This window comes from Pelophylax lessonae (genome assembly GCF_965119305.1).
Source record: "Pelophylax lessonae genome assembly, chromosome: 11".
NCBI classification, from domain to species: Eukaryota; Metazoa; Chordata; class Amphibia; order Anura; family Ranidae; genus Pelophylax; species Pelophylax lessonae.
Window position 1 is genome coordinate 177788793 of NC_138778.1, and position 72089 is coordinate 177860881.

General features: G+C 44.5%; 1 protein-coding gene and 1 pseudogene across 2 annotated transcripts; one reads left to right on the plus strand and one right to left on the minus strand.

Moving 5' to 3' along the window:
• The first annotated feature begins 396 nt into the window (after positions 1–396).
• Positions 397–35514, plus strand: DCAKD (dephospho-CoA kinase domain containing). The gene is made up of 5 exons (XM_082272973.1): positions 397–501; positions 8419–8532; positions 9110–9313; positions 15646–15733; positions 34993–35514. Exons 2-5 carry the CDS (start codon positions 8421–8423, stop codon positions 35276–35278), a joined length of 690 nt encoding a protein of 229 aa, XP_082129099.1. The 5' UTR covers positions 397–501; positions 8419–8420; the 3' UTR covers positions 35279–35514.
• On the minus strand, positions 18204–22045 carry LOC309566940 (annotated as a pseudogene). The gene is made up of 4 exons: positions 22015–22045; positions 19693–19833; positions 19395–19562; positions 18204–18626 (listed from the first exon to the last, which is right to left on the minus strand). The product of its transcript is annotated as an uncharacterized misc_RNA (transcript).
• Positions 35515–72089: the final 36575 nt, after the last annotated feature.

Consider the following 72089-nt stretch of genomic DNA (forward strand, 5'->3'; position numbering starts at 1 on the left):
GGGAAATCTCTCTAACTGAGCGCCAGATAGCAGTAAAATGTGACAAGGGGTCTAATCCTTCCCAACTCCATCCAAAACTAGAAGATCATATAGAAACACTTTAATTTAAACGATATAGTTATCTATTATTCACCACAGCGATATGTATGTTATCTCTCCTATTATATAACACTGTCCTAATCAGCCAGACTCTGCTCCCTGACCTTTATATGCCCCACCCATGATCTTTTCTCACACTAGCCTCTGAATGGTTACTTCCTGTATCCTCCCCGCCTATCAGCATTCAAAGCGCTTAACGTTTCTTAGCAACTGTTAATTCCTTGAGGTTAGACGGTCACGCAGTGTGGGCGGAAGTAAGGGATTAGACCGGGAAGACTAGTCTGTCTTGCCAGTAGTAATATCCAGTAAGGAGAGACGCTATTGGTTGATTTTCCGCTTTCAACGAATAGGAGCATTCATTAAGGAGAGGTGACTGAAGAGAGGGCTGGCATAGGGCAGGTGGTAAGTGGTCGGTGATATGGGGGTGGATTTAATTAGGAGACCACTGGGGGAGGGGGGATTGTTATACCTGTAATGCGTACTAGACAACAATGTACGCCCCTACGTCTGTGGTAGTCATGGTTACCTGTACAGCAGGAGATAGGATGATGTTTACATGTGTGTGAAGTTGACATCATGGTATATAGGAGTGATGGTCAGCAGATCAGAGCCACCTGCAGCTTGTTATGTCTGTCCTGCACCATCACCAATGGAAATGTTTTCTACCACTGCTCTCTTGCCATTCTCTTTTAAATGTATGTGCTTATATATTTTATTAAAGGTGATTGAAAGCCAAAACTGTGTTTTTTTTTTTTTTAACCACTTGCCAACCGTGTACTGTATATATACAGTGGCAAGGCGGTTCTCCTGCACTGGATCATGTACCCAGTACGGGATCCAGCCCACACATGCTACCGCCGCCGACCCATTCCCGCTATGATTGGACATAGCCGGAGCCAATCAGTGGGTCCGGCGGGCTCAATGTCTGCTGGGACCCGCCATTCGTTCAGGAAACAAACAGAACGGCGGTCTGCCTATGTAAACAAGGAAGATTGCTCTTCTGTCAGAAGGGAAGGCAGCGATCTTGTATTTCTGCAAAGCAATGACACGGATCCATGCCTTCCCTTAGTAAAGGCACCTCCCACACAGTGACCAAGCACATGTTAGGCACACAGTTAACCCTTTGATCGCCCCCTGATGTTAACCCCTTTCCAGTCAGTGTCATTAATACAGTGACGGTGCATATCTTTTAGCACTGATCACTGTAATAGTGTCACTGATTCCCTAAAAAGTGTAACTTAGTGTCCGATTTGTCTGCCACAATGTCGCAGTCCCGGTATAAGTCGCTGATCGCCGCCATTACTAGTAAAAAAAAATAAAAATAGTTTGTAGACGCTATAACTTTTGCACAAACCAATCAATATACACTTATTGGGATTTTTTTTTTTTAACCAAAAACATGTATCAGAATACATATTGGCCTAAATTGATGAGGACATTTTGTTTTGTTTTTTAATTTTTTTATTGGATATATTTTATAGCGGAAAGTAAAACATTTTTTTTTTTTCTGAATTGTTGCTCTTTTTTTGTGTATAGCACAAAAAAAAAACCGCAGGGGTGATCGAATTCCACTAACAGGAAGCTCTATTTGTGGGGAAAAGGGACATCAATTTTATTTGGGTACAGCATCGCATGACTGCACAAGTTTCAGTGCCGTATCGCAAAAAAAAAAAATTGCCTGGTCATGAAGGGGGGTAAATCTTCCGGACTGAAGTGATTAAAATGTTGGATAGACTATGGTTAGAGCCCCGGTCAGGTTTTTGTTGCTGTGTACACATCGAGGTATTTGGCTTCCTGGTCTGAACCCACCTGAGCAATCCAACAGGAAACTGTTATTGTGTGTCATTGTATTTGGCCAATCATAGGCAGCCAAGGCATTTCCCTGCCTTGCAGCCTTACCTATACAAGGGGCGTGTTTATGTCTGACTGTGGGGTGGGGCATGCCTTATGATTGGCCAAATACGATGACAGATTCATGACCGATCTCTCAGGTGGGCTCAGACTAGGATCAAAACACAACTGAGCTCCTGAGGATCATCGTCTTTAGTACTAAAAGTGATGGGAAATTTCACATATCAGAGTTTGTCAGACTATAAGTGAACTCTGCTCACGTTGAAGAGATTTCCTGTCACTTCCTGTTTAGTCTATGAGACAGGAAGTGAAGGAAAATCCCCCCAATAGGACACATAAAGGCCTCCTTTACTCTAGCAGTTCACTTCCTAAAGAGCAATCTGCATTTGGATCGCCTCTCTTAGTGCATTTGACAGGCAGTGTGGAGGCGTGGTATTATTTCCTTACCCTCTGCTTTAACCCCTTGAACCCTGCGCAAGCACGCTGTAACTGCGGGGATTGAATGCAGTTGTGGGGCGCTCCCTTTCAGTTCAGGGGGGTGGTACCACCCCCTGAATGCAACTACAAGAATCATTTTTGCCATGCTCTGATGCAAAGCACTGTGCCCCCTTTTAGTTGAATGGGTTACGTTCGGGGGGGGGGGGGGGGGCACGTTACCACCCCTTAAATGCAACCCACCACTTTGATGCAAAGCATTGCAGCTGCAACTTATTTACACACCCCTCCGCTGCCTTTGCAGCTAAAGTGGGAGGGGTTAGGGGAAGGTAAACATGGGGATCACATCATGGTTTTACCACCTCCCAGCCTAAAGTTAGTCTCTGGTCATATTTTTATCTAATGTTATCCTTTCCCCCATCTTCTTGGAAAGACATGACATTTTTCCTATTTATTTTTTTTCCTTACCTCCTCCTAAGTAGCAGGACATTCTTTTTTTTACCCCTATGATGTCATCATAGAGGCTCCTGGGGTCTTCAATCCACCAGCAGGAGGGATGAAGCATGGCTGTCTTGCCTCACTTTTGTCAGACGCAGGGTGCTGGTGGGACCACAATCACAGTTGTAGGTGGAGATGGTGGGAAGAGGGTAAATAGAGCCTGGGTGGATTTTATTTAAATAAAGTCGCTTTAAATCATTAGTAAAAAGGCTTAATTGAAATCAACTCATTTTAAATCATAATTTTTTAAATAGCAACTGTCATCTCTGTCCCTTAGCGGCACCTCCTCTGACCCGCTGTTGACTCACCAACAGTCCCATTCACTTTAATGGGACGGCTGGTGATGCGGCAGTGATGCAGCAAGGTGAGGGACATGGTGACAGCAGGTGAGTGGATGCCTGCTAACAGGCGCTGCCATGATGAATCTGAAATGACAGGGGCTCTTTAAATGTAAGGACTCATTCTTGCTGATAGTTAGAATCTTTAATATATGCAAACAAAATGAAGGTTTCCTATTTAGAATAATAAGCTGTCAGGTTAGTAAAACAGTGATATCAGAACCGATTCAATCATACAGTTTGTAGTGTACATAGATTTGCAAAACAATGAGATAAAAGAAATATTCCTGAACTTTGATTTATCTCGTGGTTACTGTCAAATTGTGTGAATGCATCAATGCAGTGCATATTATTCCAGCTTGCAGAGCTTGGATTCATTGAATGAGTTTGCCAAAAATGTAAATATTGGGGAATATAGAGCCTCATGCTACAAAACTAAGCTCCATTTCATGCTGAATAAATTAAATGATTAACGTATCTTAAATAGAAAACCATCTTTAGATTGATTTTTCTCCAAAAGCATTTTCTTAAAATAAATTTGATAAAAATAAAAAAAAATCAGATTTGTTAAGAAAAAAAAAACAAAATCATTGATTTTTATCCACCCTGAATTAGAGCAAGGCATAACTGGCCATCAGTGGCAGTACAGAGTTTGTCCCCATTGATAACCCATCTAGGCAATGTGCTTAGTGAAGCCGTAGCTAAAGTGTTGAGCAGGGTGACAACTTGATAGTGAATTAATTTTGGGTCAATGAGCATTGTCACCCAGATTGAAGAAGGGTTGAATGATAAGTGATGTATATATGTTATTTAAATAGTACAGAATGATTTAATTTGGTTAATATCCTTTTGAATTAAGCTATGGCAAGAATGCAATCTCTTCCACATTGATGCATTCACCCAATGTCAAAGTAACCATGAAGCTTCTGGTTGCATTCAGTGCGGCTGGAGGAGGTCTGACCTAGTGGGGCTTCGTCAGGGAGGCAGGCTGTCTGAACTTAGGAAGAGGAAGCTTCTGGTTGCATTCAGTGCGGCTGGAGGAGGTCTGACCTAGTTGGGCTTCATCAGGGGGGCAGGCTGTCTGAACTTAGGAAGAGGAAGCCGACTCCTAGTGGCATCAAGAATTAAGCAGGATAAGGGGAGATGGCAGTGGTGCAGCAGAGCAGATCACAGCAGGACATCACTGGATTTGCTGCCTGAGTGAGCATGTGAATTGTGTATAAAAACAGCAAAAAAAAGCTAAGACTGAAAAGAAAACATGGGGGTAGCTGAAGCTGCTCGTTAAATTGTGACTAGGGTTGCCTTGGGACTTAAATAAGGGCGTCTTTTCACTCCTACAGGCAAACAGAGTGCTAGGGGTGCACATGGAAGGAGAATATAGGCTGCTAAAGGAATCGGCAATAATGTGAACCAGTTACTTAACCATGCATTAACAAAGCACAAGTTTACCCGGGTTCAATATACTGTTATCCATATGAAACTGGACACAGGAAGTTGGCCTTGAAATATGCCAATTAGGCTCCTTTCACACTTATGTGACTTGTCTTCCGACTTGGGACTGCAAAGTCACATGACAAGTCATACTCAATGATTTCCAATGAGTACCATTCATATCTGTGAGACTTCAAGTTGCAACGACTTCAAAGTAGTCCCTGCACTACTTTGGTCCGACTTTGTTGCGTTTTGAGGTCCATGGACCTCAAGATTACACAGGCATTGCTTCAAGTCCAGGCAAAATCGTGGCAAAATTGCGTGACTTTTAGGTTGCACAAGTCTGAAAGGGGCCTTATTCTGTGGTCATTTACATGGCTGATCACATGTATGAACAGGTGCTTCTTATAAAATTAGAATCTCATCAAAAAGTAAATTTATTTCAGTAATTCAATTTAAAATGGGAAACTCATATATTTTATATAGATGCATTACACACCGACTTCACACACTTGACCTCATGCAACTTGGATTCTGTGCCTCTCCACTCTTCCTACAGACTTTGGGACCTTGATTTCAAAATAAAAAGCGAAATGTTCCACAGTCAGCGATGATTTGGGGAGCCATGTCATCTGCTGGTGTTGGTCCACTGTGTCTTATCATGTCCAAAGTCAACATAACCCTCTACCAGGAAATTCTAGAGCACTTCATGCTTCCCTCTGCTGACCAGCTTTATGGAGATGCTGATTTCATTTTCCAGCAGGACTTGGCATCTGCCCACGCTGCCAAAAGTACCAATACCTTGTTTACTGATCATGGTATCACTGTGTTAGATTGGCCAGCAAACTCGCCTGACCTAAACCCCATAGAGAATCTGTGGGGTGTTGTCAAGAGGAAGATGTGAGACACCAGACCCAACAATGCAGATGAGCTGAAGGCCGCTATCAAAGCAACCGGGGCTTCCAGAACACCTCAACAGTGCCACACGCTGATAGCCTCCATGCCACACCACATTGATGCAGTAATTCATGCAAAAGAAGCCCCCGACCAAGTATTCCGTGCCTACTATACTTTACATGGACATACTTTTCACTAAGCCAACATTTCTGTATTAAAAAATCCTTTTTTTATTGGTCCTATGTACCGTAATAGTCTAATTTTCTGAGATTCTCGAATTTTGGGTTTTCACTAGCTGTAAGTCCTAATCAAAATTAAAAGAAATGCTTGAAATATATTACTTTGTGTGTAACACATCTATATAAAATATGAGTTTCACTTTTTGAATTAAATTACTGAAATAAATAAACTTTTTGATGATATTCTAATTTTATGACATGCATCTGTATATAATAAATATGTCCCCACCAACCAAATAAATTTCAGGTTTCATGGACTTGGTGTAATTAGACCAGTCAAAGATTTGATTTTTTTGGGTTATTATTATACAGGATTTATATAGTGCCAACAGTTTGCGCAGCGCTTTACAATATAAATGGGGACAGTAAAATTACAATACAGTTCAATATAGAAGGAATAGACGGGCCCTGCTCATGGAACTTACAATCTAAAGGGAGAGGAGGTAGTACAAAAAGTAATAGCTGCAGGGGATGATCTGCAGGTGACTAAAGTACAGTTCTTCGGTGGAGGTGAGGGAGGATTCCCTGAATAAGTGAGGGCAGGGGCATATTGGGGCTGGAAGTTCCAGAGGATGGGAGAGGCTCTGAAGAAGTCCTGGAGGCAAACATGGGAAGAAGTAACAAGGTAGCTAGAGAGCAGGAGGAGTGGAGAGGAATATTTATGCGATATCTGCAGATGAGGTTGGTGATGTAGCTGAGGGTAATGTTGTGTATTGCCTTTTATGTTGTGGTTAGTATTTTGAATTTTGAACAATGGGGTATGGGAAGCCAATGAAGGACAGAGAGGGGCAGTAGTCACGGATTGGTTAGTAAGGTGTATTAGTCTAGCAGCAGCATTCATAATAGACTCAAGGGGGATAGCCCGTGTAAAGGTAGGTCAGTGAGAAGGCAGTTGCAGTAGTCAAGGAGTGGAAAAGCTTGTTTTGTGGTGTCATTAGTCAGGAAGGGGCGAATTCTGTGGTAGCCGGTGATTGGATATTGGGGCTGTAGGAGAGGTCAGAGTCTAGGATTACACCTAGCACCCTGGGGTGTGTGGAGGAGCCAATGGTTGTGCTGTTGATCTCAATGGTAAAGTCATGGAGGGGGATCGGGAAGAAGGAAATATTACAAGCTCTACAATTGAATTTGAGGAAGTGGTGTGACATCCATACTGATATGGATACGTATCCTCACGTAACTTGTGATACGTGAGGAGATTGAGGGTGTGAGTTGAGGAGTGGAGAGATAGATCTGGTTGTCGTCAGCATAGAGGGGTTATGAATAAGCACTGAGATGTGTGAAACGCGTTAAAGGCTTCAGATCCGGTGTCATTTGTGTTGTCCCCACTTTATATGGTATAACGTTTGAGCATCTGTATCGAGTGGTGTGCGGCTGACTCTCCTTATCCTAGCATAGAGGTTGTATTGAAAGCCATGGGAGTTTATTAACTGGCCCAGGCAAGAGGTATGGAGAGAGAATAAGAGGGGCCCAAGGATGCAGCCTTGGGGTACCCCAACAGTAAGAGGAGTGCAGGCGTCATGGAGGGCAAGGGAGTGGAGTTTGAGGAGGGAGTGGAGTTTATTGAGGAGGGAGTGGGTGGTCAACTGTGTCAAAGGTAACAAAAAGGTCCAAGATTATGAGTATGGAGTACTGACCTGTAGTTTTAGCAGTTAGTAGGTCATTAGTGAGTTTTAGTAGGGCAGATTCAGTGGAATGTTGTGAGCGAAAGCTGGACTGTAGGAGATCTAAAAGGTTGTTGTCAATGAGGTAGGGGCCCATACAGTTGTGGACAAGGCACTCAAGAAGCTTGGAGGCAAACAGGAGCAGGGAGATAGATCTTAAAGCGGTAGTATCCCGCTTTTTGACACTTTTTACCTACAGGTAAGCCTATAATAAGGCTTACCTGTAGGTACAATTAATATCTCCTAAACCGGCACGGTTTAGGAGATATTTGCAGTGCATTCAGCCGCTCACGCGAGCAGCGCATGCGCTCTGAAGGTCCGTGGGGACCTTCAGTTTTGCTTGCCGGAAAATCACTCCCGCGCGCATGCGCGGGAGTGACGTCATCGCGGCTCCGGCCAATCACAGCGCCGGAGCCGCCGAACCCGGAAGAGACGCCGAGGGATCATGGCAGTGCCTGCAGCGATGTCCGGGGGTCCGTGTCGGGGCTTCGTTCTAAGGTAAGTAATACATAATGAGCTAGTATGCAATGCATACTAGCTCATTATGCCTCTGTCTTGCAGGTTTTTTTTTTTTTTTTTGGGTGTACAACCGCTTTAAGTTATTCAAACAGGTGGGGCCAAGTGAGTGTTTTTTAAGTTTGGGAGTAACCAGTGCAAGTTTGTGCGGGGAGGGAAAGGTGGCGGAGGAGAGGGAAAGGCTGAAGATGTGGGTTAGAGAGTTTAGGATAGAGCAGGAAGGGGGTCGCAGTAATTGTGAGGGTCCAGGGGACAGGTGGTGAGGTGGAACGCAGAAAGGAGTTTGTCAACTTCCTCAATGGTAACAGGGTTAAAGGAGTAAAGTATTGAGTCTGGTGTTGGACCTGGTGAGTTGGTTGGGGGAGGAATTTTATGATTTCTGCATCCATGTACAGAACATTGCAATGTACCTCTGAATAAATGTCTGTTCTGTGTTCTGTTTTCTCTTGGCAGCAATGTTCCTAGTGGGCCTGTCAGGGGGGATCGCATCAGGGAAAAGCACTGTTGTATCAATACTTCGAGAGTTGGGCTGTGCTGTGATTGACGCAGATGTCATTGCCAGACAGGGTATGTATATAATAGTCACCTTGTGACATAGACTAAATGAAATGTGCACAGAAAGAATTTGAAAGCAATTTTGCCCAGCTTCCAGGCATTTGTGAAGGCAAAATATAGCCCTAAAGGCGGCCACAAACAGTTTAAATTTCGGCTGGTTCACCAGGGACCATCCAAGATTCGAGCTATGTATGGGCAGGGTGAATGTACCCAAGTTGATTGATCGATCAGCTTGTGTACACCCAGCCTGTCAAATTATACATGTGATTTAGTAATCGCGTTCTCCGAGTGGAGATGGTTTCCCCAAGCTTGAGAACCTAATGGCTCCATGGGATGGATTTCACCATTAACACTGATGGTGTTGATGGGGAAATCAAGGATTTTTCTCCTCGTTAGTAATGGTGTTTCTATACTGTATACATAGGCATCATTTAGTGGGGGAGTTTTATAGTTTAATGAGGGTTATTTTGTGTTCTTTTGGGGAGTTTTGTGCTCTTTTTATACTGCCTGTTTTAGAGGATCGTCAAGACATTTTGGTTGTAATAATTTGGAATAAATCGTTGCCTTATGCCTGGTGTTTCTCTTCCAGTGGTCCAGCTGGGGACCCCTGCCTACAACCAGATTGTGCACCATTTTGGAGAAGAAGTTTTGCTAAAAAGTGGAGAGTTGGACCGTGAGAAGCTGGGAACCCTTATCTTCTCCAGTCCTGAGAAGAGGGCTCTACTCAACTCTATCACCCACCCTCCCATACGCAGAGCAATGCTAAGGCAGACACTGTGGTTTTTTGTTCTAGGTGAGTCTAATGTCACTGATCTGTTTAATACTCATGGGTCAATTCTAGGGTTTTCTACTCATCCCTTTTAAGTTGTAAAAATCCTAGATACCCACAGGTAATGTGACTAATGAGATCCAGGTAAGAGACTGAGCCACAGAACCTGTATAAATTAGATGTGCACATTTTTAAAGAAGAAGTCTCACTTCCCTATTGTTTGTTGCTTGATTGCTCTAGGGTACCAATTATATATATATAGCACTTTGTCCCATCTGTCTGTGTGCTGTAATAGCCAAGATCTCATGGTTGACAGCACCCACCCCACCATTTTTGAACCACATGGTATCAAGGAGATAAATATGTAATGGAGCATGATTAAAGGTGATTATCTCTGAAAGCAGGCATGCACTGAAGATGAGCTCTATTATTCAGGATAGCAGGGGGAGGGGTCAGCTCCATTCACACCACTAGTAAAAATCATTCAAGGAGGCTGTGTAAACTAACTGCCGGTACAAGGATGCTTACTAGTAGCCGGTAAATATATTGCACAACCCTGCCGGAGCTGACTGGTCACTGAGCTCTCCCCCATAGGAATGCCCATAAATTGGGCTTTAGTCTAGGGTAGAGTCACAGCACAAACATAAATAAAATTATGCTTTTAATGCACGGCTAATTTACAGATTAGAAAAGGACAAAGTACTACAAAGAAAAATAAAAGAAAGAAAGAAAATGTACTACATTCACTTGGGCCCTGGGGATCCAAGAATATTTTTTAGGTTTTGCAGATGATTCTTCTTTAAGGTATGACCTGGTAAACGTGGTCATTCCTCTGTTTTGTAATGTTACAGATTAGAGAAAATCTTCTGTCTACAAATAAGACCATCCAGTGGCATGAAACTGGCCATACAATCTGTAAAATGCATGGCCAGCTTTAAAGGAACTTTTATTTTTGCCCATTTAGGGCAAAGTGACAGGTTCTCTTGATATGCTCATAGTCCCCCTTGCCACTCTGCAATAAATTAATACCTGGTGACCCCCGCCATGAAAGTCCTTGTCCTGGCACTTGCTCTGAAGGGGGAAAAACACTCTTTCACATCTCCTGATTGTACTCCTGCATTGTCACCATGTCACATGGCTTTCCAATGGAGACAATTGCCTGTTTCAACATACTGTACATAAAAACAAAAAGCAGAGCGCCTCTAAGTGTTATCAGTTTAATTAAAAGGGTAAGGCAGGTACAGGAAAACTGCTCACATTTAAAACAGTATAAAATAGCTCATCTGTTAGGTGGTCTGCAGGAACACAGGGGTCCACGGCTGGATGTTTGTGGCTCCAAGAGGTGGTGCAGGGGATGGTGAAGGAGGGAGATGTCTGGAAGGCCAAGAGACCAGATAGTAGGATGGCCAGCGGATTCAGGAAGGTGTCCTGTTCCTCAGGGAGACACCTGGTGAGCCGAGAGACCGTTAGGTAGGATGGCTGGCGGCTTCAGAAGGGCGCCCTGCTCCTCAGTACATCCAGCGCTGACAGATAGGGGAGCCCAGCGTGACAGATCCAGCAGCCAATCGTTTCAACATACATGGCCGTGGTCCACTGTTGTCCCCATCAGGTAAGCTGCCCTAAAAAAAAAACCCACACAATCATCGCTGAAGTGTATGTAGACAGGACATTGCTGCAAAGAGGCTGCAGGAGATCAGCAGCACTGAGATGGAACAAGGGATGAAGCAGAAGGTGAATACAAGTATTTTATTAAAAATTGCCAGTGTTGATAGTACACAATGTTTTAGCAAGCTAAAGTCACACTTTTAGAGTTTACATCTGCTTTAATTTTAGTTAATTCAGATAACACCCCTGCTGGTGTCTTTGTCAAACTTGCCTTTATTTGTTTCACAAGACATTTCACTACATGTATAAATAGCTTTTTTGGGGCAGAGGGTGACAAATATCACTCTACCTTTAGGGACTAGATGACAATTTGTTCCTCGTTCTCTTCTGGATTTGATAGCATCAGTTTCTGAACAAAGCAAAGTGGAATATTTCTCCTGTTCCCTGCAGATCCCGAGGCCTACTATAGGAACGGTATTTCAGTCTGAGCTGATAAGAGGGTCTCCATTATGAGACAGCGTGGTTTGCAAAGTGACTGTAAAGGAGGATAGAACTTATATGGGAGATTACAGAAGTGGAAAGCTTTTTGAATGTAGATATGTCTGAACGATGAGGATATCATTGTTCTGTTTTGGGCCCTGTATAAAAGGAGAAGGGGGTCACCAGGGGCCCCTTGGTTCTTCTAATGGCATTTTATACATCATATAAAGAAAGTCGCTCTGGCCAAATTGACAGCTTTATCAGATATTTTTCAGAACCAGTGTGGCTGAAAAAAATCTCCATGTCTATATTCACTGCTATTGCCAGTAAACTGCCATCCTCCCTAGCACACCAGCTGAAATTTCAACTCAGGCTGACTAACAAACACTCACTGCCTCTCAGACCCCCAGTGTCCTCAAAAAAGGTTTGCTGATAGCTCCTGCTCGCCATCCACAAAAGGTAAGTATACCTGCTCGCCATCCACTAAAGGTAAGTATATAGCAGCAGCACACCTCTTCAGAGTCAAGCCAGAGATTTATCTATCACTAGGGATGCATTGATAGCATCTTTTTACAACTAGTGCGAGTACCGATACTTTTTTTTTTTAGTACTCGCTAATACCAATTACCAACACCAATTACCGATACCTACCGCAACTGTTTTGTTTACTTTTCAGCTGTCAGCAATGGTACAAAGTATTAAAAATTTATTACCAAATTAAATAAATTGAAAAATGTTTTTAATTTTGCACTTTTTTGCTATAAAAATGTGAAACGTGTAAATATATTTTAAAGGAGTAAAAATAGCAACAAACAAAGCAAACAAAAAAAAAATTTTTTCATTATTAATAGGTTATCAAAAAGAAGTGGAAAATAATTATTAAATCGAGGAGACTAAGAAGGTAATTCAGACTGATTAGAGTAAAGTAAGGGTTATTAAGAGGTTAAACAGAGGAACATTTAATAAAACACAAATAAAAAAATATTTTTTTACTTGACAGGTTTCTTTAAACTGACTTCATCTGCAGATTAAAGTTAATCCTTTTGATCTGTAGATGAAGAAAAACAGTAAGATAAAAAAGAAACAATGTTTTTTTATCTTCCATTTGAACAATGTTGTTGATAAACATGGCTGCTTTTTTTTGACAGCTCCAATAGCCGGGACTTCAGTTTACACTTCAGCTGTCAACAGGGGAACCCCACTGACAGCTGAATGAGTCACCTGTTGTTAAGGAAATGGTGGCCCCGCTCCTTAACCACTTTACCACCGGAGGATTTTGCTGTCTTACGTCCAGGCCACTTTTTGCGATTCGGCACTGTGCGACTTTAACTGACAATTGCGCGGTCATGCAACGCCGTACCCAAACGAAATGTACGTCCTTTTTTTCCCACAAACAGAGCTTTCTTTTGATGGTATTTGATCACCTCTGCGCTTTTTATTTTTTGCGATATTAATAAAAAAATGCGAAAATTTTGAAAAAATAACAATATTTTTCTACTTTGACAGTTAAAAAATATCCAATATATTCAATTTTTGTCATATATTTAGGCCAAAATGTATTTAGCTACATGTCTTTGACAAAAAAATTGTCAATGAGCGTATTTTTAACCCCTTTAAGACAGGAAGATTTTACCCCCTTCCTGACCAGGCCATATTTTGCGATTCGGCACTGCGTTATTTTAACGGACAATTGCGCCGTCGTGCGATGCTGTACCCAAATTAAATTTATGTCCTTTTTTTCCCCCACAAATAGAGCTTTCTTTTGGTGGTATTTTTATCACCTGTGCGATTTTTACTTTTTGCGCTATATACAAAAAAAGAGCGATAATTTTGAAAAAAATATCAATATTTTTCACATTTTTTTATATGAAATTCCCCCCCAAAAAAATGTAGAAATCAAATTTTTTTTTACTTTATTTGACAATTTGTTTTCTGCTATATATTTTTGGTAAAAAAAAGCGCAATAAGTGTATTTTGATTGGTTTGCGCAAAAGTTATTGCAGCTACTAACAACTACAGGAAATTTATGTCATTTTTATTGTTTTTTTTTTTTGACTAGTAATGGCGGCGATCTGCAATTTATTTTGCGGGACTGCGACATTGCGGCGGACAGATCGGACCCCTGACTGACATTTTTGACACTTTTGGGGGTACCAGTGACATTACTACAGTAATCAGTGCTATAAATATGCACTGTTACTGTAAAAATGACACTGGCAGGGAAGGGGTTAATTTTTATTGGTGATCAAGGGGTTAATGTATGCCTGGTGCTTACTGACGTGTGTGGGGGGAGGGGACTGTGTCACATAGGGACAGATCGCAGGTTCAGCTATGCTGAACCCTGCAATCTGACCCTGCCTGTCACTTAGGAGATCTGCCCGCTTTGTTTACACAAGCGGGCGGATCTCCACACTCGATCTCCGCCGCTCCTCCCCTGGCCCGACTCCCGCTGTAACTGAATACAGCGGGAGCGAGCCTCCGGCGGCGCGCGTGCGCCGCCCACAAGGGCAGGAGTCCAGCGACGTAGGTCTATGTCGTTGGGCGGAATCGAACCACTTTGCCGCAGTAGCACCAATGTGAGCGGTCGGCAAGTGGTTAACAACCGATAATTCCCAGCTTTTTTTTTTTTTTTTTTACATTTCAGCTGGCGGTGGGCATATCCCATTGTCAGCCGAAAGAACCGAGCCTGAAAGTTTCGGTTTCAGGTATCGGAGCATTTGCACGAGTACCGATACTCGTGCAAATGCTTAGCTAACGCGTTTCTGCTCAGAATGGGCCTCAATCATAGCTAACAATGTTATGATTAATATAATATCAATATTAAATGGTTGCTTTTATATGTAATTTTTTTTAGTGATCAGAAAATACTTGGTATTCCTGTCAGTCAGCTGATATTTCCCCAGCATTATGAGCAATGCAAGCACAGAAGCAGATTTGGTAATTTTTCATGTCTTAGCTCCTAATCAGAGGTGGAGGATGCTTTGCTGGTGCATAGTGTGCCTGTTTTCTTGTAGCTGGTATGAACAACACGCTTTCTACCAAGCCCTATTCGTTTTGACTGACAGGGTCTTCTGTACAGAGTCACTGTGTCAAAAAAAAAAAAAAAACAGCATCTGCCGATGGCAACAAAGCTGCTAGTACCATTCCCCCTGCCCTTCATCAGAACAGTATGCAGACATATGTAGCACTACTCCCATGTGCTTGAAGCTGCTTGAAGCGGATTCCCCTGGGTTACCCATAGCAACGACTTGTAAATTCTTAGTACTTTAGATTCTCGGCTCAGTCAGTAAACAGTCCAGGGGATTTGGTTTTTTGTTGTTTTTATTTTATAATGGGATGGGAGAAGGGATGAGTGGGATACTCCAACTTAGTAAACTATGCACAATCTTGAGGACTTCTATCTATGTTGAATGCGGCAAGGCCACTGCTTCACCCTGACACTGAAGTGAAGTATTAAACAGCAAACTATTTGGCAGATTACTCTTCAGGGTTCTACTTGGCACCCCCTTTCTCACTGACTGTGTGTGCTGACCTTGTGTCCACTGACCTCACTGGAGTGGTCCCCTTCCTGGGCAGACCCCTGGCAAGCCCCTGGTACTCACAGACACTGTTTTTCCCAGGTAGCTCTGCCTTCAGCTCCACTGTCAGCTTCTCTGGGACCTCTATGGCTCAGCTCCACACCTGGCTCACTAGGCCGACTGCCTGTGACCACTTTCCCTTGCTGTCAGGAGTAGGGACAGCCATCACTCTCCTCCTGGGACTCTGCTTCCCACCAAAGACACCCTGCCTCATGTGCTCTCAGCTTTTAAGGTCAATCCCAGGACGCACTGCGGTGATGCCCTCCCACTTGGACTGCCACAAAAGCCTGTACATCATTGGCCAGGTTTCCTCCACTGTCCAACAGGCCTTCCTTTTGGACGCAGTGCGGACACTCCCTCAGACCAGAGGAATAATCACTGAGCACATGAGCAGGCCTAACTAAAGATCAGACTCCCCTGATAAGCAGATGGAGCAAAACAAATGCTTTACCTAGCACCTGTCTAGGAGGGTGCTACACATAATTGTGGTTAGGTGACTGCTGAATAAAAGACAATTTAAAGGTATTTTGTGAGTAATGTGGATTTTCAGAGCTTTGCAAATGATATGTTAGCTTGCTTCTGCCACCTGTGCTTCAGAAATACTTAGTTGTATGTCCGTTGCTATACTTAAAATCCCGGTGCTGATCTTTGGTATCAATTTATGATTAGTAATCATTTTCCCCTACATTGCAGGATATCGATATGTGATCCTTGACATCCCGTTGTTGTTTGAAACAAGGACCCTGATGCGTTATATGAAGCTTACTGTACTTGTTTACTGGTAAGAGATCACAGCAGGGAGTGTGGGGGGGTTATAAAGGAAAAATCCACTTTTGTTGAATTAATGTTATGAAATATAAAAATGCTATAAAAGCCATTTTGTCATTCAGTGTTGTTAAAGCGGAACTCTGAAATTACCGCTTTTAGCAGAGCAATGATCACTGAATTAATTTACAAATAGTTTGACAATTAAAGCAGTTCCTAGGCATATATGTTCTCTATGTGTTTAGTAGTTTGGCTGGAGTCATTCCTTACAATAAATATATCACAAATTGGGGCAAATTAAACTGAATATATGATAAAAAAGCACAAAAGCTGATTACTTTTAGTGAAAACTGTATGTCCAAACCATCAGTAGATCCACAAAGAGAGGAAAGTGAAGTTACATAGAAGTCCTGACTTTTCTAATATGTGAACGTGTTTACCCCTCCCAGCTCAAGAACCTCCCTATCAAGTCAGTGAAGTAATTCTTTAACCACTTTACCACTAGAGGATTTTGCTGTCTTACGTCTGGGCCACTTTTTGCGATTCGGCACTGTGCGACTTTAACGGACAATTGCGCGGTCGTGCGACGCTGTACCCAAACAAAATTTACGTCCTTTTTTTCCCACAAACTGTGGTATTTGATCACCTGTGCAATTTTTACTTTTTGCGCTATAAACAAAAAAAGAGCGTTTATTTAGAAAAAATAATATTTTTCACATTTTTTTTATGACTGACTGACATTTTTGACACTTTTGGGGGTACCAGTGACATTACTGCAGTAATCAGTGCTATATATATGCACTGTTACTGTAAAAATGACACTGGCAGGGAAGGGGTTAATTTTATTGGAGAGGGAGGGGTTATTGTATGCCTGGTGCTTACTGACGTGTGGGGGGGAGGTGACTGTGTGACACAAGGACAGATCGAGGGTTCAACTATGCTGAACCCTGCAATCTGACCCTGCCTGTCACTTCAGAGATCCGCCCGCTTGTGTTTACACAGGCGGGCGGATCTCCACACTCGATTCCCCAACGATAGGGGAAGAGCAGCGGCGATCGCCGCTGCTCCTCCCCTGGCCCGACTCCCGCTGTGACTTACAGCGGGAGCGAGCCTCTGGCGGCGTGCGCGCCGCCGAGAAAGGGGAGTGTCTGACGACGTAGGTCTACGTCGTCAGACGATAACGAACCACTTTGCCGCAGTAGGCTCAACGTGAGCAGACAGCAAGTGGTTAACATTAAAGGTCTCAATGGGAGGTGGTTTGGGGATGGGACCAAATGAGAATTTTACAGCAAAAGATCTGATTGTGAGAATGATTAAAGCTGAAGTTTAGGTACAGGCGGTCCCTGGGTTACGAACAGGATAGGGATTGTTGGTTTGTTCTTAAAGGGATTGTAAAGTCTTGTTTTTTTTTTTTTGTTAAAAATAACAAACATGTCATCAGGGCCAGATTAACGTAGGGGCTATTGGAGCTGCAGCTCCAGGCCCTTACCTTTATATAGGCCCCAGGTTGGCCATATTCACTGTTACCGCTCTTCTGTCACTTGTAAACACAGAAGTCTGGCTTCTATGCTCGCTTCCCCAGGCAGCTCCCTCAGAACCTCCCCACACAGCACGAAGGCCGGACAAGGAGGGACAGTTGCCGATGCATGGATGTGTTTATGGGCTTCAGAGACAGCATCCCATGTGGAATTAGGCATGCATGGCTGCACCCTTCCTCCTCTGGGTGCATGCCAAGGCACGGCCCTTAAGGCCCTTCAAAATCCTCAGCACCAAGCCCATGATGCTCTTAATCCGGCCCTGCATGTCATGCTTACCTGCTCTGTACAGTTGCTTTTGCACAGAGCAGCCCAGATCCTCCTCTTCTCGGGTCCCTCTTCGGCACTCCTGTTGAATGCCCCCACATCAATTAGCTTGCTATGGGGCACCCCAGCTAAGCCACAGCTCCCTGTGTCCATTAAGACACAGAGCCATGGCCCGGCCCCGCCCCCTTTATCTTCTCATTGGCTGACTGACTTTGATTGACAGCAGCGGGAGTCAATGGCACCACGCTGCTGTCTCAGCCAATGTTGAGGGGAGTCCCTAGTAGTCGAGACAATCCTGCAACATCGATGGTTCTAGAGGGACCTCAGGTAAGTATTAGGGAGGCTGCTGCACACAAGGCTTTTAATCTTAATGCAAAGAATGCATTAAGATAAAAAACCTTCTGCCTTCACAACCACTTTAAGTCGAATTTGTTTGTAAGTCAGGACAGTACATTTTTTAGGTGTAACTCCAGCCAAAACATTACAGGAGTGAATTTCCCTTCCTAGGGGGTAGATTCCCTCTCACTTCCTGTTGTCTCAGGGACGGGAAGTGAGATTAAATCCCTCTGAGGATACAGACAGCAGTAAAAATCCTCACAATGGCTCTAACCCCACATCATTTAGTACTGTACTAGCCAAAGCAAATAAATAAATGCATCTTAGACAGATGTTTGCTTTAACATATCATTTATGTTTACCTGTGCATATAGATGCAGATACATGTAAATGCTTAAACATTTCAAACACTGTACAGTACAGTATAACCTTAAATAGTCTTGGTAGATGGGTTTGGGCTTGTTGGAGAGGATGAGACACTGGTATTATAGAGTCAGAATCTAATTCTGCTGCTGGAGTCAGTTTCTTGAAGTAGGCATCAAGGGAGGTTTGCACAGCGCTTTTCTTTATCTCATCATAAATAGCCCTGTAGCATCTCAGCCCGCCCTTCAATACCAGTAAGGTAAACTTTGGTAAACCTCTCTGTATCAGGATCTTGCTCCTCTAGCTTTGCCATTCCTGCTTCAATGATATAAAAAGCATCAGCTAACTGTTTTGTAGAAAACTTTTTCAATTTTGGAGTTTTTAGGTCCTGGTTTTCTTCCCTAAATGCTATCATCTATCTGCTGCTCTAGTTTGATAAGGTCTTCATTGGTTATTTCTTTGCCATGGGAGTTGAGTAACTCTGATATTATTGCAGTTGATTACCAATAGCAACCACAGCTTGCCTGGTTTTGGCAATTTCTTCATCTGTAAACCCCAGAAATGTGTGTGAATTACGGCACAATTTGTTCCAAACTCCTTTCATATTTGTTTCTTTCACTTCATCCCAAGCATTAGCAATATTTTTGATGGCATCATAAATATTATAATTCTTCCAGAACTCTCTTAAGGTCATCTCATACTTTCGGGTAGCCCTGACAGCTTGTGAGAATGTCTTCCATAAATATTCTGCCTTAAAGGAAGCTATGACCCCTTGATCCATTGGCTGAAGTAGTGATGTAGTGTTGGGGGGGGGGGGGGGGTAGAAATATTACCTTTACATTGGGGTGTATGTCCCAATGAATGTCCAGGGGAATTGTCAAAGGGAACAAAAACTGTAAGTGTAACCCGAGCATTTAAATTTGCCCTCCAAATGACTGGCAGAGGTGCCTTAGTGACATTACATAGTGCCCTCAGATTTAGGAAGTGATGCACTAACAAAGGCCTGAGCTTTAAATCCCCAGATGCATTACCCCCAAGTAATATGGTCAGCCGGTCCTTTGATGCCTTATGTTCTAGTGCACTTCTTTCCTCTTTTGAAATGTAGGTCTTCTCAGGCATTTTTTTTCCAAAACAAGCCAATTTTGTCTACATTAAAAATTTGTCGTGGCAAATAACCTCTTTCATCAATAATATCTTCCAATATCTTAGGAAAATCACCTGCAGCCTTTGCATCGGTACTCAGTGCTTCACCTTGAACTTTAATGTTATGCAAATTAGCTCTTTCTTCAAAGCGATTGCACCAACCCCTACTTGCAACAAATTCTTCATTGCAATTGTCTTCGCCTGCTGGATGAGCAGATTTTAAAGCTTTGAAAAGGCTTCAAGCCTTTTCTTGGACTAAAAAAAATACTGATAGGCATTTTGGTCTTCTATCCAATTTGTCTGCAGCCTTTCCATCTCAATAATTCATCACACCGTTGATTGGTAATAATCGTAGCATATATTGGGGTTTGGCCTTTCACATGCTCCATTATTCTACTTTAATCTTTTAAAATTGTTGCGATTGTTGACCTATTGTAGCCAAATGATCTTCCAACGGATGATGGAGTTTTGCCTCGTACACACGTTCAGATAATCGTACGAAAAAACTCGATTTCGACCTGGTTGCACGATAATCTGATCATTAGTACACTGCTTTCGAGAGCTGATCACAACAGTTCGTCCAACAAAATCCGAAGGGACAAACAGGAAAACTTCTGTCGTACGATAGCCTAGCGAACGACAATCGAGTAATCAGTACACTATGCGTCCGCTAAAGATCGTTCGAAAAACACCGCGCATGATCGGAAACAGCGAAATAACCCACGCATGTCACGCGCATGTGACGTATGTGACATCACTTTCCAAGACGTAGCTACGCATTCAGGTTGCTTTCACACAATCGTACGACAGAAATCATATGGTTAGTACACATGGTTGAATTCAGCATTTTGTAGCATGCTACTTTACTCGAACGATATGTCGTACGATTATCTGAACGTGTGTACGAGGCATTTCACCCTTCTTTGATCTCTTATTTCTACTTTATTTTCCATGGTGATGATGTTTCTTTTCTTTGCTGTAGCACCAGTACTTGCATCCGATTTATTTTTCGGAGGCATCATTGCAGAGTGGAGTACACTCTAGAAATGAAAAACAAGAAGAAAAAAAGCCAGTTTATTAGTAATTTAATCGAATAAAAAAGGGTACTGTACTGTATAAAAACACTTACTGTGGTGGCAAGGTAGAAAGCTCATCAGTTGGGTATGCCCACTTGTTGTGTGTCCTCATCCCACAGGCAGCAGTGGTCCCTGACCCTCAGAGCCGTCCAGCAGCGTGAGATCCAGTACAAAAAAACAGAGCTAAAAGAGACCCAGGATAGATACATTCAGTACCAAGCAGTATAAATTCCAAAAAAGGCTTTAGTGACCAACTACTGTATAAACCGTAATAAAAAAAAGATGGTATAAAAACACACACGATTGAATAGGAGCCCCACATAGGCAGATGACATGAGCTCACGCTGGGACACAGGGATTTACTGTACAGTAGCACAGTCTTGCTTAATTGAAGTTACGGGGTACAGTGTATACTCCCAATAATAGTGGCACAAAGTACAGTACTGTAATCTCACCAGCTCCACAGGTTCCAGGCACTTTTGGCTGTGCCGTGATGTGGGATATTTCCGGTGCTTCTGGGCATGCAGTCTTATATTTGGGGTGCTTGTGGCCATACGGTACTGTTGTGTGGGATGTGTCTGGCGCTGCAAAATGGCTGCTCGGCGGTATCCGGGACCCAGCACTCAAGCGGCTGGCAATCACGTCATGGCACCTCCGTTCATAAGCTGGAGTCATTTGCAACTCGGATGTTCGTAACTTGGGGACCGCCTGTACTGGTTTTTATAGCATATATTGTTCCAGCTTCTAACAATTTAAGTATGCACATCTAATACCCGACCAACCCTGGAAAAGCTGCAAATCACTGTAGTAGTCATTGCTGCAACCATGATAGCAACAGTCTTCAGAGACCAGTGCCCAATTTCTTTACAGCAAGTATGTTTTGAACACTTTATTTTCCATACGTGACTCAGTGCAACTGTTCAAATGAATGAGACTTATGGGCCATACACACTATAAGATTTTCTGAAGACTTTTTCCTTTAGACTTACCAAAATCATATAATATGAGGTCAGACCTAAACACTTTCAATGTGTATGCAATCTGGCAGGCCCTTGCACTACATAGAAAAGGTAAATCTGAAGGAAATCTAACCACAAAAGTTGGATAGTGTGTATCCAGCTTTACTTCTGAGCAATAGGTCAGCAAAGTACCACTAACCTACATTTTAAACTGCGCAAATAATAAAAAACGTGTAAGTAGGGATTAACGTTAGTGAAAAATTACCTTGTGAAAACAATCAACAGATCTCGAATTGTAGGACGCCTAAGGCTATAGTGTAGGTGTGATTTATTTTTTATAGCAACGTTTGATTGGGCCTGCTTAAAACAATGTAGGTATTCGTATTTCATAATTGACTGGTCCCTAGAGAAGCTGCAGATTACTGTAGTAGTTGCTTCTACCACAGTTATAGCAGCAGTCTTCCAGGTCCAGTGCTGAGCGGCCCCCCTTCTGCACAGTGGTTGTCCACTAGGCACTGCTACCATTCACTGAAAGCCTTGTATTTTTTTTCCATTAGTACAAGGCATTCTCTGATTGGACAAGGTGGAGGGGCAAGCAGGTGACATCACGATCCCTACCTTGTCCAAACAGAGAACGCTTTGCTTCCATGTTGAGATCTGTGGACCATTTTCACATGGTAATTTTTACTAATGGTAACCCTTTTTACATATTTTGTATTATTTCTTCAGTTTGAAATGTAGGTTTGCTGGTAGGTTTTCTTAGCTGACCTATAGTTCAGTGTTCAAAACGTATTTGTTGTAAAGAAATTTGTAATTTTTGTGCCACTTCTCACGCTAATTCCGAGGCAAGTATCACCTGGCCTCATGTTCAAGTAGGAATACCTGACTGCAAAACAGAGAAAATCTCCTGCGCTCAGTTGTGGTGCTGAGGCTGCATTCACACCTCAGTGTTTTGAATTGCGGGCAGATTTTCAGCGATTCTGCCCGCAATTTCAAAGCGCCCAGGTGTGAATGACCAATCACATAACGCACATTTGAGATGCCATCGCAGCCAGTGATAAATCGCGCTGCAATTGCGGTGAACCGCATTATGTGAAGCATGTCACCCAAAAGAGGCTCCTGATTTTTTTTGGGGCGATTTTGCGTTCTGTGATTTGTCTCTCACACCTGGGCGCTTTGAAATTGTGGCGATTATGCCCATGATTCAAAAATCCGAGGTGTAAATGCAGCCTGAGGGTGTGTCGCTTTTCTGTTTACCCATCTAATGCATGTGGTACCGAAAAGGCTTGCTGTTCTCACTGTCGGTGTCCTTATAGACACTAAAAACAACAACAAAAGAGAGGGCGCACCGACCTAATGCATTATATGCACTAAGTCCATGCGCCCTCTTTTTTATTGATTTTAGTGGAATACTTGACCCACCTGCTCTGCCTCCCAAGCATCCCAGGATCACACAACCAGGGCCTAAGCATTGAGATCAGCATTGGCCATTGTAAGGAAGCCCAGAATCATAATTACAAGTAAGGTTTTCCAGATGTTCAGCTATCCTATTCTAAGGCTGGATACACACTATACAATTATCTTTAGATTTTTTTTTAGATTTACCAAAACCAAATAATATGAGGTCAAACCTAAACACTTTCAATTTGTATGCAATCAGGCAGGCCCTTGCACTACATAGTTGAAGGTAAATCTAAAGGAAATCAGACAACAAAAGTTGTATAGTGTGTATCCAGCTTTAGTCACTGCAGCTAGACTGTTGAAATTAATCAGAGCTAATTTTTAACTATAGTACTTGCTTTTATAACATTATTGGCAGTGTAGTCGCAGAAGAAGAAGTTTGTACTTGTCTCTTGCTGGATACATTAATCACAGATAGAAAACAAGGTCTGGTGCAGATCACTGGTTAGAATTAGACACATTAATTACCTTAATTGATTCTCTGCCCTGAGGAATGGCAAGCTTTCCATTACACAAGATTTTATCTGTTGAGTTTACCTCCACGTTTCAATATTCTGCTTCAACTGATGATTGCTAGGATCGTTCTATAGTTTCCTTTAAAAACAATTTAAAAGGTAAGAGTGTAGGATTTGCAAGAGATCAAAACAATCCTGTCATTGAATTTTTGGTCATGTAATTAGGAAATTGTCTACCTAGGGTAAAGGTGGCAGGTTAAGGGGCCTATCCACGCAAAGTGCAAATGTAACTTATATACAAGGCCTACTAATCAATAATATATATTTCCAAACATGTATATAAAAGTCTCTTTCCCAGTATATGCTGTGCAATAGTTAGTGTAGAATTTCTACTTAGAGACATAATAGGTCACTCATAACACTATACATAATTTTAGTAAGGGACGTGGTCTTTAGGTAGAGCTAAAGTAAGATTTAAAATAACTCAATGAATGCATTAATGCATTATTCAACACAGAGGAACCCTTGAAATAACCTTCTGGTCTTAAGGAACCCCTGCCTAAAATGACCATATCTACAACTCAGGATACATTAGTATGATGGGCAGTGGGAAGAATGCTCCTTACACTTGTGGTAATTGTGAAGAACTTCCCTCTTATAGATAGCTAAAAAGATCAATGGTGTCAGTAGGAACCTAAGAACAGAAATAAGGGGGGGGGGGAAGGAATAGCCCCCAAAGATAGTAGGACTTTATAGCCATCCACTGGTTAATCTCATAAAAAGCGTACAATCCCTTATCATGTAAATACATACAAAATGTATTGGTATAAAAATACATAAAAACCATCACAAAGATGAGTATGCACAACAGTGCAACAGCATGCTCCTGAACCAAAACAACCCGTATATGGTCCGACAAGTAGCAGGGTCTGAAGACCAAAAAGATGGCCGACCTCCTATGCCCGGTTCAGAAGGGTTCTAATGTGCAAATATGCCCAAGGAATCACTACGCGTTTCACTATACAGCTTCTTCAGGGAATCCCATTGGAGTTTTAATACAGGAACAAAGGGCCCCCAACAATCTCCTGGAAGGGGGCTGCAGAGTTGCAATAGCGGTAGAGTTGTTCCAGCTGGAACTAACCAAAATGTATATCTTCTTCCTGTCATGGAGTCACAGCTCCTGTGGATGCCGATCCAGTCACTGTGGTGTAGCCCCTCCGGCAGGGAGACATTGGAGATGTCCACCTCAATAGGAACTTATCTGAGAGGGAAAAATTGTTCATTGCTCAAGGAACCCTTATCAACCTCTGGAGAAACCCTAGGGTCCCATGGAACCCTGCTTGAGAAACCATGTATTTATTAAAAAACGTTATGTGGTTCTAAAGGCAGAAGGTTTTTTACCTTAATGTATTCTATGCATTAAGGTAAAAAAACATTTTGCAAGTGGCTCTCCCCTAGCCCCCCTAAATACTCACCTGAGCCCAATCTCGATCTAGAGATGTGCACGAAAGCAGAGGTTCTCTGGGTTCTCTCCCTTCCCATTGGCTCAGGTACACCAGTGGCTCCTGCTGCTGTTCATCTCAGCAAGTGAGGAGAGAACAGGGGGCAGGGCCAAGCCTTGCTCTGTGTGTCTTATTGATACACAGAGCCTGCTCAGGAGCGAGCAAGCACAAGTGCCCCCACAGCAAGTGGCTTGCTATTGGGGCACTTAACAGAGGGAAGGGGCCAAGAGCACTGGCAGGGGACCTGAAAAGAGGAAATCAGGGCGTCCCTGTGCAAAACTATATAAGTATAACATATTTGTTATTTTTTTTATAACTGATGAGCCTTTAGAATCACTTTAGGTATTTTACAATGAAACTAGTGTAATTACCAAATACCAAAGTCCTAATTCTTCAGCCACGTGTATAGTTACATAGTTACATAGTTGGTGATGTTGAATAATGACACCAGTCCATCCAGTTCAACCTTTGTGTATGTGTTTACATCACTATCATTTCCCATATCTATGTATATTGTGTTCATTGAGATGCCCATCTAAACGTTTTTAGAAATTATCGATACTTCCCGTTGATACCACCAGTTGTGGAAGGGAGTTCTACATCCTTACCGCTGTCACAGTAAAGAACTCCCAATGCAGTTTAAGGTGAACCCGCTTCTCGCTCAACTTCACTGAGTGGCCTGTGTCTTCTTAGGTGACCTGAGACTGAATAGTTTTCTCCCAATGACCATTTAGATAGTTGTAAATTGCAATCATATCTTCTCTTAAGCATCCCTTCTCCAAGGAGAATAGGTTTAATGCTTGTGGTCATTCTTCATAACTGAGGTTTCTTCAGCCCCCTTATTAGCTTTGTTACTCTTCTCTGCACTCTCTCGAGTTCCAGCACCTCCCTCCTGAGGACTGGTAACTAAAACTGGATAGCATACTCAAGGTGTGGTTGAACCAGAGTTTTGTACAGCTGTAGAATTATAGTTTTATCTCTTGAGTAGATACCCTTTTTCATACATGCTAATAGTCTGCTAGCTTTGCTTACTGCAGCTTGGCATTGCATGCTTTTGCTGAGCCTGTGATCTACTAGGACCCCCAGATCCTTTATTCATCCAAGGCTCTTCCAGAGGTTCACCCCCTAGCAAGTACCTTGCATTCATATTTTTAGCCCCCACATGTAGATACCCTTTTTGATACATGTTAATAGTCTGCTAGCTTTGCTTACTGCAGCTTGGCATTGCATGCTTTTGCTGAGCCTGTGATCTACTAGGACCCCCAGATCCTTTATTCATCCAAGGCTCTTCCAGAGGTTCACCCCCTAGCAAGTATCTTGCATTCATATTTTTAGCCCCCACATGCATTACTTTACATTTTTAAACTTTAAACCTCATTTGCTATGTAGTGGCTCACCAGGGCTTCCTGTAAAGTTGCTATATCCTGTTGTAAAGTTATGGCCCCCCTTAGCTTTGTATATGTCTCACTGCCCCCGTAGGGGTCACTGAGTATAGATTTCCCTGGGCCTCCCTCTGATTATCCTGCAGCCTGATGCTTGGGTATTTTCACATGACCGGGTGCACACTCATCCGCTCGTTATCCAATGACCAGTCTAGTGGATTTGTGTTTTTGTATTTATTGGTAGAACTTGGATAGGAGACAGGATTAGTGGGATACTCCAACTTTAACTATGCACAGATGAGGACAACTCTCACTTGGTTGAACTGAATAGCAGACCCTCTGCTGAACCATACAGCATTTGTATGGAAGAATAAGTCTTTTTCTTGCTCTGGCAGCAGAGTCAATAAACTCTGATTCTTCGGGACACTAACCAGTATCCCCTATAGCTGGCACCCTTCCACTGACTTTACTAGCTTGAAGGGATGGCCCTAACAGAACAGGTCCCTAGACTTAGATGTGTACTCACAGTAGCCAGGAACAGATCTTTCTTGGTATGTCTCCCTCCCAGTCAGCTCTGCAGAAAATCCGGGTTGCAGCTTCTGCGACTCTGGCCCTCAGATCGACTACCTGAGACCACATTGCAGCCTTTAAAAAGGGGGGGGGGCAGTAGCCCCCCCCCCTTCCTCCAGGACCCCGCTCTCCCACCCAAGGCCCCATGCACATGTGCTTTCTTGGTATAAATACTGTCATCCAGCATGCCTTGAGGCACCTTCCTCTGCCAATGGCCAGGGCTGTATCTACACCCATGCTCCTATTTGTCAGGTTTCCTTCCACTGTCCAATATGCCCCTTCCTATTAGACCAGTATGAAATAGGCAGACAACATGAGCAGCATCTGATTACACTGAGCAGACCCTATTAATGGATCATTGCTCCATGTTAGGCAGAGAGTACCTAAATTTGTAACAGTCCCCCTGTTTAGCAGGGAAACCCTAAAACTCTAAACTCTCTTGCACGAACCTAGGAGGGTGCTACATATACTTCTCTGTGCTATAGAACTCTGGAACTCATTGGAAACTGCTGGCTATATACCAGCAACACCATGCAGCTCAGCCCCCCTCATGCTATCTGTGCCTTGTGATTGTAAAGCACAATCGGGGAATGATTCCTTGTGCCCTGATGCTGTGAAAGACGTAGATAGCACAAGGGGGACTGAGCAGCACCATAAGTTATCTGGCGGAGAAAAAGGGTTTGTTGTATGGGCGCTTCCGTGGAATACAGCAGGCTTTAGGTGAGACACTGCACTTCGGCAGCACTGGAGAGGAGAAGCTGCTCTGAAAGTGATAAAGATAAAAAGACAAGGCGCCTCTAAGTGCAGTAGGCTCTGAGTATTTATTAGGTTAAAAGTATAAAAGCACTCACATTTGGTAAATATGACATGGGCATAGCAAAGTTCTGTCTGGAGTCTTCCTATCCGCTGTGCTGAGTGGTTGCAATGGGGACATCCGGTGATCCGCTTCCTGTAGATGCGTCCTTTCGTCTGTGTCTCAGCCTGGTCGGCATGAGATTTCCTGAAGGCAGGGTGTGGACGCAGCGGCTGGTGTCCAATAGAGCTGGTGGTGGGCGGTTACATGTTTCGGAGCTCAGCTCCTTCGTCAGACCAGGAGGTCTGACGAAGGAGCTGAGCTCCGAAACATGTAACCGCCCACCACCCGCTCTATTGGACACCAGCCGCTGCGTCCACACCCTGCCTTCAGGAAATCTCATGCCGACCAGGCTGAGACACAGACGAAAGGACGCATCTACAGGAAGCGGATCACCGGATGTCCCCATTGCAACCACTCAGCACAGCGGATAGGAAGACTCCAGACAGATCTTTGCTATGCCCATGTCATATTTACCAAATGTGAGTGCCTTTATACTTTTAACCTAATAAATACTCAGAGCCTACTGCACTTAGAGGCGCCTTGTCTTTTTATCTTTATAAGTTATCTGGCATTGCTGGTAAATGGCTGGCAGTTTCCAATGCTGGTTGCTGGACAGCCAGAGCCCATGCGTTGTATGACTGTTTAATGTTCATAGAGTCCTTCAAGGGTGAAGGTCCACTTCATGATTAAAGTGCCAGTGACTACCCAACACCAAGTTGTCACATTTGGATAGACTTATACTTCGTATCTAGTGTATGCGTGTTCCAGCCCGGCTCTGCGTCTTCATCATAACAGTTGAGCGGTCACAATAGATATAAAGGGGAAGTAAGAGCATTGATTTGTCAGGATAAAGCAGCTCATTAAGAGTCTGTGGACAGAGAAGTCTGAAGAATCAGAACCAATTATTACTCCTAACAAATTCCACTTCAGCCAAGAATTTCAAGTAGTCTGGCTCATTAGGGTGTTTTTCTTTTCTCACTAATGGATCAAATATTGTGATGGATAGAAGTCACACAGGGGCCGATCTGCGGTGTAACCTCAGTCAGCAGAGGGAGCAGCTCAGACAAGACCCATGAGGACCCATGCCCAGGCCTTTTGTACCAGCTATGTGTTCCCATTACATTGTGTACAGAATAAACATCATTCCTCTTTTCTTCACATTTCTTCCTGTTAAGCTCTCTGATGTTTAAAGCTGAATACCCAGAATATATTAAAACACAATGTGAGTCAGTTTGATTCATTCTAGATTTGTATTAAAAGTATTTTCAAATCTAGTTAGCACAGGTACCCAATTATGTATTTTTTTTCTTCCATTATCTCTTTATTGGGTAAGGTACAAACAAACCACCATTGGCAGATACACATAGGGTGATAGTAACTGTATAACATTGATAGAAGAAAGGAGTACATAGATTAGCACAGCGTTTGGTACCACAATTTTACCAAGCAAATTTAGGTTATTAAGTACCAAGAATAACCATCACACAGTGAACAACACCATTTGAACAGACCAAGGAATTCCATATATGTTGCCAGGGCTTTTTTTCTCAGAAAATAGTTGCAGGAACCCAACCACGACCCCCCCCCCCCCAAAACACCACCCCCCCTCCCCACACACCCTCCAATCTGCATCAAATAGTGTGTGTGGACAAATTTCACTAACAATGGAAGAGTCTTAACGAGGTATTAAATACCAAGAGTGCATTACATACAGTGCAGAGTTGGGGGGGTATTACACATAGAGTACAGATTTCAGGGGTGCGCTAGGTTCAAAGATTGGGGATGTGCTACTTACATAGTGCAGAGTTCGGGGGTGCACTGCATACAGAGTGCAGAGTTCAGGGTGCACTAAACATAGAGTGCAGAATTCAGCCTTCCACGGCTGCTTACCTCTGCATCCCCTATCCTGATCTAACTTTCATCCCTCTTTAGCTATGACCTCTGCATGCAACCCCCCTCTCCACTGTCCCCATCTTCTCCCTCCCTCCTTAAAAGCTCCACCATCTTCCACATGTCTTACTAGTGTTGCTGTGTTAGGCTGAAGCACCCAGTCATCTCTAGTACCTCCCTGCATACTGTAGGTGGCTCTGCCTCTCTCATTTCAGGGAGATCATCCAATGGGGGTGTCGGGATCTGCACTGCACTGCAGGCATCTGCATCTCCCTTGTCCCCACCCTGCACTCAGAGGGGGGGCACTCAGGAAATCAGATCTGTGGGAGCCATTGGGAGACCAGCTGTCACGTGTAGACACAGAAGCCAGACTTCTGTGTTTACAAGTGATAGTGGTGAGCGGGGGAGCAGAGGGCCTGAGCCAAGTTCCACCAAGTCCCAGCTGAAAAAAACCCTGTATGTTGCTAATGCAGTGCATTTGTTTCAGAGGTAACGTTATATACTGTCTAGTAGGGATGCACCGATACCGGTATCTGTGCCGATACCGAGTATTTTCACGAGAAAATGCCCCCGATACCCGAAAATGATACTTTGCAGGGCGATTTGCGTCCAAAAAAATGAATGAGCGCAAACAGCACTGCAAAGAATTGCATGTGATTTGAACAGGAATGCAGTGCGATTCCTGTCCGAATCACATGCGGTTTCCCCCACCGCTCCTGTGTGAACCCAGGCTTGTCATAGTTATTTTGAGCCTAAGTTCGCACAGGAGCGGTGCGGGAAACCTCCCTGTGGACAACTGCGGCTGCCACTTGGGCTCCTCCTGCCTTTCCCATGGCTTTTGTTCCCCACATCTTTAGCAGCTCTCTCCCTCCAGCCTCCAGCGGTTTGAGCCATTCACTGGACCCTCTCCTCATCTCCCTGGTCCCGCTGTACCAGATGGCTGGGCTAGATGGCTTCTGAATGGTCAGCATCATACATAAGATGGCGCTGACCTATTAGAATCCTTGTAGTCCGTACTGTGAGCACTACAAGGAGAGGAGAGAAAGCCATGGGGGTATTTAAAATCCTAGGACCGGTGAAGCGACTTTTTAGCACCTGACAGTGGGGGATCGTGCAAATCTGGTACAGCGGGACTGGGGGGGTTTGAGTCCAGTGAGTTCACACAGGGGCAATGCGGAAAAACCGCATGCAATTCGGACAGGAATCACACCACATTCTAGTTCAAACCGCATGCAATTTTTTGCAGTGCAATTTGCTCTCATTAATTTTGTATGAACGCAAATCACACCTCAAAGTTTTAGTACTCGGTATCAGCAAGTACTTGACCGATAGTATCAGTACTCGTACTCAGATAAAAAAGATGGTATCAGTGCAACCATACTGTCTACTGGTGACCACCTAATTTTCAGCTTCTGTCCCCATAGGTGCAGAGGAATGTGATGATTCGTTAGACTCTAGCCACAGAGATCATATTTTTTTAAATTTTTTAGGACACCCCCCTATGTTTACATGTTAGCTCCTCTCTCCTTAAAGTGGTTGTAAACCCCCTCATATAACCAATGAAGTGACCGGCCTAGAGATGAAACAAATCCTTCTACGGATAACTTCTACTATAAGTTTTACTTTTTTATCTGCAGCCCTCTCTTCTCTACACCCCTTCAAAAGGGCAGAATTGTGTTAAAATCCTTCTCCATCTGTTATTATCACAGAGGAGGGGAAAGAGAGCTGCAGTTACACTGTGTGAGAGCTGATTGAAGGAAAGGCACGCACTCCCCTACACACAGCAAACGGTAGCGAATGAAGGATACAGAGCTGTGTTGTGAAAAGCAATATAAACATGTTGCGCTGACCCCAAATTCATATGAAAAAATATCCAGTATATTAAAAAACAGTATGTGATGAAAAACAGTCATAAACTGAATGTGCGAAGTTCAAATGGGAAAATGAGGTGAAGAAAAGTCCAAAAGCTGTGAAGTGACGATTATTCACCCTGATAGGAGATAGGAGATATTGGTGCTTTGAAAGAAAAATGCAAAGTCCTCCACCCAATAGTATCCAGAAAGGCTAACCAGAAAGCCATGACCTTATGATAGGAAGGTCAGGCAGCGCATCTACCCAAAGGGGTTACTAGAAGGCCTGGATTCTCGTCAAACAAGGTAGCTCTAGAAGTACTCGATCATGAGATTATGCGTGTTCATACCCAGAATGTAGATAAAAAATCCACATAGTGTGTACTGATGAAACTTCAATTTTTAATAATAAAGAATAACACTCACATTAAAAATGGGACACATTGACACTCTGTACAAAGACTCTGCACAATATACAAAATGGCTGCACATAAACATCTGGTAGCATGATGATGTCACAGCAGGTTCCACCCTACATGTTTCGTAATAACTGACATATTTCAGGGGCATGGACCCTTTAGAATGACATTTTTTAAAGCTTGTGTCGTGAATTGACAAGCTGTGTGCTGAGGGCCCTCCCTCGCCACAAATTTATCTCATGTGCTGGGAAAACTTCTCAGAAGTAACACATGCTGATAAAAGAGGAATGAAGCACCAGGGAGAAACGACACTTAGAGCTTTGGAGAGAGATAAGTAAACACTACATATATATGTGCTTTGTTCAGATTTTGTGGCTGAGGTTTACAGATCGACTTCTGCAGATTGAGTTTGCAAGGTAAACATAGGTAATGAATCCACATTCGATTAATTTCAGTGGGAAGCACATCCTCAGGAATTATTCCCAATAGGGCTACTTTAGGATCTAATGACACCTGTGTAGAACAAAGGGAATTAAGAATTGAAAAGATAGACTCCCAATATTGATGGAGTTTGGGACAGCGCCATAACATGTGTAGGAGAGAACCTAAGGCTACAATACACCTGGGGCACTGTGGAGTTGCCACTCTCCCCCAAAAGTGAAACTTCAATGGGGTATAACGTGCTCTATGTATAATGAATAGCTGTGTCAGGCATTGCAAAGGGGATAAAGAGACCTTCCTTAAAATTTCCAATGCCTAGGTCCTCATCATGGAAAGATTCAACATCCTGCTGCCATGATCAGGGGCTTTTCACCTGTGCTCGAGCACTGACCACCATTTGAATAGTAAAATGTTAATTCTCTATGAGCCCTCATTTGATGCCAGAAGTAGAGGTTGCCATAGTTAAAATTTTGGAAGGATTGTATTTAAACTGTTAAGTAGACGCCTGGCTCTGTAAGGCATGTGGATAATTTAAGGTATTGAAAGAATAACCTGGAAGGCAGCTGATGGCGTTCTGACAATAAGTTAAAAGGTAATAATATACAGTTTTTTTTTGTCATATAATTGATAAAGAAAACAAACACCAAGTTTCTTCCAAGAGTCAAAACCATCCAGTTTGTTCAGCTCCGGAAGTCTAGGATTATCTTAAATCGGCATATACTGCGTGTACCTTTCTTACATAGTAAGAACTTGTAACTTGTACGGTTTCCCATATCTTGTGTATCAAATAGAATGTAGGGATGATATGTTTAGTAAGGTAATGATATGCCACTATCAATTGAACAGGTGGAGTTTCAGTGTCCTGGGACAAGACAACATTCTGAATGGGATCCTATAAATTAAGTCCATTCCAACCATGCCAATCAATTCTCTCTTTATGTTCGCTCTTCTGTTAATTCACTGCAAAACAAGCTGGAATTGGGAAGGGTTAAAAAGCTAACCAATCAATTTTAACTTTTTAGGGCAGGTCACTAGCATTTCCTCATTTTGTTTCAGAACCATTTGGGACACAATATTTCGGCCTACCGCAACTTACAAAATGCAGTAGACTTTTGTAGTAGACAGCAGAGCTAACCACCATTGGGTGCCTAGCCTTCCTCCTTTTCTTTTCCAATCTAAGTCTATCATTCTGCTCAGACTGAATAAAAACAATACCGATTCCAGGGGGTCTTCTGCTTGTAATTCAGGGACTATCCAATAAATCTTATAATTTCGGTGCCTGGCATACAGAGAAGCCATCAGCTGGAGAATAAACACATCTGTATTCCAAAAAATTTAGAATGTCACACCAAAATTGCTTTCAGCTAATCGTTACAATCATAAGAAGGACTATTTTTTTAAAAGATTTTTTGGAATAAGTTTGCCTTCGTCAAAACAAAACCATTTAGGCATTTTCCTGGCTTAGGAATACAAAAACAGGCATAATGCAGCACAAAATGTTTTAAAGAATAATACAATAAAGCCCAGTAAAGCAGTCAGCTATGTTCAGTTCCATGGTCACAGAAGAGCCTCATAATAAACATTCAGATGTATTCAGATTCTACAATCTGGCCAATCCTCTCCCTCCCATGATAACCACATTTCCAGTAATTCCATCCAGTCCCAGGGAGGATACTCCACGGGCCAGCATGGTTAATGGGTATAAACAAGACCCGTTCTGGAGCAATCACCATAACATACTAACAGAACCTACAGAGAAATCACACCCAATTAATGACTTACAAAAATCCAAGGAAGGGGCTCTAGAGGATTTCCAACTAAGTACTGTGCTTGTCCTTGTGTAGGCATAGAGATGTTCTAGCTGAATAAGCTGTAGCCAATGGCACTCCCAGGCCCAGGAGACACGTTTTCCACATTTAAATGAACCCTAATAATGGTCAGTGTAGTACAAAAAATTCACAGCTGTATGCCAAAATAATTACCTAGCTTTGCAGAGGTCATGTGAGCATCTTCAACATTGTGGCGAGGAGGAAGCGTAGATATTCAGTAATACAAGTAGTAATCTCTGCAGAGGCAGGCATACCGTGTGAAGAACTTTGCGGAGGAACTTCAGGAATAAGATTAAGCACTCACTTTGGGCCAGTTTGGCTCAAACGAATTACCCAAATGCCACCTCTGTGTGGCTGATAGTGAAGCTATAATTCACCTTTGTAGCCTATACTACACGCAATAAGTGGTGCCCTTTTCAACTAAAGACAAAGGGTGCCACCAGGGTGCCTTTACTGGAACCGATCCTCTGTAGTTTTCTCCCGTAGCAGCTGAAAGCCGGTGGGAGGGAGAGGAAAGCCGGCACGCTGGGGGGGGGGGGGCAGAGGCACACGGAGGGGCCCAGGCAACAGAGTTAAGGGGATCCTGGACAGGGAGGGTGATCAGTTTGGTGGGGGCAGGAACCAATCCCCCCTGTGTGGCTCTCCCTGCAGCAGCTGAAAGCTGGCAGGAGGGAGAGGATGGAAAGGCAGTTTTTTTTCAGCTATTCAGCTTTTCAGGTTGTTATAGCTATTTCAGGGATTGTGTTCCTGCCTAACCGATTACCCGCCCTGTCCAGGAACCCTGCTTGTTAGCTGCCCCCCCCAAACTGATTGGGCCTGGTCCCCATAGATCAGGCACAGCTAGGTACAGATTTGGCCATGTACAGCCAAGAAAATGGCTTCAATGGGCTTTATCCAGTTTTTTGGCACAAGCTTTATTGTTCTTTTTTTGTGTTTGGCAGTGACCCCCAGACGCAAGTGGAGCGGCTGATTCGGAGAAGTGGCCTGTCAAAGGAAGAGGTCCAAAACCGTTTAGCAGCACAGCTACCAATTGACAGCAAACTTCCACTTGCTGACCACGTTATCGACAACTCCGGAGACAGAGACAGCACGAGGCGACAAGTTCTACAGCTCCACGCTAAACTGGAGTCATCCTTAGGCTATCTACCCACTCGAATTGCTGCAGTGGCCATGGCTGCTGGGCTTGTGGCTTTAATGTGGCACCTAGTCCGGCGATTATGGCAGTAATGAGCCAAGACAAGGGCAACATGACCTAATGACTGTGATAATTTTTGTTTCGTGTACATGCCTTGAAAAGGATTTTAACTGCTTTTAACAGTGTAATCCCAGATAACCTAAAACGCGGTGGAAAGCAAGAAAGATTACCAAATTTATGTGTGCAGCTCAGGTAGATTTAATCTTGCATCCATCCGTGCTTTATAGCTCCCTCTACTGAATGACTGTTGAAAATCATCAGCCCCCCCCCCCCCCCCCCCTAAAGCTGGCCATAGACGGTTGGTATCCATACAGATGAGGTGGATGGAGGAGTCCGCCCACCAGGATAACCCGGGACCCACAGCTGTCAGAATACACTGATCAGCAGCTGCAACAAAGTATTCCAGCATGTACCTTCAACAGAAGTTGATCAAATTAGCAGGGTCGGCCGGCTGTGACTGATAATAATTTGGCAAGTCCCTGCTGAATTAGCCACTTCAATCAGTGTATGGCCAGCTTTAGTCTCCATCACTTCTTATCAAAGCCAAAAAAAGTTTACGTTTTATAGGATTTAGAAAAAAAGGTAAACTCTGGTATTTGTCTTCCACAGATCAGTAAGTAGCCTATTTTTTAAACTAACAGCTCGGCAAGTAATTTTTATGAATTTTTTAAAATATAGCAAGAATTGTTATTGTGTTTTATTTGCTGCATTTTTGATTTTAAAAGAGAATTTTTTGAAAGTGGAATGTATTTAATCTCTGGATTATGGAATAAAACAATAAAATAATTAGGTGAACTAGCGCTTTGTTCTAAGCTGTGTTCTTGAAGCAGACCTACCATCAAGAAAATAACTCTGTCCACACATGTAGACACTGTTTGATTTACAATACAGTTGAAAGTCTATCTATGTATAGAGCAAAATATGGAATTGAGGCACTTAGGACTTTCATGGTACGGTATGAACAAACAATACAAAAAGTTTAAAAAGAAAAAGAATTATTATACATAAGTTTATTATACCAAATAAAGCTTAAAAATCACCCCTTTGTACATAGGGGATACATCTTAGAACAGTACATCAAAGATAGCCCATAGGGGCATAACAGTTTGAACAAAATCACACTTCCTCAGGGAGAAATTTTATAATGAGTGGGGTATCCTACAAGGCGAGGGCCCTCAATCAATAGATTTCCAATCTCATATCTTACACTCTACATGTTTCGTGGGATAACTGTTTCTTCTGAAGTAGTATTGATGAGAGATGTGAGCTACGTATGAAGAAAATATAAAGCAAAAGATAAGTATATATATAAGTATAATATAAGCATACAGATAGGTACAAACATGATAGAATGATAAAACATAGCAATAGCTTTTAGGATGTTGCCACAAAAGAGCCAAGAATATTTTACCAAAAACTTTGGCTGAAATTCCCAGACTATATACCCCTTCTCATGAACAGGGTGGGGCTGCATCCACCATGAGGCCAAATCATCTGCAAGGTGGGGCCACAATTAGGGTTCAGCGGACACCTAGATGTCCGTGTTCGACGGGTTCGGCCGAACTTTAAAAAAAAGTCCGGGTCCGTGTCCCGGACTTTTACCGAACTTTTCCCGGACACCGAACCCCATTGAAGTCAATGGGGACCCGAACTTTAAGGCACTAAAATGGCTCTAAAACACCAAAGGAAAGGGCTAGAGTGCTGCAAATGGCAGCAAAACGTAATTAAGAGCATGGCAAGTGCTCTGCAAACAAATGTGGATAGGGAAATAACTTAAAACAACAAAAAAAAACAGAAAAATAAAACAATGTTCTTCTTCATCTCTGAAGGACGAGGCCCATATGGAGTAGGAGGGAGGTTGAGGTGGTGGTGGATGTGGCGGTGACATAGGCGTGCGCACAGGGTGTGCTGGGTGTGCCTGGGCACACCCTAATCACCTAGGGCACATAGCATTGCCAGTGAGGAGATGGGAAAGATCTCCCTGGGACCTGCTCTGCTCTATTTCTCCTTGCCTACAGGTACATGGCCCCGATACATTACTCTCCCTGCTGGCAAACACATGCATGTGTATTTCAACTTTGGGGTGCACACCTTAATGCAATAGGCTGCGCACACCTATGGGCGGTGTAGGTGGAAGCGGCGGTGGAGGAGGACCAGGGCCGGATTAACAGCATCATGGGCTTGGTGCTGAGGATTTTGAAGGGCCTTAAGGGCCGTGCCTTGCCATGCACCCAGAGGAGGAAGGGTGCAGCCATGCATGCCTAATTCAACATGGGATGCTGTCTCTGAAGCCCATAAACACATCCATGCATCGCCAACTGTCCCTCCTTGTCCGGACTTCACGCTGTGTGGGGAGGTTCTGAGGGTGCTGCCTGGGGAAGCGAGCATAGAAGCCAGACTTCTGTGTTTACAAGTGACAGAAGAGCGGTAACAGTGAATATGGCCAACCCGGGGCCTATATAAAAGGTAGGGGCCTGGAGCTGCAGCTCCAATAGCCCCTACATTAATCTGGCCCTGAGGAGGAGGACGAGGTAGCCAACACTGCTTCTTTTCAAAAATTTTAAATGAGGGTACACCCCAAAAGAGTGAGAAAGAGCAAAAATGGAACAATGGGTGGGTAAGGTCGGTATCCATTGCTATTCTGCATAAGGTACGGAAAAGTCCCGTGGGATCCATGCCTGGTTCATTTTAATGAACGTGAGCTTGTCCACATTGTCTCTGGACAGGCGGCTGCGCTTGTCTGTTATAACGCCCCCAGCCGTGCTAAATACCCGTTCAGATAATACACTGGCTGCAGGGCACGCCAGCACCTCCAAGGCGTAAAGGGCAAGCTCAGGCCATGTGCCCAATTTGGAGACCCAGAAGTTGAAGGGGGCAGACCCGTCATTCACTACATGTAGGCGTGTGCACACATACTGCTCCACCATGTTGGTAAAATGCTGCCTCCTGCTAAGACGTTCCATCTGAGCTGCTGGTGCTGCTGTTTGTTGTGGCGTGCTGACAAAGCTTTTCCACATTTCGGCCATGCTAACCCTGCCTTCTGAGGTGCTGGCAGTGCCCTGGTTGCGTTGGCGACCTCCTCCTCCTCCTCCTCTGCCTTGTGCTTCCACTGTGGCCCCGCTGTCAGATGGGAATGCCAGCAGCATGGCGTCTACCAGCGTGCGCTTGTACTCGCGCATCTTGCGATCGCGCTCCAGTGAGTGAATTAAGGACGGTACGTTGTCCTTGTAACGGGGATCCAGCAGCGTGGCCACCCAGTAATCAGCACAAGTTAGAATGTGGGCAACTCGGCGGTCGTTGTGGAGACACTGCAGCATGTAATCGCTCATGTGTGCCAGGCTGCCCAGAGGCGACGAAAGGCTGTCCTCTGTGGGAGGTGTATCGTCCGTGTCCTCTGTATCCCCCCAGCCACGCACCAGTGATGGCCATGAGCTGGCCTGGGTGCCACCCTGCTGTGAACATGGTTCCATCTCCTCCTCCAGCTCCTCCTCCTCCTCATCCTCCTCATCCTCCAGAACTGTGCCCCTGCTGGACAATTGCGTCCCTGGCGTTTGCGTGTGCAGGAACCCACCCTCGGAGCCCCTTGCGAATGACTGCCCTGAAAGCCTTGGAAATGTTACCTCTTCATCCTCCTCCTCCTCCTCATCCTGTGCCACATCCTCTTCCATCATCGCCCGAATTGTTTTTTCAAGGAGGCATAGAAGTGGGATAGTTAAGCTGAGAACGGCGTCATTGCCACTGGCCATGTTGGTGGAGTACTCAAAACAGCGCAACAAGGCACACAGGTCTCGCATGGAGGCCCAGTTAAATTAAATAGCGGAATAGAAAATATGATCCAAAAAAAGTGTATGTATATCACACGTACACAACCACACTGGGCCCCAATTACTATTGTTTGTACCCCTAAAAGGCTAGATGAGGAGTAGGGGGGGTATGGAACAGGCAGCACCCTCAAACCTTCAGAAGTATGAGATGAACCCCAACAACTTGGAAAGGTGGATCTCTCTCACACGTACCAACACAGACTATCCCCCAATTTAACTGATCCCCAAAGGTTTTTGATTAAATAGCGGAATAGAAAATATGATCCAAAAAAAGTGTATGTATATCACACGTACACAACCACACTAGGCCCCAATTACTATTGTTTGTACCCCTAAAAGGCTAGATGAGGAGTAGGGGGGGTATGGAACAGGCAGCACCCTCAAACCTTCAGAAGTATGAGATGAACCCCAACAACTTGGAAAGGTGGATCTCTCTCACACGTACCAACACAGACTATCCCCCAATTTAACTGATCCCCAAAGGTTTTTGATTAAATAGCGGAATAGAAAATATGATCCAAAAAAAGTGTATGTATATCACACGTACACAACCACACTAGGCCCCAATTACTATTGTTTGTACCCCTAAAAGGCTAGGAGTAGGGGGAGTATGGAACAGGCAGCACCCTCAAACCTTCAGAAGTATGAGATGAACCCCAACAACTTGGAAAGGTGGATCTCTCTCACACGTACCAACACAGACTATCCCCCAATTTAACTGATCCCCAAAGGTTTTTGATTAAATAGCGGAATAGAAAATATGATCCAAAAAAAGTGTATGTATATCACACGTACACAACCACACTAGGCCCCAATTACTATTGTTTGTACCCCTAAAAGGCTAGATGAGGAGTAGGGGGGGTATGGAACAGGCAGCACCCTCAAACCTTCAGAAGTATGAGATGAACCCCAACAACTTGGAAAGGTGGATCTCTCTCACACGTACCAACACAGACTATCCCCCAATTTAACTGATCCCCAAAGGTTTTTGATTAAATAGCGGAATAGAAAATATGATCCAAAAAAAGTGTATGTATATCACACGTACACAACCACACTAGGCCCCAATTACTATTGTTTGTACCCCTAAAAGGCTAGGAGTAGGGGGAGTATGGAACAGGCAGCACCCTCAAACCTTCAGAAGTATGAGATGAACCCCAACAACTTGGAAAGGTGGATCTCTCTCACACGTACCAACACAGACTATCCCCCAATTTAACTGATCCCCAAAGGTTTTTGATTAAATAGCGGAATAGAAAATATGATCCAAAAAAAGTGTATGTATATCACACGTACACAACCACACTGGGCCCCAATTACTATTGTTTGTACCCCTAAAAGGCTAGATGAGGAGTAGGGGGAGTATGGAACAGGCAGCACCCTCAAACCTTCAGAAGTATGAGATGAACCCCAACAACTTGGAAAGGTGGATCTCTCTCACACGTACCAACACAGACTATCCCCCAATTTAACTGATCCCCAAAGGTTTTTGATTAAATAGCGGAATAGAAAATATGATCCAAAAAAAGTGTATGTATATCACACGTACACAACCACACTAGGCCCCAATTACTATTGTTTGTACCCCTAAAAGGCTAGATGAGGAGTAGGGGGGGTATGGAACAGGCAGCACCCTCAAACCTTCAGAAGTATGAGATGAACCCCAACAACTTGGAAAGGTGGATCTCTCTCACACGTACCAACACAGACTATCCCCCAATTTAACTGATCCCCAAAGGTTTTTGATTAAATAGCGGAATGGAAAATATGATCCAAAAAAAGTGTATGTATATCACACGTACACAACCACACTAGGCCCCAATTACTATTGTTTGTACCCCTAAAAGGCTAGGAGTAGGGGGAGTATGGAACAGGCAGCACCCTCAAACCTTCAGAAGTATGAGATGAACCCCAACAACTTGGAAAGGTGGATCTCTCTCAAACGTACCAACACAGACTATCCCCCAATTTAACTGATCCCCAAAGGTTTTTGATTAAATAGCGGAATAGAAAATATGATCCAAAAAAAGTGTATGTATATCACACGTACACAACCACACTGGGCCCCAATTACTATTGTTTGTACCCCTAAAAGGCTAGATGAGGAGTAGGGGGAGTATGGAACAGGCAGCACCCTCAAACCTTCAGAAGTATGAGATGAACCCCAACAACTTGGAAAGGTGGATCTCTCTCACACGTACCAACACAGACTATCCCCCAATTTAACTGATCCCCAAAGGTTTTTGATTAAATAGCGGAATAGAAAATATGATCCAAAAAAAGTGTATGTATATCACACGTACACAACCACACTAGGCCCCAATTACTATTGTTTGTACCCCTAAAAGGCTAGATGAGGAGTAGGGGGGGTATGGAACAGGCAGCACCCTCAAACCTTCAGAAGTATGAGATGAACCCCAACAACTTGGAAAGGTGGATCTCTCTCACACGTACCAACACAGACTATCCCCCAATTTAACTGATCCCCAAAGGTTTTTGATTAAATAGCGGAATAGAAAATATGATCCAAAAAAAGTGTATGTATATCACACGTACACAACCACACTAGGCCCCAATTACTATTGTTTGTACCCCTAAAAGGCTAGATGAGGAGTAGGGGGGGTATGGAACAGGCAGCACCCTCAAACCTTCAGAAGTATGAGATGAACCCCAACAACTTGGAAAGGTGGATCTCTCTCACACGTACCAACACAGACTATCCCCCAATTTAACTGATCCCCAAAGGTTTTTGATTAAATAGCGGAATAGAAAATATGATCCAAAAAAAGTGTATGTATATCACACGTACACAACCACACTAGGCCCCAATTACTATTGTTTGTACCCCTAAAAGGCTAGATGAGGAGTAGGGGGGGTATGGAACAGGCAGCACCCTCAAACCTTCAGAAGTATGAGATGAACCCCAACAACTTGGAAAGGTGGATCTCTCTCACACGTACCAACACAGACTATCCCCCAATTTAACTGATCCCCAAAGGTTTTTGATTAAATAGCGGAATAGAAAATATGATCCAAAAAAAGTGTATGTATATCACACGTACACAACCACACTAGGCCCCAATTACTATTGTTTGTACCCCTAAAAGGCTAGATGAGGAGTAGGGGGGGTATGGAACAGGCAGCACCCTCAAACCTTCAGAAGTATGAGATGAACCCCAACAACTTGGAAAGGTGGATCTCTCTCACACGTACCAACACAGACTATCCCCCAATTTAACTGATCCCCAAAGGTTTTTGATTAAATAGCGGAATAGAAAATATGATCCAAAAAAAGTGTATGTATATCACACGTACACAACCACACTAGGCCCCAATTACTATTGTTTGTACCCCTAAAAGGCTAGGAGTAGGGGGAGTATGGAACAGGCAGCACCCTCAAACCTTCAGAAGTATGAGATGAACCCCAACAACTTGGAAAGGTGGATCTCTCTCACACGTACCAACACAGACTATCCCCCAATTTAACTGATCCCCAAAGGTTTTTGATTAAATAGCGGAATAGAAAATATGATCCAAAAAAAGTGTATGTATATCACACGTACACAACCACACTGGGCCCCAATTACTATTGTTTGTACCCCTAAAAGGCTAGGAGTAGGGGGAGTATGGAACAGGCAGCACCCTCAAACCTTCAGAAGTATGAGATGAACCCCAACAACTTGGAAAGGTGGATCTCTCTCACACGTACCAACACAGACTATCCCCCAATTTAACTGATCCCCAAAGGTTTTTGATTAAATAGCGGAATAGAAAATATGATCCAAAAAAAGTGTATGTATATCACACGTACACAACCACACTAGGCCCCAATTACTATTGTTTGTACCCCTAAAAGGCTAGATGAGGAGTAGGGGGGGTATGGAACAGGCAGCACCCTCAAACCTTCAGAAGTATGAGATGAACCCCAACAACTTGGAAAGGTGGATCTCTCTCACACGTACCAACACAGACTATCCCCCAATTTAACTGATCCCCAAAGGTTTTTGATTAAATAGCGGAATAGAAAATATGATCCAAAAAAAGTGTATGTATATCACACGTACACAATCACACTAGGCCCCAATTACTATTGTTTGTACCCCTAAAAGGCTAGGAGTAGGGGGAGTATGGAACAGGCAGCACCCTCAAACCTTCAGAAGTATGAGATGAACCCCAACAACTTGGAAAGGTGGATCTCTCTCACACGTACCAACACAGACTATCCCCCAATTTAACTGATCCCCAAAGGTTTTTGATTAAATAGCGGAATAGAAAATATGATCCAAAAAAAGTGTATGTATATCACACGTACACAACCACACTAGGCCCCAATTACTATTGTTTGTACCCCTAAAAGGCTAGATGAGGAGTAGGGGGAGTATGGAACAGGCAGCACCCTCAAATCTTCAGAAGTATGAGATTGTGTTCACTGTACCCCACAAAGATTGAGTTCACTGCACCCCACAATGATTGTGTTCACTGCACCCCACAAAGATTGTGTTCACTGCACCTCACAAAGATTGTGTTCACTGTACCCCCCAAAGATTGTGTTCACTGCACCCCACAAAGATTCTGTTCACTGTACCCCACAAAGATTGTGTTCACTGCACCCTAAAAGGATGTTGTTCACTGCACCCCACAAAGATTGTGTTCACTGCACCCTAAAAGGATGTTGTTCACTGCACCCCAAAAAGATTGTGTTCACTGTACCCCCCGAAAGATTGTGTTCACTGCACCCCACAAAGATTGTGTTCACTGCACCCCAAAAAGATTGTGTTCACTGTACCCCCCAAAGATTGTGTTCACTGCACCCCAAAAAGATTGTGTTCACTGTACCCCCCAAAGATTGTGTTCACTGCACCCCACAAAGATTCTGTTCACTGTACCCCACAAAGATTGTGTTCACTGCACCCCAAAAAGATTGTGTTCACTGTACCCCCCCAAAGATTGTGTTCACTGCACCCCACAAAGATTCTGTTCACTGCACCCCACAAAGGATTTTGTTCACTGCACCCCAAAAAGATTGTGTTCACTGCACCCCAAAAAGGATTTTGATCACTGCACCCCAAAAAGGATGTTGTTCACTGCACCCCAAAAATGATTTTGTTCACTCCACCCCAAAAAGATTGTGTTCACTGCACCCCACAAAGATTGTGTTCACTGCACCCCAAAAAGATTGTGTTCACTGTACCCCCCAAAGATTGTGTTCACTGCACCCCACAAAGATTCTGTTCACTGTACCCCACAAAGATTGTGTTCACTGCACCCCAAAAAAGATTGTGTTCACTGCACCCCAAAAAGGATGTTGTTCACTGCACCCCAAAAAGGATGTTGTTCACTCCACCCCAAAAAGATTGTGTTCACTGCACCCCACAAAGATTGTGTTCACTGCACCCCAAAAATATTGTGTTCACTGCACCCCAAAAATGATTTTGTTCACTGCACCCCAAAAAGGATTTTGTTCACTGCACCCCAAAAAGGATGTTGTTCACTCCACCCCAAAAAGATTGTGTTCACTGCACCCCAAAAAGATTGTGTTCACTGCACCCCACAAAGGATTTTGTTCACTGCACCCCAAAAAGATTGTGTTCACTGCACCCCAAAAAGGATGTTGTTCACTGCACCCCAAAAAGGATTTTGTTCACTGCACCCCAAAAAGATTGTGTTCACTGCACCCCACAAAGGATTTTGTTCACTGCACCCCACAAAGATTGTGTTCACTGCACACCAAAAAGGATTGTGTTCACTGCACCCCAAAAAGATTTTGTTCACTGCACCCCAAAAAGATTGTGTTCACTGCAGCCCAAAAAGATTGTGTTCACTGCAGCCCAAAAAGATTGTGTTCACTGCAGCCCAAAAAGATTGTGTTCACTGCAGCCCAAAAAGATTGTGTTCACTGCAGCTCACACACAGAAAAATGGATGTGGATCACTGACACCTGCCTATCTCCAATCCCACACCACACAGCAATATCGATTGTAGTTTGTAGAACACAGTTTCCCTAAAATTCAGCAGACTCTGTCCCTAACAGGATTGAGAAGAGATCGTAGATCAGGATTGAGTGCAGATTCACCCCACCCCCCACACAGCAATATCGATTGTAGTTTGTAGAAGACACTGACCCTATAATTCAGCAGACTCTATCCCTAAAATGCCTACAACTCGCCCTGCCTAAACACTCCGACCTGTCCCTCAATTCTATCCGGACACAAATGGTTTTTTCCTGCCTATCTGTCCCTAATCAGCAGCCAGCACATTGATGTGTGCTCTGTCCCTTAGCTAAGCAGCAGAATGACGCTGCTGCGGCGGCTGCCTCGAACTTATAAAGACTTGGTCACATGCTTCAGACGGCCAATCACAGCTACTAAGACATTTGCAGGCATGGCTGGGATGGCTTAAGGCACACCAGTTAAACGATTGTTGATTGGCTGTTGAAAGCCCGCCATGAAAAGAGCGCCAAAGCATGCAAAACCCGGAAATAAAACGACCGAACACGGATTTTTACCCGAACATACAGTAAAGTGTCCGTGTCCGTGTTCGGGTAAAAAAAATCCAATTATTCGGTACGAACACGAATAATACAGTCCGTGTTCGCTCAACACTAGCCACAATGCCAGATGGCGGTCTTCCGGGCGAGTGTGGGAGCCAGGTGGAAGGTAACCAATAATACACTTAATGTATATTAATAGGAGGTGTATCTATTTAAAGTTAAATTATGGGGAGGCTCTAAAGGAGTCAACATGATAGTAGAAAATAGCAGCTATATTGCCAAATTAACCAATATACATATTACCATATAATACGCACCTGACACAATCTGATCGCAAAATTGATAGTGGACAGTCATGAAGTCATGGAGGTACCCCGTGCACCAAAGGGCAAAAGTTCATGAGTGGTATGTATGAAAACTTAATCTGAGAGATTTAAATGCCATAAGTAAATTAAACTTAGGTTACTGTATGTATTAATAATCAATTTTATTGATCGACCGATATCGTTTTTTTACCGCCGATACCGATATTTTGGTCATCGGTATCAGCCGATATTGGCCGATATTTTCAGACAATTAAAACATTTTTTTTTTTTTAAATGTCTACAGGTACTGTGGTGGAGGGATCTGGTGGTCTAAAAGACCCCAAACCCCTCCTCTGCACTTAAAAGCATTCAAAACGCCAAGTTTGGGTGTTTTGAATGCTGTAAGTTTTTGAATTTGGCGCCGCCAGAGACCCGATCAGACGGCGGCGGTGCAGATGGAGACCCGGTCAGACGGCGGCGGTGAAGGTAGGATGCCTAGGTCTCCCGGTGGGACAGGAGACCCGGGCGAGCCGCGGAAGGCGGCTGGAGGGGGGGGGACGTCCCCTCCCGCTCCTTGGAATGACAGCTGAGCGGCTTATCAGCCGCATCAGTTGTCATTACAAGACAGCCGACTGTCGGCTATGGACACCGGTACCGGGGTGATGCCTCTAGCTGCAGGCATCACCCCGGTACAAGCACTTTCCCGAAATATCGGTAAATCAAAAGGCTGATTCCGATATATCGGGCAAAATGCATATCGGCCCTCGATATATCGGCTTTGCTGATAATCGGTCAATCACTAATTAATTTCCTAGAAAAAGGCCCTTATCTTCTTGTTAATGCAAAATAGCATAGACTAAACCCCACCATGCATGCAAGACAGCCAATGGGTAGGTAACTGTATTAAAGAGGTGCTAAAGGAGGGATGAACAAATCACCAATAATGATCTATATGTTTAAAAATTTCTAAATACTCCAACATACACCAACAAAAAAATTGTTAATATTTCACCTTAAAGCAGCAAGACAATTGGGAGGCCAGTGGGATTATAATCAGCGTCCACCTGTATCAAGACAGTCAGCAAAAAACTTTCTAGGATAGTGACGTTCAAAAATTCAAGGGTGGTAACTGGCTGATGGACAAAACAGCAAAATTAAAAAAGGCCATTCCAATCTAAAGTGGAAAAAACACTGCATTTAGGAAAGGCTATCAAAGCTCACACAGAAACTGTCTCTGTACGGTGCAAACATCATCATTGCTGTTGGTCTTGGGCTGGGGGAGCGGATGTTTTACCATCCGAGGGTAAGTGCCTCACGCGGCCGGATCCGGCCTAAAATTTAGGCCATGGCTTTGCAACCTTCTGAGACGGCCCCTGTGAGGATGGCTGAAGCCACTGCCTCCCGTGTGAGCATCCGTCTTCCCCTCTGCTGTCCTGGGTGGTCGAATCTGCTCGGGCTCGCGTCCTGGCGGCAGGGTGCCCTCAAAATGTAGGCCATGCCTTGCAGCCTACAAAGCCGCAGTCTACTGGGTGCTGCAGTTAGAGGTTGGGTGGGTCTAGCTGAGGCCCCCAACTCCCCCCTTGGGCATCTGCCGGACTGAGGATCCGTGCTATTTGCGTGTGGGCTCCCACAAAAATTTAGGCTGCCGCCTGCTGGGCCATATGTTCAGCTTGGCACCTCCTTTGAATCAAGTGGCACCATTGGGGCGCTTCATTTTTAGTGACAGTCTTGCCACCATAATTGTGTGAGCAGGGGTACCCTGCCCGCGCGTCCGCGTTACGGCGGGCGGCCCACCTTTAAGGGGGGCTATGTTCTATTATGTCCTCTATGGTGGGCTCTTAAGGCGACCATTTTCTTTTTACGGGGTCTCATAGTTGGTCCAACTATGAGACCCCTTGCGGGATCGCAGTCGGCAGTCCCCCCTGATTGTTATATTTCGGGGTGAGCTTAGTATGTAGTGACCCTACTGGGTCTGCGTCTACGCACTGTTAGTGAGGATGATTCCTCTTTTACTGCAGCCGAGCATGAAATGGCGTTGATGGATGCACTGATTGTATTGGTGTGGGCAACTTTAAATGGAGGATGCAGCTGCTGCTGCATCAGAGGCGCTGGTCTCCTTTGGTACCCGCAGCTTTTTGACAAAATTGTTGCGAGTCAGTGACCTAAATGCAATAGGTCGGTGCCTAAGCATTTTGCTAGACAGTATCCCTTTAACCACTTTACCACCGGAGGATTTTGCTGTCTTACGTCCAGGCCACTTTTTGCGATTCGGCGCTGTGCGAATTTAACTGACAATTGCGCGGTCGTCGCTACGCCGTACCCAAACGAAATTACGTCCTTTTTTTCCCACAAACAGAGCTTTATTTTGGTGGTATTTGATCACCTGTGCGATTTTTACTTTTTGCGCTATAAACAAAAAAAGAGCGTTTATTTTGAAAAAATAACAATATTTTAAACATTTTTTTATATGAAATTCCCCCAAAAAAATGTAAAAATCTAAATTTTTTTAAATTTTTGGCCAATTTGTTTTCTGCTACCTATGTTTGGTAAAAAAAATCCCAATAAGCGTATTTTGATTGGTTTGCACAAAAGTTATTGCGTTTACTAACTAAGGGAAAGATTTCTGTCATTTTTGGTGTTTTTTTTTTTAACGAGCAATGGCAGCAATCTGCAATTTTTTTTGCGGGACTGCGACATTGCGGCGGACAGATTGGAACCTTGACTGACATTTTTGACACTTTTGGGGGTACCAGTGACATTTCTACAGTAATCAGTGCTATAAATATGCACTGTTACTGTAAAAATGACACTGGCAGGGAAGGGGTTAATTTTATTGGAGAGGTAGGGGTTAATGTATGCCTGGTGCTTACTAACGTGTGGGGGGGGGAGGTGACTGAGTGACACAGGGACAGATCGCATGTTCAGCTATGCTGAACCCTGCAATCTGTCACTGTTTGTCACATAGGAGATCCGCCCGCTCTGTTTACACAAGCGGGCGGATCTCCAGACTCGATTCCCCGACGATTGGGGAAGAGCAGCGGCGATCGCCGCCGCTCCTCCCCTGGCCCGACTCCTGCTGTGACTGAAAACAGCGGGAGCGCGCCTCCGGCGGCACGCGAGCGCTGCCTACAGGGGGAGGAGTCCAGCGACATAGGTCTACGTCGCTGGACGGAATCGAGCCACTTTGCCGCAGTATAGTCCCAGTGACTGGTCGGCAAGTGGTTAAAGAGTCCCTGTTAAAAAAGTGGACAGTCCCACCTGTGGTGGATTCTCAGGTTTCAGGCTGAATGAATCCACTTTAATCCGGTGGAGGATTCTCCGGCTTTTAAAGACTCCTTTGACAGGAGAGCCAAGACTTTGGTCTGCCACATGTTTATTGTGGCCGATTCGGTCCTTAGGCCGGTGTTCACCATAGCATTGGTGTCCCAGACTTTAATGGAGTGGGCAAAGCTTTTGCGCCAGGATCGAGAGGAGGAACAGCTTCCCCCTGCCCTTGCAGAGCTGGCGGACCAGTTGGTCCAGGGGTTGCAGTTTGTCTGTGATGCCTCTCTGGATGCGGCTCCCTTTACCCGTTTCTGGGCTGTCCATGACAGCAGTGGTCCTTTGGCGCATGATATGGATGATATCATTAAGGCTCCTACAGGGGGGAAGAGTACTCTTCTTCCACAGGCTGCCAAGGCAAGGAGTCTCGTTGCAGACGTGGGCCCCTTTTTTTTCGGCTCATATACAGCCTTTTTTGTCTCTCAGGATCTCAAGACAAAGGATCTTAGCCTGTCAGGACCTCCTTCGGAGGGTCCAAGAGGACCTGGTCTGGTAAGCCGAGAGTGGGTTCTTCCAGACCTGTAGGCAAGCCCTCTTCTGCCTGAAGGAGCACCTTCACCTGTGTCTGAAGTGGGGGGACAACTTTGCTTGTTTCCGGACCCATGGACCTCCCTGATTCAAGACAGGGGGGTCCACAAGCTGATTCGGATTCGGCTACAAGATCGAGTTTCGGTCTTATCTTCCAGTGAGGTTCTTTCGCTCCAACCTGCATTTGTCCCCAGACCGCCTGCGGGTTCTCTTCGGGGAGGTGCAAGACTTTCTACTACAAGGGGTGATTGTTACGTGTCCAAAAATGGAACATATACAAGGGTTCTAGTCAAACCTGTTTACAGTTCCCAGGAAGGAAGGCAACGTATGTCCAAACTTGGACCTCAGGGCTTTGAACCGCTTTGTTACATAGTTACATATAGTTACATAGTAGGTGAGGTTGAATAAAGACAATAGTCCATCCAGTTCAACCTGTGTAGGTGTGTGTGACTGTAATCATCTAACATAGCCCTTTATCTCCTGATCCTTGAGATGTAAGTCTAAGAGTCTTTTGAAAGTCACCATACTACCCGCAGAAACCACCTCTTGTGGTAGACAATTCCACAATCTTGTAGCCCTAACAGTAAAGAACCCCCCACGTTGCCTGAGGTTAAAACGCTTCTCCTCTAATCGCATTGTATGTCCTCGAGTCCTCATGCAATTCCTTCGAATGAACAGCTTTTTTTCTAAGCTGAGATCCCCATTAAGATATTTATAAATTGCTATCATGTCCCCTCTCAGACGTCTCTTCTCCAGGGAAAATAAATCGAGCGATTGCAGCCGCTCTTCATAGGTAAGGTCCTCCAATCCCCTAATTAGTTTAGTTGCCCTTCTCTGGACTCTCTCCAGCTCCAACACATCCCTCCTGAGGACTGGCGACCAGAACTGGACAGAATACAAATAATATTTGTGCAAGTATAGAAGTTCCGAATGGAGTCCATTTGTGCGGTAGTGGCATCCCCACATCAAAGGACGCTTACCTTCATATTCCAATACTGTATATGTCGGCCTTCATCGTTTCCCCCGCTTTGTCATGGGCGAGGAGCATTATCAATTCATGGCATTACCCTTTGGTCTTGCCTCAGCTCCTTGGGTATTAACAAAAGTGTTGGCCCCGGTGTTGACATTGTAGCGGCAGCGGGGGATTGCGGTGCTGGGTACCTGGAAGCTCTTGCTCTGCGAACAGAGTCTCCGACTGCTATAAAGAACTACCTTGAAATTACTGTATGGACTCGGTTGGAATTTGAACTTCCAAAAATCTGCTCTGGTTCCGTTCACCAAGTTGGTCTATCTGGGTCTGACTCTGGACTCGGCTTCAGCCAGGATGTTTCTTCCAGGGGTAAAAACTCCATAAGCTGCAGGATGTGATTTGGCTCCTGTTGTAGGGAGGCGTTTTGGGCACGGATGTGCTCAAGGGGTCTGGACTCTGGAGGAGTCAAGACTAACGATCAATATACTGGAACTTCGGGTAATAAGATTTGTCTGGCCCATTGGACAAATCTCCTTTAGGGGTGCCCAGTAAGGATTCAATGGGTCAAAACCACGGCGGTGGTGTATGCCAGGTTTTTGGCCTTGGCGATCTTTTACCGTCCTTTAGCTACGCATTCTTTTGTTCGCACCTTTATTCAGGGGGTTCACCACTTGACTCCCCCAGTATGGTTTCCGTTGCCTCAGTGGGATCTCAATTTGATGCTGTCGGTTCTCCAGTAACCGCCTTTCAAAAATATTTGCGAGCTTCCTCTGTTTACATTGTCCCAGAAGGTAACCTTCTTGGTGGCTATTACCTCTGCACGCAGGGTGTTAGAGCTGGCGGTGCTGTCTTGTCGTTCACCTTACCTGGTGGCTCACAGAGATAAAGTGGTGCTTCACCATTGTCAGTCTTTCCTTCCTAAGGTTGTTTCTGGTTTCCATCTGAATGAAGAGATTGTGTTGCCTTCCCTGTGTCCTAAGTCTATACATTCTAGGGGGATTACCTTGCACTCTCTGGATGTGGACCATTTCCAGATGGACAAGACAGACGGTGGTGCGGGCCTATTCCATCAAAGGTCAGGTTCCTCCATTCCCTGTTAAGCCGCTTTCTACGCAGGTGCTTAGTGCCTCTTGGGTTTTCTGCCATCTGGTTTGCAAGGCGGCCACCTGGTCATCTGTGCACACTTTAACAAAATGTTATAAAGTGGATGTACTGGCCTCTGCGGATGCTGTATTTAGCCGCTAGGTTTTGCAGGCCGCTGTTTGAGAGCACCCGATCCTGTTTGAGGGTGTATTGTTTTCAGGTGAGCTCCAGTTGTCCCTGGTTGAGCTCCATATTACCTGGTTGACTAGGTTTAGCCTTTTGGGATTTTTTTCTGCTGTTTCTGCCACCTCTCATGTGACTTCACTGGCGCATGCACTCTAAATATACTGCATACCTGTGCCATTCCTTCAGAGCCATGCCGTGAATAGTGACACCTGCGCTCATGCACAGGAGGGATATCCTCACAGTCTCGGCTGTTCATATCACCGAAGTGTGCAAACCTGGAAAGAAGACTGGGTGAAAATCAAAGCGCCTTCAGCGGTGACAGTGTGCCGCTGAAGGGCTTAAATTTCAGGTAAGTCTGTCATAATGTCCTAGTATGCAATGCATACTAACACATTATGACTTAAACTGCCCAGGGCCTAATTTTTTTTTTTTTTAAGTAGTTCACTAGGGCTTTAAAACAGGCATAAAGGACTCTAATGACAAAAGGTTCAATTCAACTAACATACCAGGATAAGTGACAGTTATTTTCAGCCAATGGATCTTGAAATAGATTCTCATCCCAATGTTATAGCTTAGTGAATACAGCCCAAAGGGGGTCATTTACTAAAACTGGAGAGTCCAAAATCTGGTGCAGCTCTGCACAGAAACCAGTCAGCTTCCTGTTTTTATTGCCCAAGCTTAAAGTGATATTAAAGCTTGTTTTTTTTTGTTGTTTTTTTTTGTTAAAAACAAGTTATACTGACCTGCTCTGTGCAGTGGTTTTGCACAGAGCAGCTTCGATCCTCTTCTTTACAGGTCCCCTGCCAGTGCTTCTGGCTCCTCCTGCTTGAGCAGTGCCCCCAGGGAAAGCCATTTGCCCTGGGGACACAACTTTGTGCTCGCTCCCAAACCGCTGCTTTATGTGTCCATAAGACACATTGAGCTGTGGCTCAGCCCCCCCCTCCCTTCTGCTTTCTCCCCATTGGCTCACTGGCTGGGATTGACAGCAGTGAGCCAATGGTCTCCCACTTCTGTCTCAGCCAATGAGGAGGGAGAGTCCCCATACAGCTAAGGCTATTATGAACATCGCTGGATTTGAGGGGGCTCAGGTAAGGATTGGGACCGCTGTTAACCTTCAGCCTTTAGAACCACTTTAACCACATCCCGCCCGCCCTATAGCAGATTGACGGCGGGATTGTGGTTGTATTATCCTGACCGGACGTCATATGACGGCGGCAGGATAATACAGCTCCGGGGGCGCGCAGAGTGGCGATCGGTGATGCGAGGTGTCAGTCTGATACCCTGCATCTCCGATCTCGGTAAAGAGCCTACTGACGTAGGCTTTTTACCATGTGACCAGCCATGTCCAATCACGGCTGGTCACATAGTAAACAGGAAGAGCCGTTGATCGGCTTTCCTTAGTTCGTGTCCTCCCCATCAGTGCTGCCCGCCAGTGCCCTCCCTATGAGTGCTGCCCACCAGTGCCCATCATTGCCATCTATCAGTGTCACCCACCAGTGCCCATTATTGCCCACCAGTGCCGCCTATCAGTGCCCATTAGTGCCCATCAGTGCCGCCTGCCAGTGCCAATAAGTGCCGCCTATCAGTGCCCACCAGTGCCGCCTATCAGTGCCGCCTATCAGTGCCCATCAATGCCGCCTATCAGTGCCCAGCAGTGCCGCCTATCAGTGCCCACCAATGCTGCATATCAGTGCTACCTATCAGTGCCACATATCAGTGCCTATCAGTGCCGCCTATCAGTGCCTCCTCGTCAGTGCCTGTCAGTGCAGTCTCATCAGTGCAGGAAAAAACGTATTTATTTACAAAATTGTATAACATAAACAAAAAAACTTTTTTTTTTTTTCAAACTTTTTTTTATTTGTTTAGCAAAAAGGCAAAAACCCAGAGGTGATCAAATACCACCAAAAGAAAGCTCTATTTGTGGGGGGGGGGGGAAATTACATAAATTTGGTGTAGGTACAGTGTTGCATGACCGCACAATTGTCATTCAAAATTCAACAGCGCTAAAAGGGGAAAATTGGCCTGGGCAGGAAGGGGGTGAAAGTGCCCGGTATTGAAGTGGTTAATTGAACAAGCTGAAGTTAGAAGCTGATTGGTTACCATGCACAGCAGCACCAGATTCTGAGTGCACACGTTTTAGTAAATCTCCCCCATGGTGCCAAAGCAAGTAGGATATATCTGTACAGTAGTAGTTCTGTGGAGGGCAGTTTTGCCTAATTCCAAAAATTACAGATAACTAAAAAGGAACACATTTAAACAGAACTGCACTGCATCTGAGCACCACAAACTGAAAACGCTTCATTTTTAGAATTCAAAGCAAACTCCCTCATCCATCAATGTCTTCATGCTTTATTTTGTTGAGAAACCTCTTTGAAAACCACCTTCTTAACAGTTCTGGCCATGGCCATCTTGAGTAAAGGAATATTATTTGTGTATCAGTTACTTTCTGGACTCCATCTGCCCTTAGCTCAGGCATGTAGGCAGTAGGTTGTGCTTAGCTGAGAAAACCCCTCCTCCCCTCTTGAAGACTCCTGGGATGTATGACATCATTCACCTAGGCCTGGTTTAAAACTGCATTTCTCAGCATGCCTTCCGGCAATGGACAGCTGCATGGCCTTTCTCAGCATGCCCTCCGACGATGGCTGCATGGCCTTTCTCATCATGCCCTCCAGCGATGGCTGCATGGCCTTTCTCATCATGCCCTCCGACGATGGCTGCATGGCCTTTCTCATCATGCCCTTCGACGATGGCTGCATGGCCTTTCTCATCATGCCCACCGGCGATGGCTGCATGGCCTTTCTCAGCATGCCCACTGGCGATGGCTGCATGGCTTTTCTTAGCATGCCCTCCGACGATGGCTACATAACCTTTCTCATCATGCCCTCCGACAATGGCTGCATGGCCTTTCTCAGCATGCCCTCCGGCGATGGCTGCATGGCCTTTCTCATCATGCCTTCTGGCGATGGCTGCATGGCCTTTCTCATCATGCCTTCTGGCGATGGCTGCACGGCCTTTCTCAGCATGCCCTCCGGCGATGGCTGCATGGCCTTTCTCAGCATGCCCTCCGGCGATGGCTGCATGACTTTTACCAGCATGCCCTCCGGCCATGGCTACTTGGCCTTTCTCAGGGCAGGTTTCTTGATGGTGACAACGTGTGTTGAAACAGGCACTTATAATCTCCATTGCAAGCCTGTGTGACTTCCTATATCAGGAAATGCCCAAACAAAGACCTTCATGGCAGGATCAGTATTCAAAGCTACAAACTTAAAAAATGCTTAATGACAATAGCATGTTAACACTTATATGAGATCTTAGTGATCTAGTTTAGATCTCCTTTAAAGAGTCAGGTATCCTGTGTGCAGAGTTTATCTATGACTGGCGATATGCTGCTGCGAATGAAAGTCTCCGATGTGGTCAGTGGGTGGCAGTGTGACACAGTTTGGTTTTCGTTGCTTGTTAGTGAAGATGAGAGGTGTTTATCGACCCAGGAGAAGGGGCAGGGGGCGGATTTTATCAGATTGTTCTTTTCCTGATCAAACACGGATCAGCGGAAAGGAGGGAGACCACCCAGTCCTATGGCCGTCACAGCACATCTCTCTCTGGTTACGTGACCGGAGTGCTGAGCGTGTAACCCAGGAGGTGCTGGACACCTCCTGGGTTACACGCCAATATTACCACTAAAGAAGAGATGAACACATTACCCCAATGTACACCAAGACAGGCTGGCTTATTTAAAGGGTCACTCTACCTAAATCTTATCACTTCCATAATTTTTACAGAGCTGTTCATACTATTAGCACTGAGTATTGACCCCTTCTTCCACTCTAAAAGCCCGTACACACGATCTGAAAATCGGAAGTAAAATTTTGTCCGACTAACGATCTGCCGATTTTCGGATTGTTATTATAGTGCTTTCGACAGCCGATTACGAATTTTCTAATGACAAAAAACGGATGTGCAGGCTATAACATTTTTATCGTACGTCAACACAACGTCCGATTTTCGTTTAATTAGCACAGTTTTCGCCCGAAAAAAATCGTAAGAGCAAGACTACGCATGCTCAGAAACGAAAGAATACATACAAAACAATTCAACACATGACATCACTTCTGAAGTTGAATTCTGTCGTACGGGAATTTTCGTATGAAAGTAACCTCTTCACTTTCCATATGAGACTAGCATGCAACAAAAAAACGGACGAAAGATTGTCCGATTATCTGATCGTGTGTACGAGGCTTTAGCCCCACCCTTAGTGCTAAGCACCTTCTACCTGTCATCCTAGAATGGACACTCTCCCCCTCAGAGGTCCGCGCGATATCTGTTCTATAATCACGTTCATACTAGCAGTGCTCAGTTAACCACTTAAGCCGCGGAAGATTTTACCACCTTCCTGACCAGGGGTTTTTTTGCGATTTTTTACTGCGTGACTTTAATGGACAATTGCGCGGTCGTGCGACGCTGTAACAAATTTGACGTCCTTTTTTTCCCACAAACAGAGCTTTCTTTTGGTGGTATTTGATCACCTGTGCGATTTTGTGATCATGCGCTATAAACAAAAATAGCGTAAATTTTGCAAAAATAACAATATTTTTCACATTTTTTAATATGAAATTCTCCAAAAAAAATGTAAAAATCAAATTTTTTTAACATTTTCGGCCAATTTGTTTTATGCTACATATGTTTGGTAAAAAAAATCTCAAAAAGTGTATTTTGATTGGTTTGCGCAAAAGTTATCGCGTTTACTAACAAAGGGAAAGATTTTTGTCATTTTTGGTGTTTTTTTTTTAACGAGTAATGGCGGCGATCTGTGATTTTTTTTTGCGACATTGCGGCGAACAGATCGGACCCTTGACTGACATTTTTGACACTTTTGGGGTTACCAGTGACATTACTACAGTAATCAGTGCTATACATATGCACTGTTACTGTAAAAATGACATTGGCAGGGAAGGGGTTAACTGTATTGGAGAGGGAGGGGTTAAGTGTGTCCTAGGGGCGTGTTTCTAACTGTGATGGGACATGTCTACTAGTGTAAAAACAGAGATCAACGGTCCTACATAGTAGAACTCTCTGATCTCCATTTTTACACAGGGAGAATGACAGGCAGCTTGTTTACATTAGCCGCCTGCCTTTCTCCCTCTCTACCGACGATCGTCGAGTGACCGGCGGACATCGGGTCCGCCGGTCACACGCACTGACTCCTTAGTGAACGAGCCGGGGCGGGCGCGCGCCTCAGCGGGCGCGCGCTCGCCCACTATTGGCTCACAAGCCGGTGACAGGCTAGTGACGTATATATACGTCACTTTGCCTGGCTGGGGCTGACCGCCGCAGTATATGTACTTGCGGCGGTTGGCAAGTGGTTAACAGGGTTCGCTGTTTGAATTGCTCTTCAGAGTGCATTTGACAAGCAGTGAGAAGGCATTGAATCCGCACCGTCTGCTTCAACCCTTTTATCACTGCAGAGTGACCCTATTCACTTGAATAGATTGCAATTGGCAGGCGGTAGTGACGAGCGGTAAAATTCCAGTCTCGTGATGAAGCAAAGCATTGCGGCTATAGCATGTCCCCTGCCCGCTCACCTAAAGAGGGTAGAGCAGCCTATTTTAACCAGGGTGCCTTAAAGTTTCTTCAGGGGTGCCTTGGCAAAATACCTAAAAATTGATCAAAAATTGTATACAAGCCAGCAGGTGGATAAAGCCTTTTAGTTACACAAAGCCACAGGTTTTGGTTAGGCACCATTATGACTTTCTAGACCCTGGCATCCTAACAACCAATGATGTCATCAGCTCATAAGGAGGATGTTTGTCAACTCCACAGCATCCTTGTTTGACCCTCCTGTGCCTTTCTTCCTCAGCACTGGAGTCTTCCTCAGCACTGGGGTCTCCATCACCCGCCTGATGGAGAGAAAATGAGGGAGAAGAGAAACATTGGAATACTATTCAGTACCAAAAGTGTATTAGAATTGGAAGAATAAATCACCTCTAAAGTGTGGATGTTGCTGCATTATGTAACACTATTAGAATAGCTTTTACATTTTAGAATGGGGTACCCCGAGGCACTCAATAATTTTAAAGGGTGCCTTGACTGAAAAAAAGGTTGAGAAACACTGGGGTAGAGGTTTAAGGGCAGTTAAATTGCGGGTCAACCGTTGGACTTTTATCAGCCCCCAATCTTACATGTAAACAAGCCCTTTAAGTGTCAAGTCAAAGGCCCCTTTCACTTGAGGGCGCTCTATTCTGTCTGCTAGACTCATTCCTTTCTGAATTGGATCAAAACAGAAATGCATATCATATACAGTCAGGTCCATAAATATTGGGACATGGACACAATTCTAATCTTTTTGGCTCTACACACCACCACAATGGATTTGAAATGAAACAAACAAGATGTGCTCTAACTGCAGACATGCAGCTTTAATTTGAGGGTATTTACATCAAAATCAGGTGAAAAGTGTAGGAATTCCAACAGTTTGTATATGTGCCTCCCACTTTTTAAGGGACCAAAAGTAATGGGACATTTGGCTGTTCAGCTGTTCCATGGCCAGGTGTGTGTTATGCCCTCATTATTCCATTTACAAGGAGCAGATAAAAGGTCCAGAGTTCATTTCAAGTGTGCTATTTGCATTTGGAATCTGTTGCTGTCAACTCTCAATATGAGATCCAAAGAGCTGTCACTATCAGTGAAGCAAGCCATCATTAGGCTGAAAAAAAACAAAACAAACCCATCAGAGAGATAGCAGAAACATTAGGAGTGGCTAAATCAACAGTTTGGAACATCCTTAAAAAGAAAGAACGCACCGGTGAGCTCAGCAACACCAAAAGACCCGGAAGACCACGGAAAACAACTGTGGTGGATGACCGAAGAATTCTTTACCTGGTGAAGAAAACACCCTTCACAACAGTTGGCCAGATCAAGAACGCTCTCCAGGAGTTAGGTGTATGTGTGTCAAAGTCAACAATCAAGAGAAGACTTCACCAGAGTGAATACAGAGGGTTCACCACAAGATGTAAACCATTGGTGAGCCTCAAAAACAGGAAGGCCAGATTAGAGTTTGCCAAACAACATCTAAAAAAGCCTTCCCAGTTCTGCAACAACATCCTATGGACAAATAAGACCAAGATAAACATGTACCAGAGTGATGGAAAGAGAAGAGTATGGAGAAGGAAAGGAACTGCTCATGATCCAAAGCATACCACCTCATCAGTGAAGCATGGTGGTGGTAGTGTCATGGTGTGGGCATGTATGGCTGCCAATGGAACTGGTTCTCTTGTATTTATTGATGATGTGACTACTGACAAAAGCAGCAGGATGAATTCTGAAGTGTTTCGGGCAATATTATCTGCTCATATTCAGCCAAATGCTTCAGAACTCATTGGACGGCGCTTCACAGTGCAGATGGACAATGACCCGAAGCATACTGCGAAAGCAACCAAAGAGTTTTTTAAGGGAACGAAGTGGAATGTTATGCAATGGTCAATCACCTGACCTGAATCCAATTAAGCATGCATTTCACTTGCTGACAACAAAACTGAAGGGAAAATGCCCCAAGAACAAGCATGAACTGAAGACAGTTGCAGTAGAGGCCTGGCAGAGCATCACCAGGGATGAAACCCAGCATCTGGTGATGTCTATGCGTTCCAGACTTCAGGCTGTAATTGACTGCAAAGGATTTGCAATCAAGTATTAAAAAGTGAAAGTTTGATTTATGATTGATAATCTGTCCCATTACTTTTGGTCCCTGGGAGGTGGGAGGCACATATACAAACTGTTGTAATTCCTACACCGTTCACCTGATTTGGATGTAAATACCCTCAAAATAAAGCTGAAAGTCTGCAGTTAAAGCACATCTTGTTTGTTTAATTTCAAATCCATTGTGATGGTGTATAGAGCCAAAAAGATTTGAATTGTGTCGATGTCCCAATATTTATGGACCTGACTGTATGTGACACCCACGTCCATTCTGATTTTTCCTCTATCTTGTGATGGAGGAAAATGGGACCCATGTAATCCCTATGGGTGGCCAGATGTAAATAGACATGTGTCTACCTGTATCCGCTCACATCTGATCAGGTCAGTTAAAGTAGACCTGGACGCAAACAGATTCCATTTGATCCAATGAACTCTAAAGGACCTGGATGTGCATAGATACTGTATAAGTGTTTCTCTCATTTTCTGTCTGGAACAACTTTATTAGCAGGGAAGTGAGGGTCAATCACAGATCCCTGGATATCAGCAACTATCTGACAGGAGTTCTAACCCTTCCCCACTCTATCCAAAACTAAGAAATACATTGTGACTGGAGATAACAGGCGGCCGATAGAGTCTGGTGGCTCCTCTAAACACTCCCTGTAGACCCTTTCTACAGCCCCTCTTTCCACAAATGGCCAAAAATAGGAAAAATAAGAAAAAGTGGTGGGTAAAATTTAAAGGCTTGGTACCCCTGAACCTGCAGCTCTTGGCACTGGCCCACAAAGAGTTCCCTCATTAGTATACAACATCAGATTTTTTTACTCTGGGCTATGTCCAACTTTGTTTGCAACTGCAAAGAACAGCAGCGTGCAGTCACCCATAGCAAGCACAAGACATGGACAAAGGAAATGGGATGGGTCCTTTTGCCCCCTTTTTTACCCTTGGTGTATGATGATCAGGCACGGATTGGCACTTCTCCTCTGGGAATCCACAAAGCCTCTCCAGGACCATCTTCCTCCTCATTTTGCTGTATGCCAGTCCTATTTGCAACCTCTCCAGAAATCTAGATCAGTTTTCTCCAACTCAATGCCAGACCTGTCACACGCTGTGCCAGGCAGGAGAAGGTGCCCACACACACAGCCATGCCAGGCATAGAAATACATTTAATGGCTGGCGATGAGTGTCATTTTTATAGATGGGACGTTGTGCCAGCCACCTTTATTAGAAAACATGTCAGTTTAGAAAGCTTTTTATATGAGTCACGCCATTTTCTTTGTGGTATTTAACAAATAAAAAAAAATACAGCAAAGTTAGCTATTAACCACTTCTGGACCAGAAGATTTTCCCCCTTAATGACCAGGCCATTTTTTGCGATTTGGCACTGCGTTATTTAACTGACAATTGCGCGGTCATGTGGCGCTGTACCCAAATAAAATTGATGTCCTTTATACCCACAAATAGAGCTTTCTTTGGGTGGTATTTGATCGCTGCCCCTGTGGCAAATTGGCACCCCCGCTAATGATCCCGCAAAGCGATGTACAGGTACGTCGTTTCGCGGGACAGAGCCGACCTGCCGCAGTATATGTACTGCTGGCGATCGGCAAGTGCTTAATAAAGTGCTGTTGCAACATATAAAGAAAAGTGCTAATGGTGCAAAAAATGTGCAAATGCCACAAGACTGAAAAGTCCCCTAGCAAAAATAATCAGTAGTGATTCTTCTTTAAATTGTGCACAGAGTCTCTGATACAATAGTGTGCTTCCCAGATTAACACACAGTGTTCCTCCACTCCATTCACCGGGTGCAGTGCATGCCCACCTTCATACTAGACCCACAGGGCAGGGGTTCAAAACAGCATAATGAGGAATAATCTCTGGTGCTCAGGTTCCTTTAAAGCGATATGATTCCCCATCTATAATGGCTCCACACTGTTCACAAACAGCTCCAAGCAGGGCTTTTTTTTCTCAGAAAATAGGTGCAGGAACCCAACCACGACCCCACAAATCCCCCCACGATCCCCCCTTCCCCACACACCCTCAAATCTGCATCAAATAGTGTGTGTGGTCAAATTTCACTAACAATGGAAGAGTCTTAAAGAGGTATTAAATACCAAGAGTGCATTACATACAGAGTGCAGAGTTTGGGGGGGGGGGGGGGCGGGGGGTGTTACACATTGAGTGCAAATTTCAGGGGTGCGTTAGGTTCAAAGATTGGGGGTGTGCTACGTACATAGTGCAGATTTCAGGGGTGCGCAGCATACGGAGTGCAGAGTTCTGGGGTGCGCTGCATACATAGTGCAGAGTTCAGGGTGTGCTGTATACAGGGTGCAGAGTTCAGGGGTGCGCAGCATACAGAGTGCAGATTTCAGGGGTGTGTTAGGATCAAAGATAGGGGGTGTGCTATGTACATAGTGCAGAGTTCAGGGGTGCACAACATGCAGAGTGCAGAGTTCTGGGGTGCGCTGCATACATAGTGCAGAGTTCGGGGTGCGCTGCATACAGGGTGCAGAGTTCAGGGGTGCGCTGCATACAGAGTGCAGAGTTCAGGGGTGCGCAGCATGCAGAGTGCAGAGTTCTGGGGTGCGCTGCATACATAGTGCAGAGTTCGGGGTGCGCTGCATACAGGGTGCAGAGTTCAGGGGTGCACTAAACATAGAGTGCAGAATTCATCCTTCTTACATGGCAGCTTACCTCTGCATCCCCTATCCTCATCTGACTTTCATCCCTCTTCAGCTCTGACCTCTGCATGCAACCCCATTCTCCACTGCCCCATCTTCTCCCTCCCTCCCTCCTTAAAAGCTCCACCATCTTCCACAAGTTTTACTAGTGTTGCTGTGTTAGGCTGAAGCACCCAGTCATCTCTAGTTCCTCCCTGCACGCTGTAGGTGGTTCTGCCTCGCTCATTTCAGGGAGATCATCCAGTGGGGGTGTCGGGATATGCACTGCAATGCAGGCACCTGCATCTTCCTTGTCCCCACCCTGTACTCAGAGGGAGGGGCGCTCAGCATATCAGATCTGTGGGACCTGTTAGGAGGCAAGCTATCACCTGTAAACACAGAAGCCAGACTTCTGTGTTTACAAGTGATAGTGGTGAGCAGGGAGTAGAGGGCCTGAGCCAGAGGTGGTGGGACTGAGTTCCACCAAGTTCCAGCTGCAAAAAAAGCCCTGGCTCCAAGACAACATATGGAAAGAAAAATAGTATTGCTTGGTGTCTCCATTTCACCTGCTGGTGTAGATTGTTCAGGCCTCAGGTATCCAACTTGTGTATGGCAGCTTAGAAATTGAACACCTTTGTTCACTCCGTTTTTCTTTGGCATTGAAAAAAAAAGAAGGAGTGAACAAACGTGTTCAATTTCTAATTTGCCATACACAAGTTGGATACCTGAGTCCTGACCAATCTACACCAGCAGGTGTAGTGGAGACAGCAAGCAATGCAATTTTTCTTTCCATATGTTGCCTTGGAGCTGTTTGTGAACAGTGTGGAGCCATTATAGAAGGGGAATCATATCGCTTTAAAGGAACCTGAGCACCAGAGATTATTCCTCATTATGCTGTTTTGACCCCCTATGGGTCTAGGATGGAAGTGGGCATGCACTGCACCTGGTGAATGGATCACAGGATATGGAGTGGAGAAACACTGTGTGTTAATCTGGGAAGCACACTATTGTATCAGAGACTCTCTTGGGCACAATATAAAGAAGAATCACTATTGATTATTTTTGCAAGGGGACTTTTCAGTCTTGTGGCATTTGCACATTTTTTTGCACCATTAGCACTTTCCTTTATGTTCGTGCACCAGCATTTTATTAATTTGATTTGGTTACAACATTGTTGATAGATTAGTATATTTTATATAGGTTTTCTGTTGAGCGGCACTATCATATACTGTATTTTCTGGCGTATAAGACTACTTTTGAACCTCAGAAAAATCCCCCAAAAATGGGAGGTCGTCTTATATGCTGAGTATAATATCTTCAAGGTAACCTAAGTATAAGTATTACCGGTAGATCATGTAATAGGGGGGTCGTCTTATACGCCCAGTCGTCTTATACGCCGGAAAATACGGTATTTTTATTTAAATATTGAGTTGGCCCACCCTTTGCAGCTATAAAAGTTTCAACACTTCTGGGAAGGCTGTCCACAAGGTTTAGGAGTGTGTCTATGGGAATGTTTGACCATTCTTCCAGAAGCGCGGGAGGTCAGGCACTGATGTTGAAGAGAAAGCCTGGCTTGCAGTCTCCACTCTTATTCAGGACTCTGTGCAGGACAGGATCTTCCTCCACCCCAAACTCACTCATCCATGTCTTTATAGACCTTTCTTTGTGCACTGGTCCAAATCATTTGGTGGGTGGCGATTATGGTGTGGGATTGTTTTTCAGGGATTGGGCTTGGTCCCTTAGTTCCAGTGAAGGTAACTCTACAGGCATCAGCATACCAAGACATTTTGGACAATTGCATATTCCCAACTTTGTGGGAGCAGTTTGGGGATGGCCCCTTACTGTTCCAACATAACTGTGCACCAGTGCACAAAGCAAGGTCCATAAAGACATGGATTAGTCAGTTTGGGGTGGAGGAACTTGCCTGACCTGCACAGAGTCCTGACCTCAACCCGATAAAACACCTTTGGGATGAATTAGAGTAGAGACTGCGAGCCAGGCCTTCTTGTCCATACCAGTGCCTGACCTCACAAATGCGCTTCTGGAAGAATGGTCAAACATTCCCATAGACACACTCCTAAACCTTGTGGACAGCCTTCCCAGAACAGTTGAAGCTGTTATAGCTGCAAAGGGTGGGCCAACTCAATATTGAACCCTACGGACTAATGGGCCATACACACTATAAGATTTTCTGAAGACTTTTTCCTTCAGACTTACCAAAACCATATAATATGAGATCAAATCTAAACACTTTCAATTTGTATGCAATCTGGCAGGCCCTTGCACTACATAGAAAAGGTAAATCTTATCCTAAGAAAATCTTATAGTGTGTATGGCCCTTTAGACTGGGATGCCATTAAAAGTCATGTGCGTGTAAAGGTACTGTTCAAACTGTTGAGTTGTCCATTCAAAGACAAAATTTGGGCCTAAAGCTGGCCATAGATGGCTCAGCAGGGAGCGGCTGAGATTCGATCCATCTATTGTAGAGCGATTGTATCCAAGTTGATCCCTCATTTGACTTAGGTACAACCAGCATGTAGGATTTTTAGCGTGAGATTATTGCCAGCGGCTATAGCTGCTAGCAGTGATCACTGCGTTTTTCCAGCAGGGATGGCTCCCCGCGTTCCCCCACCGGCAGAACACAATAGCAACGTGGGAGGGATTCCCCCTTTAGCACTGACTGTGTTGATGGGGGAATCAAGCAATTTTCTTTCCTTCCACCTGCAGAAAAGGAAATTTCACCATCTATGGCCTGCTTAACCCTTAACATAATACCTTTTCCTTAAAGTGGTAGTAAAGGTTAGTTAAAAAAGAAAAAGCGAACCCTGCAAGGTAAAGGCATAATGTGCTAGTATGCATGACATACTAGCACATTATGAAAGACCTTGAAACTAAGCCCTCCAGGGGAGCATTGTCAATGCTGACAGTAGTGCTGTATCTTGGCCTAGGCCAACAAGGCCCAGGCCTAGGGCAGCACTTTGCTGGGGGCAGCAAAAAAGCTGATGGGGCTGCATTGATATGCTGCCCTGATGGGCACTAATAGACTGCACTGATGGCCACTGATGAGGCAGGACTGATAAGCTGCACTGATAGAGCTGCACTGATAAGGCAGCACTGATGGGCACTGATATGATGCACTGGTGGCCACTGATGGGGCTGTACTGATGGCCACTAATGAGGCTGCACTGATATGCTGCACTGATGAGACTGCACTGATAGGCAGTAATGAGGCTGCACTGATGAGCACTGATAAGGCTGCACTGATGGGCACTGATGTAGCTGAACTTATGGGAACTGATGAGGCTTCACTGATGGGCACTGATAGACTGTGGTTGTGGTCTGTGGTTTACAGATGACAGGGTGGGTCATAAACAGGAAAGGGTGTGGCCTTTACAGGAAGGGGTGGGTCATATTTAAATTAGGGGTGCCCAAGTTTAGTCAGGCCTAAGGCAGCACAAAACCTAAATACACCACTGGCTGACAGGGCTTCCATCTTCACCTGGTCTTAACATCGGGGTTCATGAGCTGCGGCCATTTGAATGGCCAAGCCATGATGACATCACTCCTGCGCAGGCGCATGGGTGTCACGGCCGTGGCACAGAGCTCTGGAGGAAAGGCACGGGTATGCCGTTCCTTCAAAGTGCATGCGTAGGTGTCATCACCGGCTGCTGCTCCCTAGAATATGTCCTAAATGGTGCACGCTTAGGAGATATTCATTTAACCTACAGGTAAACTTTATTATAATTTTACCTCTAGGTAAAAATCAAAATACAGACTTTACTGCCTCTTTAATACATTGTGCAATTTTGGCTCGATTCCCTTCCACAGCGCTATTGATTAATTGTTGCCAACTTATAGCCAGCAGCACTAATTGTTCAGGAAAACCCAACAGGCTGGTTGTACACAAGTCGATCGATGGATCAACTCATGTCCAACCAGTTTGCCCATACTTGGATTGAAATTGAGCCGGTCCCTGCTGAACCAACCGAATTTCGATCCATGTGTGGCCGTCTTGAGTGTCAATGGGCTTTGTTTGTGAGCTCCGTGTGCGTAGATATGTGCAATTGTGTGTAATGACTGCATTTGACCCGCACAACAGGTCTCAACAGGACCAAATGAATCCAAAGAAACACTAAACATAGCAGGTCAGACAGCCTCAGTCAGGTCATCCACACTTGCACAGTTGTACAGAATCCTTTCCTATGCTGAAAATGTTTATTCTGACATCACTGCACACTGTGAGCTTCTTTTTTTCCCCATAATTTTCATTGTTTTCTGGATAATTTGTACAAGCAAAAAGTTATCATACAGAATGTGTTAAACAACATTTATAATGGAAGAATGGTAATGAGCTTCTGACCGTGTAGAAACTGCAACAAGTCAGACAGAGTCTGCCTCACTTCTGAGCTGGAGGGCATACAGCATCATCTAGCTCTTTCCTCCCTAGCCTGACTGTCCATGGCCTGCCCTTTTTATTCATTGGAATTCAGTTCTTTTTCCCCCTCCCTTCGGGGACTGGGCCGCAGGGCAGAATTCCACAATGATAACGACCCCAAACACCCAAAAACACTTTCAAGACGACCACTGCCTGGCTAAAGAAGCTGAGGGTAATCTTGGAACAAGGTTTGGTGCCTCAAGCCAAGGGGGTGGGACTTTATGGGCTCAATCAAACAATAGAATAAAATATTTGTAATTTATTGAAACAATTTCCATAAGTAGTAAAATAACAATACTTGATTGTGTGTATGGGTTATAGATCCATAAGTGATAGTGCAATTAGATAGGAAGAAGTGACAAGGTGATGTGGTGACAAATAATATAACTGTCTGTCCTTGCTTGTGCATACAGCATGGGAACTGCTGAGAGAAAATATCTTGGATTTCCTACGCGTTTCGGCATATACAATACACTGCCTTTGTCAAGGAAAAATTGTCCACCATATCTGGAAAATATAGTAGATAATCATCAAAATACAATATGCAAAAAAATGGACATTTTCCATCGTTGCATAAGAAAGTATAAATACACATACTTGTGACATATATGACTGCTCCAGGGACCTTGTGTCTGATCTCCCGAGTTTATCACACAGGAGTTGAGAAGGATGCTGCCTCTGTGGTGTATAAGGTGAGGTTTGTTTAGTTTATTTGGATAAGTTGCTATATCGGAAGAGAGGTTTTTCAAAGACTTACAGAAGGTGTGGATGCTTGGTTTGACCAGTGGGGGATGAGTCCCTGTGGTTTCTGGTCTTCCTAAGTATTTAGGAATAAAATAGGTAAGTATTGTATAAAGAACACACCTGATAAAGTTAAAAAAATTCCCTTTAATGAGGAGATGTGTGAAACTTGTATTTGTACTTACCATAGTTGTATTGTCTAATATGCACCAGTAGGGGGTAGTCCCGGTCTGTGTTCCGGTTTTGCCCTGGTGGGCAAAGCTGAGGGTAAAGGTAATGGACTGGCCAAGCATGTCTCCAGACCTCCAGGTTTCTAACATCCACCAACTCCATGATGTCGTCATGGAGTGGAAGAGGACTCCAGTGGCAACCTGTGAAGCTCTGGTGAACTCCATGCCCAAGAGGGTTAAGGCAATGCTGGAAAATAATGGTGGCCACACAAAATATTGACACTTTGAGCCAAATTTGGACATTTTCACTTAGGGGTGTACTCACTTTTGTTTCCAGCGGTTTAGACATTTATTGCTGTGTGTTGAGTTATTTTGAGGGGACAGCAAATTTACACTGTTATACAAGCTGTACACTCACTACTTTACATTGTAGCAAAGTGTCATTTCTTCAGTGTTGTCACATGAAAAGATAGAATAAAATATTTACAAAAATGTGGGGGGTGTACTCACTTTTTTAAATGTGTCACTTTTTTCAGATACTGTAACTGTACTTCCGTCCTAACCCCGCCACGGCGAGGTACATAATTTCCTGCATCTGCATCAGCCCCTCCTCCTTCCTCCCAGCTGTCTTCTGGGACCTGTGTGTGTCCTAGAAGAGGACATGGCCATTCAGAATATGCAGCGCGACTTTGCTCATGCGCAGTAGGAATCTGTCTGTGAAGCCTGGCGGCTTCACTGCCAGTTTCCCTTAGTTGCAATGCCGACTCCTGCTCCCGAGCCGATATTTTTTTTCCGGCTGGAACTCTGCTTTAACCACATAACGACCGCTCACATTGCTGCTACTGCGGCAATGTGGCTCGTTATCGTCCAGCGACGTAGACCTACGTCGCTGGACTCCTCCCCTTGTGGGCAGCACGCACGCGCCGCCGGAGGCTCGCTCCCGCTGTATTCAGACACAGCGGGAGTCGGGCCAGGGGAGGAGCGGCGGTGATCACCGCCGCTCTTCCCCGATCGTCAGGGAATCGAGTGTGGAGATCCGCCCGCTTGTGTAAACAAAGCGGGCGGATCTCCTAAGTAACAGGCAGGGTCAGATTGCAGGGTTCAGCATAGCTGAACCTGCGATCTGTCCTTGTGTCACTCAGTCACCTCCCCCCACACACGTCAGTAAGCACCAGGCATACATTAGCCCCTCCCTCTCCAATAAAAAATAACCCCTTCCCTGCCAGTGTCATTTTTACAGTAACAGTGCATATTTATAGCACTGATTACTGTAGTAATGTCACTGGTACCCCCAAAAGTGTCAAAAATGTCAGTCAAGGGTCCGATCTGTCCGACGCAATGTCGCAGTCCCGCAAAAAAAATCGCAGATCGCCGCCATTACTCGTTTAAAAAAAAAAAATGACAAAAATCTTTCCCTTAGTTAGTAAACGCAATAACTTTTGCGCAAACCAATCAAAATACGCTTATTGCGTTTTTTTTTACCAAAAATGTGTAGCAGAAAACAAATTGGCCAAAAATGATAAAAAAATTTGATTTTTACAATTTTTTGGGGGGGAATTTCATATAAAAAAATGTGAAAAATATTGTTATTTTTTCAAAATTGTCGCTATTTTTTGTTTATAGCACAAAAAGTAAAAATCGCACAGGTGATCAAATACCAACAAAAGAAAGCTCTGTTTGTGGGGAAAAAAGGACGTAAATTTCCTTTGGGTACGGCGTTGCATGACCGCGCAATTGTCCATTAAAGTCGCACAGTTCAGAATCACAAAAAGTGGCCTGGGCGTAAGACAGCAAAATCTTCCGGTGGTAAAGTGGTTAATTGGCATGTCGATTTGGGGGGGGGGGGATATAAGCAGAATAAATATCAGCTCAAAACATCACCCCAATTCACCCAAGCAGCCCAAGCAGCGTACCACAACAAACTTGCATTTTAGCATACTGTGAGCCATCTGTCATCTGCGGTGCAATATTAATTGAGGTATGTTTTCAGCCAATTCAGAACGGATAGACTAACCTAAAGCAATGCATGGTAACGCAGGAAATCCTGCACGTTAACGCACTGGACAACTGTGAATGAGTGTAACTGCTTTCATTTAGGATACAGCCAACTTTAAATTAACAGGCTATATTTACTGTAGATTCGTGTCATTTTCACACGGTGATGGCTTATAGTACATGTTAATGTCACTTTCTAGATGTCACCCGGAACGTCCCTATGACATGCACACATCAGTGTGTTTTAGCATATCCGTGGATGGCTGAGTGTCACTGAGTATGTCACATTACATCAGTGTTTGTGCATTTGTTTCTCTTTTGGTGCTTCATCCGTTCACTGTGTGTCGGTTTAGCCCCTGGCTCCTGGTGTGTGCCGTTCAGGCTCTTCATGCATTTTTCCCCATTTACATTTGTGTCAGTGAGAGTCCCTTCTGTGCATGCGGGATGCACTGACTGCGTGGGAGGCACGCTTTGTATCTAAGATGACCACATGGCGTTACGTTAATATATCTTCAGGATAGTTACAATTCTGTCAGCGCAAAGGATTTTTTATTTCTGACATCCTCATGTATCTAAAATCCAGGTATATGCAGGCTTTGACAGTTGATTGCTCCTTCTATGTATAGCACAGGTGAGCTGGAAAAAGACTAAGCTCCTACACTGATCAGCTATAACATTGTGATGTCCCTAAACATGTAGTCCCTGAAGTTGATGCGTTGAAAGCAGAAAAAATGGTCAAGCATAAGGATTTGAGTGACTTTGACAAGGGCCAAATTGTAATGATTAGACGACTGGGTCAGAGCAACTCCAAATCTGCACCTTTTGTGGGATGTTCCTGTTCTGCTATGGTCAGGACCTACTAAAAGTGGTCCAAAACTGACAAAAGGACAATAGGGTCATGCGTGGCCAAGCATCTTTGATGCACACGAGGAGCCAAGGTGATGCACATGGGGAGCCAAGGCGATGCACATGGGGAGCCAAGGTGATGCACATGGGAAGCCAAGGCGATGCACATGGGAAGCCAAGGTGATGCACATGGGGAGCCAAGGCGATGCACATGGGGAGCCAAGGCTTGCGCTAGTAGTCCAGTTTGGACAGACAGAAGAGCTTCTGTAGCTTAAATTGCTGAAAAGGTTCATGCTGGTTGTGATAGAAAGTAGTCAGAACAGTCAGGGTGCGCATGGTGACCCGTGAACACAGCCAAAAGTACTAGACCAAGAACTAGAACTAGACCAAGGAGTAATGGAAGAAGGTGTCCTCGAGGCATTGAGTTGGCCTCCAAATTCTCCAGATCTTAAACCAATTAAGCATTTGTGGAATGTGCTGGAAAAACAAATCCGATCCATTGAGACCCCATCTTGAAACTTACAGAACTTAAAGGATCTGCTACTTGTCCCAGATACCACACCATACCTTCAGAGGTCTAATGGAGTCCATGGCCCGATGAGTCAGGCCTGTTCTGGTGAAAAAAGGGGGGACCTACTACTGGGTGGGTGGTCCTAATGTTATGGCTGATCAGTGTGTGATAGAAATGCAGTGTTTTAGAGACAATTCAGACTAGCGCGACACGACTTTGGGGGGCAACCTGTGAAGTCGCGTGCACTGCTGTGCACCGCGACTTCGGCGCGACTTGCAGAGACTTCACATAATGGAAGTCTATGCAAGTCGCCTCCAGGTCGCCCCAAAGTAGTACAGGACCCTTTTTCTAAGTCGGAGCGACTTGTGTCGCTCCTATTAGAACGGGTCCTGTGCTAATCAATGGACCGCGACCGAGCGCGACTTGTCAGGCTGACAAGTCGCCTGACAAGTCGCGCTAAAGTGAATGTGCTCTTAAAGTGAACCAATACTTTGTCCTTACAGGGTACGCACAGAACCTCTTAATTGTTCTCAGCTGCATACAGGATACTCACCTTTCTATTGCTCCACCACTGCAGTGTTTGGTCTTTTAGGAGAAATACCAGTACTTCCAAGTATGTGGGGGGGGGGGGGGGGGGCATTGCCAATCTTGCTGCCCACTTGCTTCCAATTGCTGCTTTTTCTGCTGCATTTGATGAAGACGTAATTGCTTGTTGGAGGGAGAGGCCCGTAATTCACATCTTCTTCAGAAGGTTGGCTGTAGATGTAGCAGTGAAAGTCCTGCCTCCCACTTCTACAGGGAGAATCTTGACCTTCCAGCCATTCTGAGCCATTTCTGTTATCTGAGTATTTGGTCTTTTTTCTGTCTTCAGCCCCACCTTCCCATGGTGCTGTCAACTCCACAATGCATGCCAGCATGGTTGTTGTGGAACCACAGGTCCATGTATGGTCAGAGTGCTGTAGCCACAATGTCTGTGGGGAAACACAAGGTTTTTTTCAAGTCCACATCCTTTTTTTTCAATCTTGATTGATTTTACTTAAAGCTCTGGAGGCTAGCCTGCTGGTACAAATCTTAATAAATGACCCTAGTAAAATG

Coding starts and splice junctions, on each gene's coding strand:
- DCAKD (XM_082272973.1), top strand. CDS start 8,421: ATGTTCCTAGTGGGCCTGTCAGGGGGGATCGCATCAGGGAAAAGCACT. Junction 8,533..9,109: donor AGATGTCATTGCCAGACAGG/GTATGTATATAA, acceptor TTTCTCTTCCAG/TGGTCCAGCTGGGGACCCCT. Junction 15,734..34,992: donor CTTACTGTACTTGTTTACTG/GTAAGAGATCAC, acceptor TGTGTTTGGCAG/TGACCCCCAGACGCAAGTGG.